The following is a 72,089-nucleotide window of genomic DNA, read 5'->3' as shown; positions in this document are numbered from 1 at the left end:
TATTGTCATTGTTATCATCAAGTCTAGAAAGAAATAGGGACATGTTGCATTCTCTCTTTTTAGGGAAGTGATGTGAGGTCACAAAGACTAATTTTGAATGTTTAGGCAGTTTTTTTTCTTAGTTCTTTCAAGCTCATTGAAATAGCATGCGTGTTCTTTGTTCTACAAAATGAAGTGTTGCTGCTGGAATGAACAAATGATGTTGGAAAGTTATAATTAAAATTTGCATATTTGACATCATAGCCCATAAGTCCATATATCAAACATAACATTTTCATCTAATGCTTCTGGAACGAAATTAATGAACTATCTTTATTTGTGTTTTTTAACACATTAAATTTTTAGTCTGACTTTATGTTTAGTTGGATGTATTTAGTTGTTTAAAATTTGAATGTGTGGTTATTATAGTTGGTTGTATTCTTATATATGTATTAATTGATATTGTTTTATGTTGTAAGATATATTGAAAAACGGTGTACGTTGTATTAATACCTATCATTTTAATAAAATTAGCTTAAGCTCTTATTGTATGCCTTGTGTTTTTTACACGTTGCTTATTTTTATATATTTCAAATGATATTAGAATGTTTATTTTTATCATCTGGAAATTCTAAAGAAATGTTTCAACTAACATCATGAAATTCTAAAAAAAATATTTGGTTAAAATGAAGTTGTTTAAACTAAAATAAAATAAAACTAAACACCAATAAAATATATAAAAAAATTAAGTTTTGATTATAGATAAGGGCCTCATTTTTTCTATATTGCCCTAGGCCTCAGCTTGGGACGGCCCTGAAACCAACCAGAGGTGTATAAACCGGTTCATTGGACCCTTTTTGTTTCTTTACTTCGTTTTGGTGATTTAATTTAAAATGAACAGCAAAAAGGGAAGTATACTGTTGTTTTCCTTGCAGAAAAGAGTGTTTGACTGTATGAAAAGAAAAAAGTGGAGGTTGGTTTCTGTATGCATAAAAGTACACGCATGTGTCCATCATGCATTTGTTTTTTCGTAGTCATGCCTCTACCCATCATGCAATATATATATATATATATATATATATATATATATATATATATATATATATATATATATATATATATATACCAAAATTTCAAAAACTTGTAAATTTCTTAATGATTATGATTAATGTTTAAAAGACATAAATGATAATTTAAAATACAAATAGTTTTGCTTTTAACGAATTTTAATACTAACTCTTATGAATTGTCTAACATCATGAATATGATTATTGTTTAAAATCGTACCTAGATTATTAGGTTTGTAAGAATCTTTGAGATTTTGCTCAGAATTATTTATAGATTCTTGGATTTGTTGTATTTTTAAAAGAATATCTCTATTAGGAATACAATTCATCAAGATTTTGTTAGACATAATTAAATAATTCTAGCATGAATTTGATTAATTTGATTATTAAAAACGAGTACTATTTTAACAAAAATTTCAAATCTTGTGGAATTAATAGTTAGAACAACTCGAAATGAAACTATCATCGTCAATAAAAGCAATACAACAATTGAATAAATATTTTAGATAATACCTTCTTGAACTAAGCTTGAATTACAATCAGTACATACTTCTGGAGAAAGAATTATCTGAAAATCTAGAGACTTTGAACATCTACTAGTAGAAAGAGAGACTCTTGGAGATTTTTTAGACATAGGATGAACATATTTTAGAGAATGAATATTTTTGCTTGCTTTCTTCTACTAACACATGATGTCTATTTATATTCCTCTTGAAGTCTTCAAAACCTTGAAATCTTGTAGTGAAATCTTTCCGTATGATTCAATGGCCAATCAATTATTTGTAAGTGGTTGTCACTATCATCTTTTGAAGAAATTGTCTTTTGTAATCAGTAAATATCAACTTTTGATAAAGCATATCATCATAGAGCATCTTCTAAAGTTTTTTGTCTTCATATTATCCATTATGGAGCATCTTGTAAAGTTTTTTGTCTTCATATTATTATTGCTGATAAGACTAAATAATTTTGATAATAAATTTGATAATATTTGTTTTATACACTATAAATACATATAGTGTATAATTACACAGTATATACACACTCGTATTTGAAAATAATGGATTTGATAAATAGAAGAAACGAAATACCCTACATTGAAGGTATTACACCAAATTTAAGAATTTCTTATTCTTCATAAGGATCATCAAAAGGGTCTTGAGCGTCTTGAAATAAACCATTCTTTATAGATTTTGGAGAATCGTCAGAAACTGATGGAGTTTGGCGAATTTCTTGAAGTAAGTTTTGAAGTTCTTCAGGAGAAGAGGTAGCAGCATCTTTAATTCTTGAAATTAAATCCACATCACTTTGAGGAAGACTTTTGATAAAAGTGGCTTCAACCTCCGGTTTTTGAATATATATTTCTTGATAATATTTAATTACTGCTTGTTCACTGGCTTGAGAAATCTTCATTTTATCCCACCATTTTGAGCGAAATTGTCGATTAAGCCAGGGAGGAGAGGTATCCTTTGCTTCTTGATAATGAAAAGTCCAAGACATTATCCATGGAACTCTGAATATCATAGTGAATTGTAGCATATATTCAAATTCTGGAATTTGTTGAATAAACAATTCCTTAAATTTGAGATATCCATCGTAAATTTCTTTTGGTAAACAATTTGCAAGAATTCCCATATATTTATACCAATTGATAAACCATCTTGGGTATTCACAATTGAAGTTTAAATCAAAGAAGATAAACCATGAGTGTGAATAATTTCGAGTAAAGAACGCCTTAGTCCAGGCATCTTGATAATCATAGTAAGAAAATCTGGGATAAGCAGGATAACTTATAAGAGGTTTTTCAGAATGAAGGTTTGGAACCCAACTTTCTGGAGAAATGATTTTGATGATGTGAGCTTTGCTAAAATCAATGTTTCCTTCTTTTGAATTAGAACGATGAACAAAATTGACCGAACCAGATTCTTGCAAAATAGCTTGATAATATTCTCGAGTTTTATATGAATCAACATAAAAGGTTTTCCCTTGACCAAAAAGATGATTTGTGAGAATATGAAAACCTTGATGTAACTTATGGATTTGAAAATCTTCAAGAATTTGAACTCTTAAGAAATTTGGATTAAGAACATAAGGAGTTTTTGTAGGAGGGCTAGGAGTCACAGAATTTTGAGTTTGAGGAGTAAAAGGTCTTACAAAAGGGCTTATCGTGTTTGTTGAAGTAACTTTTGGAGTAACAAGTTTTGATTGAAGGATATTAGAATAAAGTTGTGAATTCTTAGAAGTAGGGGTTAAAGGAGAAAAATGATTTTGATTTTGAAATGGAACAAGCTTTTGATAGACGGGTTTCTTGTCATCATGTTTGGAAGAGGACGATGAACTCATTCTCCCTGCAAAAATTCTCGAGAAAGAAAGTCAGGAAGCGAATTATTTTCGCATTTTATGAATTCTATTTCGAAATCAAAGTTACCTAAAAGGGCTTGCCATCGAGCAAAAATTTGTTTGGAAATAATATTTTTCACATCCTTTTCTAAAATAGTTTTTGCAGATTGACAATCTATTCTTAATAAAAAACTTTTCATAAATAAATCATCTTCAAATTTTTTAATACATAAAACAATGCTTAAAATTTCTTTTTTGACAGTTGAATAATTTTTTTGTGTATCATTCCATGCACCAGAGTAATATCGAACCAATTGTTCTTCTTTTGAATTAACAAATTTTTGTTTTATAATTCCTCCGAATCCAATATCACTAGCATCGGTTTCAACTATGATATTGACATTGGGATGAGGTAAATTTAAACATGGCAAAGTAGGAACCTTTTGTTTTATATATTTAATTATATCTGTATGTTTTTGAGTCCATGGTTCAGGATTATCTTTTAATCTGTTATAAAGTGGTTTACATATAATCCCTAAATCTTTGAAAAAATCATGGATATAATTTAAGCATTCTAAAAATCTTTGAAGTTGCTTTTTATCCTTAATTTCATCAGGAAGTTTAGTAGAAAACTGCAAACTTCTTGTAATAGGTCTAATAGTGTTTTTGACAATATCATGCCCTAAAAAACGAATTTCATCTTTAAATAAATGCATTTTTGCTGCAGAGACAGCTAAACCATTTTGATAAATTAAATCATAAAATTGATTTAAATGTTTGAAATGTTGATCAATTGATTATGAAAAAATTAGGACATCGTCAATATAAGCAATAGCAAAACTACTTATAGGAATTATGATATCATTCATAATATTTTGGAATTCAGAAGGGGCATTTTTTAATCCAAAAGGCATTACATTCCATTCAAAATGCCCGAAGGGAACATTAAAACCAGTTTTGTATTTATCTTCCTCATGAAGTTGTATTTGCCAAAATCTTGATTTCATATCAAACTTTGAAAATATATTTGAATCATAAAGTTTTTTTAGCAAGTCTCGTTTATTAGGAATAGGATAACGAATCCATTCTAAAACTTTGTTTAAAGGTTTATAATTGATAACTAGTCTTGGTGATCCTCTTTCTAATTCTGCGGCATTCATAACATAAAATGCTGAACAAGACCATGGTGATTTAGAAGGTCTTATAAGTTTTTTATTTATTAAATCTTGAATTTCATTTTTACAATGACTTTCTAGTTCACTATTCATGTGAATGGCTCTAGATTTTGAAGGAATATCATTTTCATCAAAAAAATTTATATATGGTAATTTTACAATATGTTGTTTTCTATTCCAAAAGGCATTAGGAATATTAGAACAGACATTTTTTTCAAATTTTAATTTTAAACCTATTATTTTATTTTGAATATTATTCTCATTTAATTGATTAGTTATTCGAACATTATTTATTTCGTTAATAAGATATTTAGCTTGTTGTGTTTTATAATTAAGGACATTAATTGTTGAATATAGAGGAGGTTCACAAAATTTAAATATAATTTCTTTTCCAAAAACATCGGTTCTTATACCATCATCATGAACCATAAAAGGATATAGTTTTGTAATAAAAGGTGTTCCTAGAATTAAAGGAGAAGATAGATCTTTTACTAAAATTAGGTGAGTTTTATAACAGTAATCTTGGTTATTACAAATATGAACATCGGAAACTTTATAATTTATAATTAATTTTGTACCTCCGGCACCAGTAAGTCTAGATGCAGTTTTTTCATAGAATTGTGTAGGAAAAATTCCTTCTTGAATACAATTCATATCAGCACCACTATCAATTAAAGCAGTTAGGTTGATTTTAAAATTATCCTTGACTAAAGTAATTTGAGTGTTCCATTTTTGGGAAACTTGATTATTTATAATTTTTCCAATAGTTACATTTTCACTTTTATTTTCTTCTTCTTTATTAATTTCTATATTTTTGTTTTTAAAAATAGAAGGTTTTTCTTTTTCTAAAATTAAAATTTTATTTTTTATTTCTTTTATCTCTTGTTTTACTATTTTTAATTCTTCTTGAAGTTCTTGCATAGAGATTGGCTTTGCTTCAGTAAATCTTTCATATATATTTTTTAAATTAAAATTTTCATTATTATCAGGAGTTATGTTATTAGTTTTATTAAGCATCTGTTTTATTAATAATTCTTGGATATTTTTATCTTTTATAGAATCAAAAGAGTTTAAAAGATCTTTATCATCTTGTGAAAGAACGTTAATAGAACTACTAGTAATTACATTGATTAAATTTTTACAATGACATTTACCAATACATTCGCAAACATCAGAATCTTCTGAACTTGAAGTAGTATTTTCGAGAATATTTAAATCATTTGTTTGAAAATCAGAAATACTTTGATCGGAATCTGAATTAGTATTTAAAATAATTTTTCTTATTTGTTCTTTTAAATCATCAGAAACATTTAACTCATTTATTTTTGTCTTAGCATAACAATTATTAGCTGTATGACCATTACGCCCACATTTATGACAAATAATAATGTCTTTTGATTTTCTCTTAGATTTTTTATAATTTGGTTTATAAGGTTTTTTGGATTTTGACGCATAATCTTGGCATTTTTTATAATTTTCTGGAAGATTATAATTCTTTTTTCTGAAATATTTTGAAGGTCTTTTCTTATATACTTTAGATTTTGAAGTAGACGGACCATTCAAGGGCTGATAACCATATTGTTGGCAAAAATTTCCCAATTCATTTTTACTGTTAATTCTATCTTTTTTGAGCTTTTCTTTAAACCTAAGATCAGCACAAACTGCTAATCCCTCTTTATTAATGTAGTTTATTAGATCTCCATGAGTTAAATTTTGATAAGGGATGGTATTATTAAAACTTTCTCTTAATTTTTGTCTAACTCTTTCAGCAAAGAGTTTAGGAAGGCCAGCAATAAAACGTTCTTTCCAATAAGACTCTTTACAATCAGGTCTTGAAAAAACTTTAACAAGATAATTATCTTTATACCGTCTAAAATCAGTAAGTTTTCTGCAATGTAAATTCATTAAAATTTCTGAAGTTTTTTCTTGAAAAGTAGTAGGATCTCCTACAAAGTTTTTAATAATAGCAAAAATTAAAGTGTTAACCATATCATCTTCAAACGTTTGTATTTGTTGATTATTTTCTTGTTTTATAATAGTTTTCTTAGCAGATAAAATATAATCATTTTCTTCTTGTGAAATATAGAAATCCCACCATCCTTTGAGACTACCAGTAAAACCGGAAGTAATAATATTAACAATTTGAAGTTGAGTATTATTATGAGCTTTATAAGCATTAGCAGCCATAGTCATTTCTTGTACAATATTCATAATTTGATGTTCAGAATGGCCATCAACATTCCATTCATAAACAGAATTACCATCATATTGAGAACGATCAAATTGAAAAGTTCTTTCTTCTAGTTGAACATCTGGAAGAGAGGGCCTATTCCAATAATTTCTTATGGTTGGCGGATTCTTTCCGAAAGCGCTTCGCTTTGATTGATGAATTTTATTAAGATTTGAAAAATCATTAGTGAGTTGACTAATATCATCATTTGAAATATCAAATTATCGAGCAAGGGTTTCAAAATTTGTTTCACTATTAATATCACTATTTTCAGCTTCATCATTTGTAAGGATATTAATACTGTTAGTGTTTGAGATATGGAGTTTTGAAAGTCTTTTTTCTAATTTGTTAATTAAATCCGTATTTCCTAGATTAAAGTTACCATCGATTTGACAAGGAACAAAACTTATATTGCTAGTGCTTGCCATATCTTGCTTATTATCATTCTTGTCTTTGAAAATTTTTTCTTCAATTTTAACTAAATGCTCGATAATACTAGATAAGGTTTCGTTTGCATAATTATTTTGGTAAATGATTTTTTGAAGACCCTTTTCTGTAGTTAATTGATTTGGGCTTGAACTAAAGGAGTCGCAATAAACATATCGTTAATAATAATTTCTCCTTTTGGTGGAAAATTAGCAATAATTTCTTTATTAGAAATAATATATTTATATTTTTTCTCTAAAATGGGAGTGATAAAATTATTTTTAAATGGGTAATTTATTTTATGTTTAGGGGCATAAATTAACTCAAACCATTGAAAAAAAGGAGAATGAATTTTATTTGATAAAACATAATCTTCCCAAAGGCCTAAATGGAGAAATCTTAAGTAGTATGAAAAATTTTCTTCGTGCCAAACTCTTTTTTTTATTATTGTAATCTTTGAAATACTCAATATTTTTTAAGTAATCAAAGTCAACTTGATATTCTATATTTGAGAAATTCATTTTAACACGTTGTTTTTGTTAGGATTGAAGAAATATGTTTTATTGATTCTAAATTATGACTTCGTGACTTTTCATATTTTTTTATTCCTATTGTTAGCCTAGAAATTTTTTCTATTTGTTTATTATATTCATTAGTATATGGAAGTATTTTGTATAAATTATAATCTTCATGAATTCTAGTTTCTTCTAAATGTTGAATGGTTTTGCATATATTAGAATTTATCTTCCAATGTCTTTTTAACATATTAGCCCAAAGCTTATTATTTTTTGAACAATTAATTTGTACTTTAGAACTCATATTTGTTGTTTAAAATTTTGTAGTTCATCAATAAAATCTGATTTAGTAGGACTAGGAAAACTATTTTCACTATTTTGGTCATCTTGATATAATGGTTTGGGAATAGAATTAGTATAGCCAACAGTTTTTAGTTTTAAAGATCTTGACTTTGATAACGGAGATTTTGAAGAACTTGTTTCTGGGATAAAAGAAGTCGATAATCTGGATGATGAAATTTTTAAGGAAGAAAAATTTATATCAACTGAACCATCATTATATTCTATAATATTTGAGATTTGTTTTGAAGAGTCTAGTGGTTTTGGATCGATAACATTTTGTAAATTCCAGTTACATGATTGAGTTATATCAGACCATTTTAACCTTTTTGGTGTGTGAACTTTGGTATGGTTAGTATTTGCTTCAAAAATAATTGTTTCATTTTTAGGACTCGATAAACGTGTTTTAGGTTCAAGTGTAGTTGTCATGGTTTTGTAACAAACACGATAAATTATTGCTAAAGGCTTTGTATCATCTTTAAATTCTAAATTTTTTGTTTCTTTAAGAATACTTACTTGTTTTAATAACGATGAACAGAGGCAAATTGTCCCGACGATGATTGTGGTCCGGCACCGCGACTTACGTCCTTATCTGCGTGTTTTACGCTAATCCAACCAATCACTGGTCTTGTCTCTGAGTCATACTTATTAAAACTTGTAAATTTATTAGAGAATATTAAACCCAAATTAAATAAATATGAAATAAATATATCATACATAACCACCCCAAAAACTTTTCTTGGCTCTGATACCATAATTTCAATAAGTAGTTTTGCTATTGCTTATATTGACGATGTCCTAATTTTTTCAAAATCAATTGATCAACATTTCAAACATTTAAATCAATTTTATGATTTAATTTATCAAAATGGTTTAGCTGTCTCTGCAGCAAAAATGCATTTATTTAAAGATGAAATTCGTTTTTTAGGGCATGATATTGTCAAAAACACTATTAGTCATATTACAAGAAGTTTGCAGTTTTCTACTAAATTTCCTGATGAAATTAAGGATAAAAAGCAACTTCAAAGATTTTTAGGATGCTTAAATTATATCCATGATTTTTTCAAAGATTTAGGGATTATATGTAAACCACTTTATAACAGATTAAAAGATAATCATGAACCATGGACTCAAAAACATACATATATAATTAAATATATAAAACAAAAGGTTCCTACTTTGCCATGTTTAAATTTACCTCATCCCAATGCCAATATCATAGTTGAAACCGATGCTAGTGATATTGGATTCGGAGGAATTATAAAACAAAAATTTGTTAATTCAAAAGAAGAACAATTGGTTCGATATTACTCTGGTGCATGGAATGATACACAAAAAAAATTATTCAACTGTCAAAAAAGACATTTTAAGCATTGTTTTATGTATTAAAAAATTTGAAGATGATTTATTTATGAAAAGTTTTTTATTAAGAATAGATTGTCAATCTGCAAAAACTATTTTAGAAAAGGATGTGAAAAATATTATTTCCAAACAAATTTTTGCTCGATGGCAAGCCCTTTTAGGTAACTTTGATTTCGAAATAGAATTCATAAAAGGCGAAAATAATTCGCTTCCTGACTTTCTTTCTCGAGAATTTTTGCAGGGAAAATGAGTTCATCGTCCTCTTCCAAACATGATGACAAGAAACCCGTCTATCAAAAGCTTGTTCCATTTCAAAATCAAAATCGTTTTTCTCATTTAACCCCTACTTCTAAGAATTCACAACTTTATTCTAATATCCTTCAATCAAAACTTGTTACTCCAAAATTTACTTCAACAAACACGATAAACCCTTTTGTAAGACCTTTTACTCCTCAAACTCAAAATTCTGTGACTCCTAGCCCTCCTACAAAAACTCCTTATGTTCTTAATCCAAATTTCTTAAGAGTTCAAATTCTTGAAGATTTTCAAATCCATAAGTTACATCAAGGTTTTCATATTCTCACAAATCATCTTTTTGGTCAAGGGAAAACCTTTTATGTTGATTCATATAAAACTCGAGAATATTATCAAGCTATTTTGCAAGAATCTGGTTCGGTCAATTTTGTTCATCGTTCTAATTCAAAAGAAGGAACCATTGATTTTAGCAAAGCTCACATCATCAAAATCATTTCTCCAGAAAGTTGGGTTCCAAACCTTCATTCTGAAAAACCTCTTATAAGTTATCCTGCTTATCCCAGATTTTCTTACTATGATTATCAAGATGCCTGGACTAAGGCGTTCTTTATTCGAAATTATTCACACTCATGGTTTATCTTCTTTGATTTAAACTTCAATTGTGAATACCCAAGATGGTTTATCAATTGGTATAAATATATGAGAATTCTTCCAAATTGTTTACCAAAAGAAATTTACGATGGATATCTCAAATTTAAGGAATTGTTTATTCAACAAATTCCAGAATTTGAATATATGCTACAATTCACTATGATATTCAGAGTTCCATGGATAATGTCTTGGACTTTTCATTATCAAGAAGCAAAAATATTCATTCTCTAAAATATGTTCATCCTATGTCTAAAAAATCTCCAAGAGTCTCTCTTTCTACTAGCAGATGTTCAAAGTCTCTAGATTTTCAGATAATTCTTTCTCCAGAAGTATGTACTGATTTTAATTCAAGCTTAGTTCAAGAAGGTATTATCTAAAATATTTATTCAATTGTTGTATTGCTTTTATTGACGATGATAGTTTCATTTCGAGTTGTTCTAACTATTAATTCCACAAGATTTGAAATTTTTGCTAAAATAGTACTCGTTTTTAATAATCAAATTAATCAAATTCATGCTTGAATTATTTAATTATGTCTAACAAAATCTTGATGAATTGTATTCCTAATAGAGATATTCTTTTAAAAATACAACAAATCCAAGAATCTATAAATAATTCTGAGCAAAATCTCAAAGATTCTTACAAACCTAATAATCTAGGTACGATTTTAAACAATAATCATATTCATGATGTTAGACAATTCATAAGAGTTAGTATTAAAATTCGTTACAAGCAAATACGTTATCTAAAAGCAAAACTATTTGTATTTTAAATTATCATTTATATCTTTTAAACATTAATCATAATCATTAAGAAATTTACAAGTTTTGGTTTCGTTTGCATAATTATTTTGGTAAATGATTTTTTGAAGACCCTTTTCTGTAGTTAATTGATTTGGGGCTTGAACTAAAGGAGTCGCAATAAACATATCGTTAATAATAATTTCTCCTTTTGGTGGAAAATTAGCAATAATTTCTTTATTAGAAATAATATCTTTATATTTTTTCTCTAAAATGGGAGTGATAGAATTATTTTTAAATGGGTAATTTATTTTATGTTTAGGGGAATAAATTAACTCAAACCATTGAAAAAAAGGAGAATGAATTTTATTTGATAAAACATAATCTTTCCAAAGGCCTAAATGGAGAAATCTTAAGTAGTATGAAAAATTTTCTTCGTGCCAAGCTCTTTTTTTATTATTGTAATCTTTGAAATACTCAATATTTTTTAAGTAATCAAAGTCAACTTGATATTCTATATTTGAGAAATTCATTTTAACAGGTTGTTTTTGTTAGGATTGAAGAAATATGTTTTATTGATTCTAAATTATGACTTCGTGATTTTTCGTATTTTTTTATTCCTATTGTTAGCCTAGAAATTTTTTCTATTTGTTTATTATATTCATTAGTATATGGAAGTATTTTGTATAAATTATAATCTTCATGAATTCTAGTTTCTTCTAAATGTTGAATGGTTTTGCATATATTAGAATTTATCATCCAATGTCTTTTTAACATATTAGCCCAAAGCTTATTATTTTTTGAACAATTAATTTGTACTTTAGAACTCATATTTGTTGTTTAAAATTTTGGAGTTCATCAATAAAATCTGATTTAGTAGGACTAGGAAAACTATTTTCACTATTTTGGTCATCTTGATATAATGGTTTGGGAATAGAATTAGTAAAGCCATCAGTTTTTAGTTTTAAAGATCTTGACTTTGATAACGAAGATTTTGAAGAACTTGTTTCTGGGATAAAAGAAGTCGATAATCTGGATGATGAAATTTTTAAGGAAGAAAAATTTATATCAACTGAACCATCATTATATTCTATAATATTTGAGATTTGTTTTGAAGAGTCTAGTGGTTTTGGATCGATAACATTTTGTAAATTCCAGTTACATGATTGAGTTATATCAGACCATTTTAACCTTTTTGGTGTGTGAACTTTGGTATGGTTAGTATTTGCTTCAAAAATAATTGTTTCATTTTTAGGACTCGATAAACGTGTTTTAGGTTCAAGTGTAGTTGTCATGGTTTTGTAACAAACACGATAAATTATTGCTAAAGGCTTTGTATCATCTTTAAATTCTAAATTTTTTGTTTCTACAGTTAACACTAAAGTATCTAAAATATTTTTATCAAATAACCCTACAGAAAAATTTGGATAACAATCGAAATAAATAGGTCCGTTAGCAATATTTGTTTCAGCCATAGCTAAAATAGAATTTTAAAAATCTTTATGTCTCTTGTCTCTTAAAATAAGGAGAACAGGGGCATCTATTCCAAGTCTGAATAAAGGCTTGATAGCAATTTGGACTAAACCAACATGTAAAAATTTATATTTCATTCTATGTTCTAGAATAGATCGTGATGATAATAAATGTAAATTTTGTTGGTTTTTGACCAATAGACAAAGTTTGTTCTGTCATTTTAATAGAATAACCTTGAAAATAGTCAAAAGTTCCTATTCTATATATTGTATTAACATTAGTTTTAGGTATTGTCCAATCATTCAAACTTTGTTTTATGCCATTAACGGTTTCTTCAATAGAATTTATTTGATTATCATAATCTTGTTCATTATCGACATTTTTACCAGGAATATATTTTTTAGATAGTATGCGTGAAAATTTACTCATATTTAAATAATTTTGCTTTAAAATTCTTTAAGAATACTTACTTGTTTTAATAACGATGAACAGAGGCAAATTGTCCCGACGATGATTGTGGTCCGGCACCGCGACTTACGTCCTTATCTGCGTGTTTTACGCTAATCCAACCAATCACTGGTCTTGTCTCTGAGTCATACTTATTAAAACTTGTAAATTTATTAGAGAATATTAAACCCAAATTAAATAAATATGAAATAAATATATCATACATAACCACCCCAAAAACTTTTCTTGGCTCTGATACCATAATTTCAATAAGTAGTTTTGCTATTGCTTATATTGACGATGTCCTAATTTTTTCAAAATCAATTGATCAACATTTCAAACATTTAAATCAATTTTATGATTTAATTTATCAAAATGGTTTAGCTGTCTCTGCAGCAAAAATGCATTTATTTAAAGATGAAATTCGTTTTTTAGGGCATGATATTGTCAAAAACACTATTAGTCATATTACAAGAAGTTTGCAGTTTTCTACTAAATTTCCTGATGAAATTAAGGATAAAAAGCAACTTCAAAGATTTTTAGGATGCTTAAATTATATCCATGATTTTTTCAAAGATTTAGGGATTATATGTAAACCACTTTATAACAGATTAAAAGATAATCATGAACCATGGACTCAAAAACATACATATATAATTAAATATATAAAACAAAAGGTTCCTACTTTGCCATGTTTAAATTTACCTCATCCCAATGCCAATATCATAGTTGAAACCGATGCTAGTGATATTGGATTCGGAGGAATTATAAAACAAAAATTTGTTAATTCAAAAGAAGAACAATTGGTTCGATATTACTCTGGTGCATGGAATGATACACAAAAAAAATTATTCAACTGTCAAAAAAGACATTTTAAGCATTGTTTTATGTATTAAAAAATTTGAAGATGATTTATTTATGAAAAGTTTTTTATTAAGAATAGATTGTCAATCTGCAAAAACTATTTTAGAAAAGGATGTGAAAAATATTATTTCCAAACAAATTTTTGCTCGATGGCAAGCCCTTTTAGGTAACTTTGATTTCGAAATAGAATTCATAAAAGGCGAAAATAATTCGCTTCCTGACTTTCTTTCTCGAGAATTTTTGCAGGGAAAATGAGTTCATCGTCCTCTTCCAAACATGATGACAAGAAACCCGTCTATCAAAAGCTTGTTCCATTTCAAAATCAAAATCGTTTTTCTCATTTAACCCCTACTTCTAAGAATTCACAACTTTATTCTAATATCCTTCAATCAAAACTTGTTACTCCAAAATTTACTTCAACAAACACGATAAACCCTTTTGTAAGACCTTTTACTCCTCAAACTCAAAATTCTGTGACTCCTAGCCCTCCTACAAAAACTCCTTATGTTCTTAATCCAAATTTCTTAAGAGTTCAAATTCTTGAAGATTTTCAAATCCATAAGTTACATCAAGGTTTTCATATTCTCACAAATCATCTTTTTGGTCAAGGGAAAACCTTTTATGTTGATTCATATAAAACTCGAGAATATTATCAAGCTATTTTGCAAGAATCTGGTTCGGTCAATTTTGTTCATCGTTCTAATTCAAAAGAAGGAACCATTGATTTTAGCAAAGCTCACATCATCAAAATCATTTCTCCAGAAAGTTGGGTTCCAAACCTTCATTCTGAAAAACCTCTTATAAGTTATCCTGCTTATCCCAGATTTTCTTACTATGATTATCAAGATGCCTGGACTAAGGCGTTCTTTATTCGAAATTATTCACACTCATGGTTTATCTTCTTTGATTTAAACTTCAATTGTGAATACCCAAGATGGTTTATCAATTGGTATAAATATATGGGAATTCTTCCAAATTGTTTACCAAAAGAAATTTACGATGGATATCTCAAATTTAAGGAATTGTTTATTCAACAAATTCCAGAATTTGAATATATGCTACAATTCACTATGATATTCAGAGTTCCATGGATAATGTCTTGGACTTTTCATTATCAAGAAGCAAAAATATTCATTCTCTAAAATATGTTCATCCTATGTCTAAAAAATCTCCAAGAGTCTCTCTTTCTACTAGCAGATGTTCAAAGTCTCTAGATTTTCAGATAATTCTTTCTCCAGAAGTATGTACTGATTTTAATTCAAGCTTAGTTCAAGAAGGTATTATCTAAAATATTTATTCAATTGTTGTATTGCTTTTATTGACGATGATAGTTTCATTTCGAGTTGTTCTAACTATTAATTCCACAAGATTTGAAATTTTTGCTAAAATAGTACTCGTTTTTAATAATCAAATTAATCAAATTCATGCTTGAATTATTTAATTATGTCTAACAAAATCTTGATGAATTGTATTCCTAATAGAGATATTCTTTTAAAAATACAACAAATCCAAGAATCTATAAATAATTCTGAGCAAAATCTCAAAGATTCTTACAAACCTAATAATCTAGGTACGATTTTAAACAATAATCATATTCATGATGTTAGACAATTCATAAGAGTTAGTATTAAAATTCGTTACAAGCAAATACGTTATCTAAAAGCAAAACTATTTGTATTTTAAATTATCATTTATATCTTTTAAACATTAATCATAATCATTAAGAAATTTACAAGTTTTGGTTTCGTTTGCATAATTATTTTGGTAAATGATTTTTTGAAGACCCTTTTCTGTAGTTAATTGATTTGGGGCTTGAACTAAAGGAGTCGCAATAAACATATCGTTAATAATAATTTCTCCTTTTGGTGGAAAATTAGCAATAATTTCTTTATTAGAAATAATATCTTTATATTTTTTCTCTAAAATGGGAGTGATAGAATTATTTTTAAATGGGTAATTTATTTTATGTTTAGGGGAATAAATTAACTCAAACCATTGAAAAAAAGGAGAATGAATTTTATTTGATAAAACATAATCTTTCCAAAGGCCTAAATGGAGAAATCTTAAGTAGTATGAAAAATTTTCTTCGTGCCAAGCTCTTTTTTTATTATTGTAATCTTTGAAATACTCAATATTTTTTAAGTAATCAAAGTCAACTTGATATTCTATATTTGAGAAATTCATTTTAACAGGTTGTTTTTGTTAGGATTGAAGAAATATGTTTTATTGATTCTAAATTATGACTTCGTGATTTTTCGTATTTTTTTATTCCTATTGTTAGCCTAGAAATTTTTTCTATTTGTTTATTATATTCATTAGTATATGGAAGTATTTTGTATAAATTATAATCTTCATGAATTCTAGTTTCTTCTAAATGTTGAATGGTTTTGCATATATTAGAATTTATCATCCAATGTCTTTTTAACATATTAGCCCAAAGCTTATTATTTTTTGAACAATTAATTTGTACTTTAGAACTCATATTTGTTGTTTAAAATTTTGGAGTTCATCAATAAAATCTGATTTAGTAGGACTAGGAAAACTATTTTCACTATTTTGGTCATCTTGATATAATGGTTTGGGAATAGAATTAGTAAAGCCATCAGTTTTTAGTTTTAAAGATCTTGACTTTGATAACGAAGATTTTGAAGAACTTGTTTCTGGGATAAAAGAAGTCGATAATCTGGATGATGAAATTTTTAAGGAAGAAAAATTTATATCAACTGAACCATCATTATATTCTATAATATTTGAGATTTGTTTTGAAGAGTCTAGTGGTTTTGGATCGATAACATTTTGTAAATTCCAGTTACATGATTGAGTTATATCAGACCATTTTAACCTTTTTGGTGTGTGAACTTTGGTATGGTTAGTATTTGCTTCAAAAATAATTGTTTCATTTTTAGGACTCGATAAACGTGTTTTAGGTTCAAGTGTAGTTGTCATGGTTTTGTAACAAACACGATAAATTATTGCTAAAGGCTTTGTATCATCTTTAAATTCTAAATTTTTTGTTTCTACAGTTAACACTAAAGTATCTAAAATATTTTTATCAAATAACCCTACAGAAAAATTTGGATAACAATCGAAATAAATAGGTCCGTTAGCAATATTTGTTTCAGCCATAGCTAAAATAGAATTTTAAAAATCTTTATGTCTCTTGTCTCTTAAAATAAGGAGAACAGGGGCATCTATTCCAAGTCTGAATAAAGGCTTGATAGCAATTTGGACTAAACCAACATGTAAAAATTTATATTTCATTCTATGTTCTAGAATAGATCGTGATGATAATAAATGTAAATTTTGTTGGTTTTTGACCAATAGACAAAGTTTGTTCTGTCATTTTAATAGAATAACCTTGAAAATAGTCAAAAGTTCCTATTCTATATATTGTATTAACATTAGTTTTAGGTATTGTCCAATCATTCAAACTTTGTTTTATGCCATTAACGGTTTCTTCAATAGAATTTATTTGATTATCATAATCTTGTTCATTATCGACATTTTTACCAGGAATATATTTTTTAGATAGTATGCGTGAAAATTTACTCATATTTAAATAATTTTGCTTTAAAATTCTTTAAGAATACTTACTTGTTTTAATAACGATGAACAGAGGCAAATTGTCCCGACGATGATTGTGGTCCGGCACCGCGACTTACGTCCTTATCTGCGTGTTTTACGCTAATCCAACCAATCACTGGTCTTGTCTCTGAGTCATACTTATTAAAACTTGTAAATTTATTAGAGAATATTAAACCCAAATTAAATAAATATGAAATAAATATATCATACATAACCACCCCAAAAACTTTTCTTGGCTCTGATACCATAATTTCAATAAGTAGTTTTGCTATTGCTTATATTGACGATGTCCTAATTTTTTCAAAATCAATTGATCAACATTTCAAACATTTAAATCAATTTTATGATTTAATTTATCAAAATGGTTTAGCTGTCTCTGCAGCAAAAATGCATTTATTTAAAGATGAAATTCGTTTTTTAGGGCATGATATTGTCAAAAACACTATTAGTCATATTACAAGAAGTTTGCAGTTTTCTACTAAATTTCCTGATGAAATTAAGGATAAAAAGCAACTTCAAAGATTTTTAGGATGCTTAAATTATATCCATGATTTTTTCAAAGATTTAGGGATTATATGTAAACCACTTTATAACAGATTAAAAGATAATCATGAACCATGGACTCAAAAACATACATATATAATTAAATATATAAAACAAAAGGTTCCTACTTTGCCATGTTTAAATTTACCTCATCCCAATGCCAATATCATAGTTGAAACCGATGCTAGTGATATTGGATTCGGAGGAATTATAAAACAAAAATTTGTTAATTCAAAAGAAGAACAATTGGTTCGATATTACTCTGGTGCATGGAATGATACACAAAAAAAATTATTCAACTGTCAAAAAAGACATTTTAAGCATTGTTTTATGTATTAAAAAATTTGAAGATGATTTATTTATGAAAAGTTTTTTATTAAGAATAGATTGTCAATCTGCAAAAACTATTTTAGAAAAGGATGTGAAAAATATTATTTCCAAACAAATTTTTGCTCGATGGCAAGCCCTTTTAGGTAACTTTGATTTCGAAATAGAATTCATAAAAGGCGAAAATAATTCGCTTCCTGACTTTCTTTCTCGAGAATTTTTGCAGGGAAAATGAGTTCATCGTCCTCTTCCAAACATGATGACAAGAAACCCGTCTATCAAAAGCTTGTTCCATTTCAAAATCAAAATCGTTTTTCTCATTTAACCCCTACTTCTAAGAATTCACAACTTTATTCTAATATCCTTCAATCAAAACTTGTTACTCCAAAATTTACTTCAACAAACACGATAAACCCTTTTGTAAGACCTTTTACTCCTCAAACTCAAAATTCTGTGACTCCTAGCCCTCCTACAAAAACTCCTTATGTTCTTAATCCAAATTTCTTAAGAGTTCAAATTCTTGAAGATTTTCAAATCCATAAGTTACATCAAGGTTTTCATATTCTCACAAATCATCTTTTTGGTCAAGGGAAAACCTTTTATGTTGATTCATATAAAACTCGAGAATATTATCAAGCTATTTTGCAAGAATCTGGTTCGGTCAATTTTGTTCATCGTTCTAATTCAAAAGAAGGAACCATTGATTTTAGCAAAGCTCACATCATCAAAATCATTTCTCCAGAAAGTTGGGTTCCAAACCTTCATTCTGAAAAACCTCTTATAAGTTATCCTGCTTATCCCAGATTTTCTTACTATGATTATCAAGATGCCTGGACTAAGGCGTTCTTTATTCGAAATTATTCACACTCATGGTTTATCTTCTTTGATTTAAACTTCAATTGTGAATACCCAAGATGGTTTATCAATTGGTATAAATATATGAGAATTCTTCCAAATTGTTTACCAAAAGAAATTTACGATGGATATCTCAAATTTAAGGAATTGTTTATTCAACAAATTCCAGAATTTGAATATATGCTACAATTCACTATGATATTCAGAGTTCCATGGATAATGTCTTGGACTTTTCATTATCAAGAAGCAAAAATATTCATTCTCTAAAATATGTTCATCCTATGTCTAAAAAATCTCCAAGAGTCTCTCTTTCTACTAGCAGATGTTCAAAGTCTCTAGATTTTCAGATAATTCTTTCTCCAGAAGTATGTACTGATTTTAATTCAAGCTTAGTTCAAGAAGGTATTATCTAAAATATTTATTCAATTGTTGTATTGCTTTTATTGACGATGATAGTTTCATTTCGAGTTGTTCTAACTATTAATTCCACAAGATTTGAAATTTTTGCTAAAATAGTACTCGTTTTTAATAATCAAATTAATCAAATTCATGCTTGAATTATTTAATTATGTCTAACAAAATCTTGATGAATTGTATTCCTAATAGAGATATTCTTTTAAAAATACAACAAATCCAAGAATCTATAAATAATTCTGAGCAAAATCTCAAAGATTCTTACAAACCTAATAATCTAGGTACGATTTTAAACAATAATCATATTCATGATGTTAGACAATTCATAAGAGTTAGTATTAAAATTCGTTACAAGCAAATACGTTATCTAAAAGCAAAACTATTTGTATTTTAAATTATCATTTATATCTTTTAAACATTAATCATAATCATTAAGAAATTTACAAGTTTTGGTTTCGTTTGCATAATTATTTTGGTAAATGATTTTTTGAAGACCCTTTTCTGTAGTTAATTGATTTGGGGCTTGAACTAAAGGAGTCGCAATAAACATATCGTTAATAATAATTTCTCCTTTTGGTGGAAAATTAGCAATAATTTCTTTATTAGAAATAATATCTTTATATTTTTTCTCTAAAATGGGAGTGATAGAATTATTTTTAAATGGGTAATTTATTTTATGTTTAGGGGAATAAATTAACTCAAACCATTGAAAAAAAGGAGAATGAATTTTATTTGATAAAACATAATCTTTCCAAAGGCCTAAATGGAGAAATCTTAAGTAGTATGAAAAATTTTCTTCGTGCCAAGCTCTTTTTTTATTATTGTAATCTTTGAAATACTCAATATTTTTTAAGTAATCAAAGTCAACTTGATATTCTATATTTGAGAAATTCATTTTAACAGGTTGTTTTTGTTAGGATTGAAGAAATATGTTTTATTGATTCTAAATTATGACTTCGTGATTTTTCGTATTTTTTTATTCCTATTGTTAGCCTAGAAATTTTTTCTATTTGTTTATTATATTCATTAGTATATGGAAGTATTTTGTATAAATTATAATCTTCATGAATTCTAGTTTCTTCTAAATGTTGAATGGTTTTGCATATATTAGAATTTATCATCCAATGTCTTTTTAACATATTAGCCCAAAGCTTATTATTTTTTGAACAATTAATTTGTACTTTAGAACTCATATTTGTTGTTTAAAATTTTGGAGTTCATCAATAAAATCTGATTTAGTAGGACTAGGAAAACTATTTTCACTATTTTGGTCATCTTGATATAATGGTTTGGGAATAGAATTAGTAAAGCCATCAGTTTTTAGTTTTAAAGATCTTGACTTTGATAACGAAGATTTTGAAGAACTTGTTTCTGGGATAAAAGAAGTCGATAATCTGGATGATGAAATTTTTAAGGAAGAAAAATTTATATCAACTGAACCATCATTATATTCTATAATATTTGAGATTTGTTTTGAAGAGTCTAGTGGTTTTGGATCGATAACATTTTGTAAATTCCAGTTACATGATTGAGTTATATCAGACCATTTTAACCTTTTTGGTGTGTGAACTTTGGTATGGTTAGTATTTGCTTCAAAAATAATTGTTTCATTTTTAGGACTCGATAAACGTGTTTTAGGTTCAAGTGTAGTTGTCATGGTTTTGTAACAAACACGATAAATTATTGCTAAAGGCTTTGTATCATCTTTAAATTCTAAATTTTTTGTTTCTACAGTTAACACTAAAGTATCTAAAATATTTTTATCAAATAACCCTACAGAAAAATTTGGATAACAATCGAAATAAATAGGTCCGTTAGCAATATTTGTTTCAGCCATAGCTAAAATAGAATTTTAAAAATCTTTATGTCTCTTGTCTCTTAAAATAAGGAGAACAGGGGCATCTATTCCAAGTCTGAATAAAGGCTTGATAGCAATTTGGACTAAACCAACATGTAAAAATTTATATTTCATTCTATGTTCTAGAATAGATCGTGATGATAATAAATGTAAATTTTGTTGGTTTTTGACCAATAGACAAAGTTTGTTCTGTCATTTTAATAGAATAACCTTGAAAATAGTCAAAAGTTCCTATTCTATATATTGTATTAACATTAGTTTTAGGTATTGTCCAATCATTCAAACTTTGTTTTATGCCATTAACGGTTTCTTCAATAGAATTTATTTGATTATCATAATCTTGTTCATTATCGACATTTTTACCAGGAATATATTTTTTAGATAGTATGCGTGAAAATTTACTCATATTTAAATAATTTTGCTTTAAAATTCTTTAAGAATACTTACTTGTTTTAATAACGATGAACAGAGGCAAATTGTCCCGACGATGATTGTGGTCCGGCACCGCGACTTACGTCCTTATCTGCGTGTTTTACGCTAATCCAACCAATCACTGGTCTTGTCTCTGAGTCATACTTATTAAAACTTGTAAATTTATTAGAGAATATTAAACCCAAATTAAATAAATATGAAATAAATATATCATACATAACCACCCCAAAAACTTTTCTTGGCTCTGATACCATAATTTCAATAAGTAGTTTTGCTATTGCTTATATTGACGATGTCCTAATTTTTTCAAAATCAATTGATCAACATTTCAAACATTTAAATCAATTTTATGATTTAATTTATCAAAATGGTTTAGCTGTCTCTGCAGCAAAAATGCATTTATTTAAAGATGAAATTCGTTTTTTAGGGCATGATATTGTCAAAAACACTATTAGTCATATTACAAGAAGTTTGCAGTTTTCTACTAAATTTCCTGATGAAATTAAGGATAAAAAGCAACTTCAAAGATTTTTAGGATGCTTAAATTATATCCATGATTTTTTCAAAGATTTAGGGATTATATGTAAACCACTTTATAACAGATTAAAAGATAATCATGAACCATGGACTCAAAAACATACATATATAATTAAATATATAAAACAAAAGGTTCCTACTTTGCCATGTTTAAATTTACCTCATCCCAATGCCAATATCATAGTTGAAACCGATGCTAGTGATATTGGATTCGGAGGAATTATAAAACAAAAATTTGTTAATTCAAAAGAAGAACAATTGGTTCGATATTACTCTGGTGCATGGAATGATACACAAAAAAAATTATTCAACTGTCAAAAAAGACATTTTAAGCATTGTTTTATGTATTAAAAAATTTGAAGATGATTTATTTATGAAAAGTTTTTTATTAAGAATAGATTGTCAATCTGCAAAAACTATTTTAGAAAAGGATGTGAAAAATATTATTTCCAAACAAATTTTTGCTCGATGGCAAGCCCTTTTAGGTAACTTTGATTTCGAAATAGAATTCATAAAAGGCGAAAATAATTCGCTTCCTGACTTTCTTTCTCGAGAATTTTTGCAGGGAAAATGAGTTCATCGTCCTCTTCCAAACATGATGACAAGAAACCCGTCTATCAAAAGCTTGTTCCATTTCAAAATCAAAATCGTTTTTCTCATTTAACCCCTACTTCTAAGAATTCACAACTTTATTCTAATATCCTTCAATCAAAACTTGTTACTCCAAAATTTACTTCAACAAACACGATAAACCCTTTTGTAAGACCTTTTACTCCTCAAACTCAAAATTCTGTGACTCCTAGCCCTCCTACAAAAACTCCTTATGTTCTTAATCCAAATTTCTTAAGAGTTCAAATTCTTGAAGATTTTCAAATCCATAAGTTACATCAAGGTTTTCATATTCTCACAAATCATCTTTTTGGTCAAGGGAAAACCTTTTATGTTGATTCATATAAAACTCGAGAATATTATCAAGCTATTTTGCAAGAATCTGGTTCGGTCAATTTTGTTCATCGTTCTAATTCAAAAGAAGGAACCATTGATTTTAGCAAAGCTCACATCATCAAAATCATTTCTCCAGAAAGTTGGGTTCCAAACCTTCATTCTGAAAAACCTCTTATAAGTTATCCTGCTTATCCCAGATTTTCTTACTATGATTATCAAGATGCCTGGACTAAGGCGTTCTTTATTCGAAATTATTCACACTCATGGTTTATCTTCTTTGATTTAAACTTCAATTGTGAATACCCAAGATGGTTTATCAATTGGTATAAATATATGAGAATTCTTCCAAATTGTTTACCAAAAGAAATTTACGATGGATATCTCAAATTTAAGGAATTGTTTATTCAACAAATTCCAGAATTTGAATATATGCTACAATTCACTATGATATTCAGAGTTCCATGGATAATGTCTTGGACTTTTCATTATCAAGAAGCAAAAATATTCATTCTCTAAAATATGTTCATCCTATGTCTAAAAAATCTCCAAGAGTCTCTCTTTCTACTAGCAGATGTTCAAAGTCTCTAGATTTTCAGATAATTCTTTCTCCAGAAGTATGTACTGATTTTAATTCAAGCTTAGTTCAAGAAGGTATTATCTAAAATATTTATTCAATTGTTGTATTGCTTTTATTGACGATGATAGTTTCATTTCGAGTTGTTCTAACTATTAATTCCACAAGATTTGAAATTTTTGCTAAAATAGTACTCGTTTTTAATAATCAAATTAATCAAATTCATGCTTGAATTATTTAATTATGTCTAACAAAATCTTGATGAATTGTATTCCTAATAGAGATATTCTTTTAAAAATACAACAAATCCAAGAATCTATAAATAATTCTGAGCAAAATCTCAAAGATTCTTACAAACCTAATAATCTAGGTACGATTTTAAACAATAATCATATTCATGATGTTAGACAATTCATAAGAGTTAGTATTAAAATTCGTTACAAGCAAATACGTTATCTAAAAGCAAAACTATTTGTATTTTAAATTATCATTTATATCTTTTAAACATTAATCATAATCATTAAGAAATTTACAAGTTTTGGTTTCGTTTGCATAATTATTTTGGTAAATGATTTTTTGAAGACCCTTTTCTGTAGTTAATTGATTTGGGGCTTGAACTAAAGGAGTCGCAATAAACATATCGTTAATAATAATTTCTCCTTTTGGTGGAAAATTAGCAATAATTTCTTTATTAGAAATAATATCTTTATATTTTTTCTCTAAAATGGGAGTGATAGAATTATTTTTAAATGGGTAATTTATTTTATGTTTAGGGGAATAAATTAACTCAAACCATTGAAAAAAAGGAGAATGAATTTTATTTGATAAAACATAATCTTTCCAAAGGCCTAAATGGAGAAATCTTAAGTAGTATGAAAAATTTTCTTCGTGCCAAGCTCTTTTTTTATTATTGTAATCTTTGAAATACTCAATATTTTTTAAGTAATCAAAGTCAACTTGATATTCTATATTTGAGAAATTCATTTTAACAGGTTGTTTTTGTTAGGATTGAAGAAATATGTTTTATTGATTCTAAATTATGACTTCGTGATTTTTCGTATTTTTTTATTCCTATTGTTAGCCTAGAAATTTTTTCTATTTGTTTATTATATTCATTAGTATATGGAAGTATTTTGTATAAATTATAATCTTCATGAATTCTAGTTTCTTCTAAATGTTGAATGGTTTTGCATATATTAGAATTTATCATCCAATGTCTTTTTAACATATTAGCCCAAAGCTTATTATTTTTTGAACAATTAATTTGTACTTTAGAACTCATATTTGTTGTTTAAAATTTTGGAGTTCATCAATAAAATCTGATTTAGTAGGACTAGGAAAACTATTTTCACTATTTTGGTCATCTTGATATAATGGTTTGGGAATAGAATTAGTAAAGCCATCAGTTTTTAGTTTTAAAGATCTTGACTTTGATAACGAAGATTTTGAAGAACTTGTTTCTGGGATAAAAGAAGTCGATAATCTGGATGATGAAATTTTTAAGGAAGAAAAATTTATATCAACTGAACCATCATTATATTCTATAATATTTGAGATTTGTTTTGAAGAGTCTAGTGGTTTTGGATCGATAACATTTTGTAAATTCCAGTTACATGATTGAGTTATATCAGACCATTTTAACCTTTTTGGTGTGTGAACTTTGGTATGGTTAGTATTTGCTTCAAAAATAATTGTTTCATTTTTAGGACTCGATAAACGTGTTTTAGGTTCAAGTGTAGTTGTCATGGTTTTGTAACAAACACGATAAATTATTGCTAAAGGCTTTGTATCATCTTTAAATTCTAAATTTTTTGTTTCTACAGTTAACACTAAAGTATCTAAAATATTTTTATCAAATAACCCTACAGAAAAATTTGGATAACAATCGAAATAAATAGGTCCGTTAGCAATATTTGTTTCAGCCATAGCTAAAATAGAATTTTAAAAATCTTTATGTCTCTTGTCTCTTAAAATAAGGAGAACAGGGGCATCTATTCCAAGTCTGAATAAAGGCTTGATAGCAATTTGGACTAAACCAACATGTAAAAATTTATATTTCATTCTATGTTCTAGAATAGATCGTGATGATAATAAATGTAAATTTTGTTGGTTTTTGACCAATAGACAAACTTTGTTCTGTCATTTTAATAGAATAACCTTGAAAATAGTCAAAAGTTCCTATTCTATATATTGTATTAACATTAGTTTTAGGTATTGTCCAATCATTCAAACTTTGTTTTATGCCATTAACGGTTTCTTCAATAGAATTTATTTGATTATCATAATCTTGTTCATTATCGACATTTTTACCAGGAATATATTTTTTAGATAGTATGCGTGAAAATTTACTCATATTTAAATAATTTTGCTTTAAAATTCTTTAAGAATACTTACTTGTTTTAATAACGATGAACAGAGGCAAATTGTCCCGACGATGATTGTGGTCCGGCACCGCGACTTACGTCCTTATCTGCGTGTTTTACGCTAATCCAACCAATCACTGGTCTTGTCTCTGAGTCATACTTATTAAAACTTGTAAATTTATTAGAGAATATTAAACCCAAATTAAATAAATATGAAATAAATATATCATACATAACCACCCCAAAAACTTTTCTTGGCTCTGATACCATAATTTCAATAAGTAGTTTTGCTATTGCTTATATTGACGATGTCCTAATTTTTTCAAAATCAATTGATCAACATTTCAAACATTTAAATCAATTTTATGATTTAATTTATCAAAATGGTTTAGCTGTCTCTGCAGCAAAAATGCATTTATTTAAAGATGAAATTCGTTTTTTAGGGCATGATATTGTCAAAAACACTATTAGTCATATTACAAGAAGTTTGCAGTTTTCTACTAAATTTCCTGATGAAATTAAGGATAAAAAGCAACTTCAAAGATTTTTAGGATGCTTAAATTATATCCATGATTTTTTCAAAGATTTAGGGATTATATGTAAACCACTTTATAACAGATTAAAAGATAATCATGAACCATGGACTCAAAAACATACATATATAATTAAATATATAAAACAAAAGGTTCCTACTTTGCCATGTTTAAATTTACCTCATCCCAATGCCAATATCATAGTTGAAACCGATGCTAGTGATATTGGATTCGGAGGAATTATAAAACAAAAATTTGTTAATTCAAAAGAAGAACAATTGGTTCGATATTACTCTGGTGCATGGAACGATACACAAAAAAAATTATTCAACTGTCAAAAAAGAAATTTTAAGCATTGTTTTATGTATTAAAAAATTTGAAGATGATTTATTTATGAAAAGTTTTTTATTAAGAATAGATTGTCAATCTGCAAAAACTATTTTAGAAAAGGATGTGAAAAATATTATTTCCAAACAAATTTTTGCTCGATGGCAAGCCCTTTTAGGTAACTTTGATTTCGAAATAGAATTCATAAAAGGCGAAAATAATTCGCTTCCTGACTTTCTTTCTCGAGAATTTTTGCAGGGAAAATGAGTTCATCGTCCTCTTCCAAACATGATGACAAGAAACCCGTCTATCAAAAGTTTGTTCCATTTCAAAATCAAAATAGTTTTTCTCCTTTAACCCCTACTTCTAAGAATTCACAACTTTATTCTAATATCCTTCAATCAAAACTTGTTACTCCAAAAGTTACTTCAACAAACACGATAAGCCCTTTTGTAAGACCTTTTACTCCTCAAACTCAAAATTTTGTGACTCCTAGCCCTCCTACAAAAACTCCTTATGTTCTTAATCCAAATTTCTTAAGAGTTCAAATTCTTGAAGATTTTCAAATCCATAAGTTACATCAAGGTTTTCATATTCTCACAAATAATCTTTTTGGTCAAGGGAAAACCTTTTATGTTGATTCATATAAAACTCGAGAATATTATCAAGCTATTTTGCAAGAATCTGGTTCGGTCAATTTTGTTCATCGCTCTAATTCAAAAGAAGGAAACATTGATTTTAGCAAAGCTCACATCATCAAAATCATTTCTCCAGAAAGTTGGGTTCCAAACCTTCATTCTGAAAAACCTCTTATAAGTTATCCTGCTTATCCCAGATTTTCTTACTATGATTATCAAGATGCCTGGACTAAGGCGTTCTTTATTCGAAATTATTCACACTCATGGTTTATCTTCTTTGATTTAAACTTCAATTGTGAATACCCAAGATGGTTTATCAATTGGTATAAATATATGGGAATTCTTCCAAATTGTTTACCAAAAGAAATTTACGATGGATATCTCAAATTTAAGGAATTGTTTATTCAACAAATTCCAGAATTTGAATATATGCTACAATTCACTATGATATTCAGAGTTCCATGGATAATGTCTTGGACTTTTCATTATCAAGAAGCAAAGGATACCTCTCCTTCCTGGCTTAATCGACAATTTCGCTCAAAATGGTGGGATAAAATGAAGATTTCTCAAGCCAGTGAACAAGCAGTAATTAAATATTATCAAGAAATATATATTCAAAAACCGGAGGTTGAAGCCACTTTTATCAAAAGTCTTCCTCAAAGTGATGTGGATTTAATTTCAAGAATTAAAGATGCTGCTACCTCTTCTCCTGAAGAACTTCAAAACTTACTTCAAGAAATTCGCCAAACTCCATCAGTTTCTGACGATTCTCCAAAATCTATAAAGAATGGTTTATTTCAAGACGCTCAAGACCCTTTTGATGATCCTTATGAAGAATAAGAAATTCTTAAATTTGGTGTAATACCTTCAATGTAGGGTATTTCGTTTCTTCTATTTATCAAATCCATTATTTTCAAATACGAGTGTGTATATACTGTGTAATTATACACTATATGTATTTATAGTGTATAAAACAAATATTATCAAATTTATTATCAAAATTATTTAGTCTTATCAGCAATAATAATATGAAGACAAAAAACTTTACAAGATGCTCCATAATGGATAATATGAAGACAAAAAACTTTAGAAGATGCTCTATGATGATATGTTTTATCAAAAGTTGATATTTACTGATTACAAAAGACAATTTCTTCAAAAGATGATAGTGACAACCACTTACAAATAATTGATTGGCCATTGAATCATACGGAAAGATTTCACTACAAGATTTCAAGGTTTTGAAGACTTCAAGAGGAATATAAATAGACATCATGTGTTAGTAGAAGAAAGCAAGCAAAAATATTCATTCTCTAAAATATGTTCATCCTATGTCTAAAAAATCTCCAAGAGTCTCTCTTTCTACTAGCAGATGTTCAAAGTCTCTAGATTTTCAGATAATTCTTTCTCCAGAAGTATGTACTGATTGTAATTCAAGCTTAGTTCAAGAAGGTATTATCTAAAATATTTATTCAATTGTTGTATTGCTTTTATTGACGATGATAGTTTCATTTCGAGTTGTTCTAACTATTAATTCCACAAGATTTGAAATTTTTGTTAAAATATTACTCGTTTTTAATAATCAAATTAATCAAATTCATGCTTGAATTATTTAATTATGTCTAACAAAATCTGGATGAATTGTATTCCTAATAGAGATATTCTTTTAAAAATACAACAAATCCAAGAATCTATAAATAATTCTGAGCAAAATCTCAAAGATTCTTACAAACCTAATAATCTAGGTACGATTTTAAACAATAATCATATTCATGATGTTAGACAATTCATAAGAGTTAGTATTAAAATTCGTTACAAGCAAATACGTTATCTAAAAGCAAAACTATTTGTATTTTAAATTATCATTTATGTCTTTTAAACATTAATCATAATCATTAAGAAATTTACTACTTATTGAAATTATGGTATCAGAGCCAAGAAAAGTTTTTGGGGTGGTTATGTATGATATATATATATATATATATATATATATATATTAGGGTATATATATTAGTATATATTTGAAGTAACTTTCCAACAGAAAAAATATTAATATATATATGGAGTTCCTTTGTCTAGTATTTTGCTTTTGGAGTTTGCCCGATGAAAGCAAACAAGGGAGGTGGTGGCTTGGAGAAGCTGCAATAGCAGTGGTGGTTTATGGCGTTGATTCCGGTGGAGATGGTGAAGGTAGGTGATGATGGTGGTGTTCGACGGCGATAAGGAGCTGTGATGATGACTAAACCGGTTCCCACTGAAACGGTTCTAAATCGGTTCCCTTTAAACCGGTTCCAACATCTGTAATCTCGAACCTATCCAAACCGGAGGTTCGGTTGATCGGTTTTTCTTGAATCGGTTCACGACAAACCGGTTAACCGGTTTATGAGGCGGTTCGGTTCCGAACCGGTTTTTTTTGTGCACGACTAATACCAACTAGGGAAAGGCGAGCATGAATTTTCATTGTCGATCCGGAAAAACACAAGAGTCTTTAACTGAGATAGAAAGGATTGAAGAATGTTTGAATCCTTCAAGGTCGGACACTACTCGGTTGTCAAATGGAGTATATGGCGAGTCAACTCATTGAGGGTGAAGACATTGCGAGCTTGGTGTCTAAATCAGCACGAGGACACTGTGAGACAGAATGAAGCGGATGAATCTGGTCAAGTGGACATCCTAAAACCAGACAAATTCTTAGCGATGACAATCCAAATGATCTTTCAGTATTGATGCTCTATGTTCTTAGCGATGTTATTTATCGTTAACCTAGTTTCATGGGAGACTGAACCGATTACAGACCAATCAATCACAAATTCGACTACGATTTGAGAAATCAATCATAATAATTACAGAATTCAGTAATCATGGAGAGAACGGAATAAACTAGTAAATTTGAAGAAGAGATATGTAAAATTCGACCGGTATGTAAACGCGAAATAATCAACTAAACCGAATCAATCCGTTGTGTGACTATTTGAGAAATCAAATTCAATACGAGGATAGAAGAACCAGAGAATAATGTAGAATTCAATAAGAATTTACCTTAATTTGCAGAATTCGATGAACAATCAAGGCGTGCCACGAACTAATTCGCAACCTCAACTTCTGCAGCTCTTTGATTTTTTGATAACCAACGGAGAGAATGGAAGATTTTTCTGGTCAAATAAGTGATTTGATTGCTGATATCATCTGATTGGCTATATTGACAATGGTGTTGCTATTCGCACCCGTTTTATATAGTCAAAACCATTTTTATAAAGTCAATACCACCTATACATATTTTTATTTTTTTTGTTTGTGAAAGTTGTTTTAGATAAGAGTTATTTGTTGATTGCGAAACAAAAAACCTACGTTTTATCCATTAAAAAGAGGAGAAATATCATCTATAACCCAATCATAAAATATAAATTATTATATTAGAAAATGGATTCCATTTGAGCCCTAAATAGAAAGGTCGTATCGCCATTTCTGTTCCCATCAAAAACCGATCAGTGTTCTCTCTCTATCCCGTTTACAAGTTTTTGTCCCACTTAGACTTTAGGTCAAAATGCTAACTTTCTCCATTTGAGTTCTTCAGATCGTTACTCGTAATTGCTTTGCCAAAACTGTTCTCCAATCCCAAATCGCAAAACATTGGCTTATATTTTTTTACGCCAACGATTTTGCTTCTAATTTGTTACCAAAACCAAAACCCCTCAATTCTCTCCTATTTGCTTGTGATCCATCCTGAAATTTCAAGCTATTGTTGTGTATATTTTTTGTTTATTTTCCTATCGATTGAGAATTTTAGGCTTTTAGATCGGCGGCTAGTTGATTGATTAGTTTTTAGTTAGGGTTGTGGAGATTTTTCGGTAGAGTTCGAAATGAATAACAACTACGCACGAGGAGGTGGGGGAAGGTATCCGCCGGGAATTGGGCGTGGTGGTGGTGGTGGGAATTATCATGGAAACCCTAATCCTAATTTCCAACAACAGTATGCTCAAAGGAATCCAGCGCACCACCAGCAGTTTCTACAGCAGCAACAACAACAACAACAACAACAACAACAATGGCTGAGAAGAAACCCTGTGGGAAATGATTCGAGTGTGGTTGACGAAGTGGAAAAGACTATACAGTCCGAAGCTGCTGACCCTAGGTACAATTATGGTTTCATTCTCAAAAACTATGTTTAGATTTCTATAAGTATGCCTTGCTTAGTTGTTCCATTATGCTTTTCTAAGTCTAATCGTGTTTCTTCTTGCAGTGGTCAAGATTGGAAGGCACAATTGAGGCTTCCACCAGCTGACACTCGATACAGAACAGAAGTATGCTTGTGATGTTATCTATGTGCTTCTGAGTTTAATTTTGGATGCGTTACATGTGACTGTTTGACTTGAACTTTGTTTCTAATTTTGTACCATTTCAGGATGTGACAGCGACCAAAGGAAATGAATTTGAAGATTACTTTCTCAAGCGTGAGTTGCTTATGGGGATATATGAGAAGGGTTTTGAAAGGCCATCTCCAATTCAAGAAGAAAGCATCCCAATTGCCCTCACAGGAAGTGATATTCTTGCAAGAGCTAAAAATGGAACAGGGAAAACTGCTGCCTTCTGCATTCCTGCTTTAGAAAAAATTGATCAAGATAGCAATGTTATTCAAGGTTCTAAATTTAAACTTTTTATTTTTTATGGTTTTTAATATCAAAATCTTTTTAGTGTTTTCTCTGAAGTTTCCCATATGTGCAGTGGTTATACTTGTTCCAACTAGAGAATTGGCTCTTCAGACATCTCAAGTCTGCAAAGAACTTGGAAAACACCTAAACATTCAGGTCATGGTTACTACTGGTGGAACCAGCTTAAAAGATGACATCATGCGATTGTATCAGCCTGTTCATTTACTTGTTGGTACTCCTGGAAGAATATTAGATCTTTCAAAGAAGGGAATCTGCGTGTTGAAAGATTGTGCAATGCTTGTCATGGATGAGGTACAACTATATATTCTGTATCTAATGCTCTCTAATTACATGATTTCATATAGTGTACATGTTATTTCAGGTTTTCATGTATGATAACAAAACAAAGATAGTTCTGTTTAGGCATGATCTTGATTTTTGGTTTTGTGCAACTTATTACTCACTTTTTTGGTTAACCCAACATGCGATATTAATCAGTGGTTTACTTTTTGTTCCCAGGCTGATAAGCTTTTGTCACCCGAGTTCCAGCCTTCAGTAGAGCAACTAATCCACTTTATGCCTACAAACCGTCAAATTTTAATGTTTTCAGCAACTTTTCCTGTGACAGTGAAGGATTTCAAAGATAGATACCTTCCAAAATCTTATGTAATTAACCTCATGGACGAACTTACCCTCAAGGGAATAACACAGTTCTATGCTTTTGTTGAAGAAAGGCAGAAAGTTCATTGCCTCAATACTCTTTTCTCAAAGGTTTCATCTGAATTTGTTTTATTTATTTATTTATTTATTAGTGTGGTGTGAGTTGGAATTTTTGACTTTATTTAATTACAGCTTCAAATCAACCAATCAATAATTTTCTGCAACTCGGTAAATCGGGTTGAACTACTGGCGAAGAAAATTACTGAGCTTGGTTACTCTTGTTTCTACATTCATGCAAAGATGCTTCAAGATCATCGTAATCGAGTTTTTCATGATTTTCGTAATGGTGCTTGCAGGAATCTTGTCTGTACTGGTATATTGCTTGCTTCCTTTTTTCTACTTTACATAATATAATACCAACCTACTTTCATACATATCTTATTAAGGCATTTAACTTTTATAAATCTGTGTAATGATAGCATTAAATTTCTTATTAGAACATTGTACTCTGAAAAATCTGCTTAGTTTATAGTTGTAAAAAATGCTTTGTATTTTGATGACATTGCTATAATAGGGTAGAACTTTTTTTTCAAAGTAGAATGTTGTAATACTAAAATGCTATAATAGACAAGTCAATGAAAGTTTGTAGTTATATCTTGCATTTAATCTTTTCTTTGAAGTAGTATTATTTCATCAACTCTATTCCATAAAATATCACATACAATGATTTTGGTTGTTTCTACTTCACAAAATAGCCAGGAGAGATAAATGCAATGTGCTTTTATAGTTTCAATGACAATGCTGTTATAAATTGGGTAGATTTTTCAAAGTAGATTGCTGTAATAGGAAAAAAAATGAGAGTTGGAAGTAGATTGTTATTTTTCGCATCAAAACAATACAACACAGTTTTTTTTTTGTTCCTATATTATTGCAGATTTATTCACGAGGGGTATTGATATTCAAGCAGTAAACGTTGTTATCAATTTTGACTTCCCGAAAAACTCAGAAACATATCTCCACAGGGTGGGTATAAATTATAATTGAAAAAGTTGCTTCTTCATTATTAAAAAACTATAAATGAATGATTCTCAAATAAATTATAATTGATTGATAGGTTGGTCGATCAGGAAGGTTTGGACACCTTGGGTTAGCTGTAAACCTAATCACATATGAAGATCGCTTTAATCTGTATGCATCCCATTACTTACTTTTTTTCCACTTTCATTTTTTTTTTTTTGACATATATCCTTCCTACATTTCATGAATCAATGTAAATTTGACAATCTTTATTATTCATCTTTGTTGTTGTTTTCAGGTATAGGATTGAACAAGAACTTGGAACTGAGATAAAACAGATCCCTCCATTCATTGATCAAGCTATTTATTGTCGCTGAAAAATTAATGAAAGGTTGTTGGGTTGGGTTGAGTGAGTTTAATAATAACCAAATCTTATATTTTAAAATGATTGGTTTTTGGTATTAATATTTTGATTTACTGAATTGAAGGTGTGAGCTGTGTCTCTGTCTGTTTAAGGAAAGGACCCTAAGGTACACATTTCATTTGGTCTCGACTTTGAAGACAACATGAATTATTTTGTGATTCAGAAAAAAACTAAGGACTTGTTTCTTTAAGAAAGACATTAGAGTTTACCTCTTTTTTATATTTTGTGACATGATATGTTTCGTGCTGTGCTGTGTTGTGTTGTGTTGTGTTGTGAGGAAGGAGTTTGGTATGTTGTTAGTCAAGTCAACCCAAGAGAAGACTAGTAGTTTCTTTAAAGACTTACTGACTTTGTGTATACATTTGGATTTGGTTGGTTGGTTGTTTTCTGGTCTTAAGATATCTAATTATCCTAATTCCTACCTTTGGGCGCTTTTTTTTTTAATTTGTATTTTTTTTATGCTTGACGGTCAGTTTACTGATGATGACCTTGTACTTGTACTGTGTTTGGCGTGTCTTGCCTTTGACTCACCCACTTATATCAATTTGACAAAAATTGCTAACTTTTATTGAGCTCTTAAAAAGTAAAATACTTGGGGAGTTAAGAGACGAAATTGCTTGTAAAAAGAAGAGCTATTAAAACATAACTGGTTCGGTTCTACTATGAATGAGCGAAACAAGAATAAAGTACTATTAATATGTTTCTGCCCTTACAAATCATGAAGAAGTCATGATTTCAAACCTTCATACAAACCAAATTCAAGGAAACGTGAGTAATAAATATAGTTGTAAATTTAGTTCTTTTTTTTTCTTTTGATACATTACATGATAATGCATTGATTTTATTAAATGGTAGTTGTAATTTTATTCTAGTTTTTCTGATTTGTTCTATATTTTATGATTTTCTACATGATCCGAATCTATAAAATTAATAGCAAACATAATCATGTTAAAATTGTATTGCATAAGAATCCATTATTTTCAACTTATAGGCATATATATAAACCCTTACAACGTATATGAATGTCTTTTAGACTTTGACTAGTTCTTTGGCTGATGTGGTGCAGATGCTCCTAGATTTATCAAAAATAATGGAAATTTGTCTATATGTGTAATCTCATACTACCTCTACCCAAAAGGTATCCTTGTCACCAAAAAATTGCATTAAATAAAATTTAAATACACTGTAAAATCATAATTTTAATGAACATTACTTGATACTTGATTGCTGAATTGTTCCAAATATGATCCCAGTTTAGAGTATTTATGCACTAGCTGCCTAGGGTATCTACCACAAAACCAATGTTCTAACATATACAATAGAGACATTCAAACTGCGTCTTCATCGGATAACTCATTAAATATGTTATTGAAGACATGCTGCAAGTCATCAACTTTCACTTAATGGAAATGCATGATTTTTCTTAACTGTATGGACGATAAATGAGCCACAAAATACTCCCCAAAGCGCAAACATGTTACAAGGCAAAAAGTTCTCTTATCAAAAGAGTGATGATAGTCGTCTATCGGAAATAGCAACTCCTCAACATCAGACAATGTATGTGTTACTACCTCCTTACAGAACAAGTAATGACATAATAATGGGTAACCTTCTACACCCACCGGTACATTGACCACCGACCAAAACAAGACGTCCTGAAAAATGTCGCATGTGTCGGGGTAGGCAACAACCTAGCCATAGATTTAAAACCCAATTTAGGTTACATGTTGTAGTGAGAAATGCATCGTAGATATCGTTCCAAACAAGAATTTTATGTGTTCTAGACTTGTTCTTCGTGTTCCACATAAGTTCTTCGAATTTCGGACTAGTCTTCGCATTCTGGACACATACCACGTGTTATGGATACGGTTTTCTAGGTTTGTATGTGTCTTAATTGTTCATAATACTAATACTTCTCACACATAATGCCTAAATGGCAACAATAAATACTTCAAACAAAATATTTTATCTAACTACGCACTAATAACACTTCATTCTAGATATTAACCTGATCAAATAATCATGCAAAAATGAAATATGCTTAAAATAATGTAACATCGAACTCTTCATCGTCAGAAGACATTTTATTCGAATAAATTTAACTCCGAAACGTCCGAAATGAAATTCTTTAAGTCTGAAATACAATTATGATCCATTTCTCTGAAATGTTATATGTAGGGGGACCACAATAAGAGATAGGGTTCACCATGTGGGTAACACAGTCATATCAGATATGAGATATGGTGTTCCAAACTTGACGGTTAGTTGCCGAAAATAAAAATGTTAGTTATTTTCTTTAAGATGTCGTAAATATATGTGGTCAGTTTAGTTAATTTCTATAAAAACATGGTTGAGGTATATTTGGCTAACACACACCCTAAATTGGGTTAATGGGTTTCAAAAAAAAAAAAAAAAAAAAAACATTTAAAAGAGTTTCTCCCCGAAATCTATCCATCTTTGGATACATGAATCGCTATATTTTCGTGTAAGCAATTAATGCAAGTTGACTACAGTCCAGTCCAGCTTGCAATTCGCCGATCGCCGGTACACCATTTTCTGTGACATGTTTTTTTACACACACTCTCTCATCTGAATAGCAATTTCTCTCTCCATGATTATTGCTCAAAGCCTGTTATTGTTCTTTATTCTTCGATTATACTGTTGTTCTTTTTCTAGGTTTTCCGATTCAGATTTACAGAGAGAAAATGGTGAGAGCGCCATGCTGCGAGAAGACAGGATTGAAGCGAGGACCATGGGCACAGGAAGAAGACGACCTTCTGATCGATTACATCAACAAAAACGGCCATGGAAGCTGGCGATCTCTCCCCAAACTCGCTGGTACGTATCTCGATCTTCGTTTTTTCTATCTTTTCGATCGGAGTTCATACCATTTCTTTCTGTTGTTGATTTGTTGCGGATTTGATGTCCACCATGGAATCAACGCCATAAAGTTTAGGAAAATCTAGTACGATTTTGATTCATAGTTAATGTGAAGTACTTGATATTCAGATTCCTCAAAATGCAAAAGAAAAATCAAAGAGCAAAACAGTTTTATTGAACATTCATGATGAGCATCTTAGGGTTTCACAGTAACATACTCCCCCCTGTTCAAGAGCAGTTGGCGCTTTATCATTTGCGCGGGGATTAAACTGGTCTGAGAAATATATAAAAATACACATTTTTTTTTAAAGATTGCTTAAACATTGGGTTGCAAGAAAGCTAACAATCGAGCTCGATTTGAGAGCCCAAAATCTGAAAATATCCATCAAAACTTGGTTATTAAATAATACACCAACTCCCCCCAAACAATTAAGAAGTGTTAATCCTCTATGGGTTTTAGCAACCTTAAATTTCAAAGTGTATTTCTAATCCCATAAAATAGACAAATATGAAAAATGCATCTCAACATCAATTGTTTACAATATCTCTTCTTACATAAAGAAAGTACATATTATAAAAAAAGCCTCAAGCTATGGATCACATCTTCTTATAATGACGTACATATTATTTAAAAAATTATTAAGTTTGGAATTAAGTTAAGTGTGATATTCTTTTAACTCAATAAATTATCAAGAAATTAAATCGAACCAACATAAATAATGAGAAAAACACATGTTACATGGACCATAAAACAACACGTGATTTAGATGCAATAAATACATTTTAAATAATCACGCAAATACTCCATTTGTATCCAATACCGTCATGTGAATACATCATACATGTATATAACAAAACAATGAAGGAAAAAAAGTATGATCACTTAAAAAAATACTCATTTTGATATGTACCAAGTTTTGGAAATCGGTGTCAACTCACTTTGTTTGTGGATGATGATCCAAAACTCAATGTCGATAATGTGGTTTTTTCCACAAGTTTTTAAATACGCATTTATATGTTTATTTCATATTAATATCTTTTTGTATCATTTTATATTTATCCTTTACATTGTTATTGTTATAGTTAGTTTTTACCAAACAATATTACTTTATGTGTTAGATTATCAGCTACTAGGACCGGTTGTGTTTGACGGGTATAAGCTTAATTTCTATTCTTTGGGTTTTTATTTTCTTCTATAAATATTACTAATTTATATAAACTTTTGAGTGTTATATGACCAGATCTCTCATATTTTTTTATAGAATTTTATCATTCATTTTATTTTTGTGAATTTGATATTTTTTTAGATGCTCAATATTCCGTTGGTTTTTAATTATAGCTCTAAATGTTTTTTTATGTCATTTTACATTTTTTATCTAACTTATTAGCTAATTTTTTTTACCAAACGATATTACTTTTATTATCTGCCAGCTACTTTATTAAGCAAAACCTAATTTTTCACCTAAAAGCTAGATTTTTAGCTGATATGTCGAATAAACTTAAAAATGACAATTGATTCATTTCAATAGAAGATATCATTTGACAACCAATTTTATTGTATTTCCATATCAATAATAAACATTGAAATATTACCTAAAGGGCAAAACGTTTTTATTATGATAACCAAAATGTGAAAATTGCTATATTCAATTACAGAAGAAGGTGTTTTGTTTTCCACATGAAAATTTATGTGTCTTATCAACTTTAATTAATGATTGATAATGATTAAAAAGATAAAGTTGGTTTATCTTGTGCTTTATATATAACCAAATAAAAAAATATTACAATTATTTAAAATAATAAATGCATGTAGCTGTATTGGATGTTGCCAAATTTGATCCTATTATAGGAATAGCTTTTACCATTAATTAAAGCAAATTTTGTAAAAGGTGTTTAAACAATATCTTAATACTAGATATAGTTGCGTTATTATTTAAGATAACTAAGTTGGGATGGTGACAGGTCTTCTTCGTTGCGGGAAGAGTTGTCGTCTCCGGTGGACAAATTACCTCCGGCCAGACATCAAACGCGGTCCCTTCACCCTCGAAGAAGAAAAACTTGTCATCCAGTTACACGCCATACTTGGCAACAGGTGGATTTTATATTTTCTTGGTTTCTAGCAATGTTACAAGTTTAAAAGCACAAAGTACACCAAACCTTAGAATTCTCCTCTCTTTTCAGGTGGGCTGCAATTGCTGCCCAGCTACCCGGAAGAACAGATAACGAGATCAAGAACTTATGGAACACTCACTTTAGAAAGCGTCTCATGTCCATAGGCATTGACCCACAAACACACGAACTGTATAGTTTATATGGCTCGTCGAAACGACTCCCAGCCTCGCCTTCCACCCGCCACATGGCGCAATGGGAGAGCGCCAGGCTGGAAGCCGAGGCAAGACTCTCAATGGAGTCTTCTTCAATACTCGCGTCACCTAAAATAACCAACACCGACCATTTCCTACGTGTTTGGCAATCAGAAGCCGGTGAATGTTTCAGAAACATTAAGAGGAAGCCGGACTGCTTTAGTCCGGCTTCCCAAGCCTCGGTCTTGATTTCTGGCACTACTGAACCGGATTCAAGATTCGAAGAGGCCATAACTTTCTATCATGGGTCGAGCCCAAGTGAAGTGGAGGATTCATCTTATACCGCACTTGAGTCCTTCTTTGATTTCCATGACCACAATGATATGAGCTTCTTAGAAGCTCACTCCAATTAAAATTCCCTTTGTATGCTTGTCTTTGAGGTCTCACATTTATTCCTATAAATCACAATTTTTTTTTTTTTGGCCATGTTGGTTGTGAGACCGATTGGTAGGGCGTAACTTTAGTATATGAAAGCTCAAGTTCTTTTTTCCCAAGTCTTCATTGTATTTTAATGAGTGGTGACATGTTGTAGAGAAAACTTCATATATATATATATATATATATATATATATATATATAAATGATTTATGCAATTCGTTCACAAATTACAGAGCTATGTTCTTCCTATACAACACAACAAACAAACAATGATAAATAAAACATCAACTTACAAAGTTGTAGGTTTTAGGGAAATAGTTTTTTAGCCTCCAAAACAACCAAGGGCCTTTTTTGGAACTGTGCCAGTAGCACGATATTTGGCAGCCAACTCCTCTGTTTTCAAGTGATCTTCACTTTTCTTTGCTTCAACCATTGCTCTTTTTTCTTCGGCTTGTTTGTGAATTAAACCCACTTTGTTTTTCATCTTTTCTGCATATTCTGCTTTCTTCTTGTCAAATTTCTCCTGCTCATTCATATAAAACATATGACATCTGGTAAATAACAAGCATTATGGCGGACAGAAGTAGCATTAATTAATTGTTAAGGAGTACCTCGATTTGTTTCAACTTAGCTTCTACATCTGCTTTCTTTGTGTTTTCCCATGAAGTTATAGCGGATAGCTCCTTCTGTGATCTGTTGATTCATTCATTTACAAAGGACCAACACAATTAGCTACACAAACTTAGAAAATGATGCCAAATTTGTAAAAAGTTAGGATTTGGAAAGCTTCATTTTCGTGACTTTTAAGTCATTCTTTATGCATTGAGTAAAAAACACTCATGTATAGCTTATTGGATTAAGTCCTACACTTACTTGTTTTCCACCTTTGACTTTTCACTTTCCTCCCATGCTTTGATGAAAGACAATTTCTTCTCCTTATCAACCCCAGCCAATGCCATATCTAAATCACAACAAAAAAAGATTAATACAATCTCATCTAAAAAAAACAAAAAAAATTAACAGATCTGTATAAAAACTTTTTTTTTTTTTTTTTTTTTTTTTTTTTTTTGAAATCCTTGGAGTTTTGAATGGTATTTGATATGGAACATGCTTACCTCTATCAAGGGAGTTCTTTGAACTTTTCTTCACCTCAGGAACTGGAGTCTCTGTTGAATTTAGATTCAAGAAAACAATTACAAACTTAAATATTAATAAAAACTCAGAGCCAGAAACAACAAATCACATAATCATGTTTTGTATTGCCTACCTTTCTTCATTAGAGACATAGCAGATTGAAATGGTGAAACTATAAGTTTCTAGTTCTTTCTCAATATGCTAATACTAAAATGCACAAAGAATATAGGTTCTTAATATGATGGGAGATTATGCTCCAACCTGTAAAGGCAACGTATTCTTTCCATACAGATTTTTTTTACTATTTTATGCAATAAGGACTAATTTGTGGGGTAACAACCACCACCTTTTTAGGTGTCGCATTATTGAAGCAAAATTTAAGTAAAAAAACTTTAGAAACAGAGAATTTATCCTTCTTTTCCAAAAGTTAGGGCATCAAACATATCTGTTTCGAACCCTTAGAAGCACCTTGTGGTTGCCATCGACATATGACAAAGCTACGGGTTATAACTATTGAATATTAGGTTCAATCAATTTGACAGAATGATTATCAAATTGTAGTTCTCTCTCAACCTGATTAAACATCAACTTAATTCAGTTATAGATGTTGAACCTGATTCTAAAAAATCGAGAATTCAGATTCAAAATTTTGACGGAATAATTATTGAATTAGAGATCTCGAGTAGTGTAAACTTGACACTAATTCAGCTGTAAAGCTGATTTTAAAATCGTAAACGATCAAACAAAAAAGCGCGACTCTAGATTCAACAATTTGACGGGATAGTTATAGAATTTATAATTCTTCGAACCTAATTCAACAATAACTGGTTAACCTAATTGAAGAATCGTAATTAATCAACAAAAAAGAAAAAGCGAGAACAAGAGTATACTTTCAGCAACGGCGACTGCCTTGGAATCATCGGCCTTTGTTTCAGGTACAGTTGGAGGATCCACAGGCTTCTCCGGTGCGACGTCAACAGGAGCCTCGACCTTCGCCGGTGCCAATTCCGGTTCGACCTTTGCAGGTAGCTCAGTTGCCATAAATAATAATTGAGCAAAATATCTGGCTCTAACTGTTAGTGGTGAGTGTGTATTTATCGGCGGTGATTAATGAATTGGGTGTATAGGCGGAGTATTATATGGGATGCGGAGGCCGTGTGTGAGCCGTTGAAATGGATAATGATGATCGGAGTATGGAGTAATAGTATCTGTCGCTTTGTATGCACTCTCACTCTGTGTTGTTGCCGACAGGTTAAACGGGTAAATCACGCGGATTAACTCGCCCTACCCACTGTTCCGTTCTACTTTAACTCGTTTTCCCTGTTTTTTCATTTTTATATCCGGCTTTACCGACATGAAACATTTTTTTTTTTTTTTTTAAATTACTAAGCTTATATTTTAAGTTTTTTAAGTGTTTATATTTGACGATCTAAAATATGTTTTTATAAAATATATTTTTCAAACTATTTTGAATATTGTTGCAAAAGTTTATGATTTTTTTTTTATTTCTCTCAAAAATGCATTTCATTAATTATAAAAAGCTCATTCCACCATATTCATTCAGCCAAGGTGTAAAATGTGTACCATATTATCTAACCCGGGAAATTTATTCTTTTGGATGTTTAAAACACCACATTACATGATTAATAAAACGATGTATATATTTTAACCTTTTTGCAATAAGCTTTTTTAAATACAAATAGATAATTATTAGAGATATCAGATATGAATAATCTCTCTTTTTTTGGTACCAAGTTACCAACTACCATATAGGACTGGGTGATGTTCACGTCGGCACTGTCTAAGCCACAACCCTCTTCCCATCTTTACTTCATGCATACATACCGTCTATGACGATATAGGATCGTTTCTGCGTGGGTGGGTGGGTGTGTTGTAGGAAGGATGCGAAAGTGATAGTTTTGTTGTCTTAATTAATGTAACTTTATTAAAATATATGATAGTCGTAGTTGTAGAATAAGTTATTGCAATTGTGCCAAATTATTATTAATTTGTGTTGGTTGATATGAACAAATAATTAGAGAAAATATTAATTTTAATCAGAAATAAAACAATTAGGAATCTAAGATCAAGTTGTCAATTTAGTCGTGGTCATAGACTCCAACATGTCATCTCATCTTCACAAGAATAATGACCAAACACACCCATGTCTTCATCATGTATTCTCTTTTTTATTTTATTTAATCATATTTGTCCAAAATGATATATATATATATATATATATATATATATATATATATATATATATATATATATATATATATATATATAACCAAGCATACAATAATAATTGTTTCTTTTGATATGTGTGATATGTATCATTTATTTCCTCATGTCAAATAAGTTTTTTTTAGAACCGATATGTACTTATTATAATCTGCTTCTTAAATCTACTTATGTCTCCTACGAGATTTGAACCCTCAACTTTATAGAAGGAGAGCAACTCACCATAATGCTAGACCAAAAACATGTTGGTTCATGTCAAATAAGTGATAACTACATTTCCATTCCTTGTGTAACACATTTTTCTATATAAATTTGAAACACTACATATTTTCTAACGCGTATGGGTCTGCACCAATCGAGACCAAATTACCTTGGCCAGTTAGGCCTGAGCACACACTAGATTCGTCCTCATCCAGAGCAACAATCACCGAAAGACCGACAGTGACGGAGACAACAACAATCAATGCTAGTGTTATATCACACCATCTACTCTCCACCAGCTCCTTAAAAACCTTTTTGACTCTTCTTGATCCCCGTACAAACATGTGCTTTCAGTAGTACGAGCTCATACTACATTCTACACTTATCCGTACGTGTCCCAAGAATCGTCTCAAAGTTCCTAAGTCACTACAAACGACCACTGCAAACCGTTCTAATCACATATACCCACACCCAAACGAGTACATACTACTAATTTTCCTAGATTCTCCTTTTAGAATCTCTCCTACGTAAGTGCCCACACTAGCACATTCTAACATTCTTCCTAGGTCATTAGGAATTCCCACCCCACCCTGCTATCAGTTGCAGAAGAAACTTCTATCAGTGCCAACTAAATATCTTATGAATACAATTAAATGAAACAAGGATTAAACAGTCCTTCGACTGAAAGATCCTGCAATACAACGGTTGGACTCAGACAAGATCTACGCAATAGGGTCAAATCAAATATACTAAAACTATTTAATCTATGTGGCAAGAAACTTAACGTATTCACTTAATAGTTAACTAACATCAATATATGTTTCACATAGCACAAAACAAGCAGCAAAACCAACAGGCAATAAGGCATCATAAAGATCAGGCAATCCTAATACGCAATTTCTGAAGATGCTTAGCCTACACACTATCATGCATTTCTAACAACTCGCATATCACACACAAAAGACATATCTCCTAAGTAGGCACTCTAGCATGCAACCCTGAATAGATCCTTAGCCTAACTTATAACATGCACATCATACTATAACACATATAACAACAACTCAAATACAACATATAAAATGTAACACCCGCAGATCCGGGCTAATCAATTTAGAGACGATGAGCATCAAAAATGAGTTTTTGATGGAAGATTATTTAGTAGGATTAATATTAACCAAGTTGTAGTATATGTTACAAGGGTTCCATACATATAAAGAACATCGAAATCCGAGTTATAACGAAGAAGTTATGGCCCGTCGAAGTTTTACGGCAAAACCGGCACGACACCGGGAGACGTAAATAGTGAATTTACGGTAGAAGAGTTTTTAGCCTTAGTGATCTAAACAAAATTTGTAGTATACGTTAAACCGAGAACATACAAAAAAAGAACGCCCAAATCTGACTTCGTATGAGAGAGTTATGAATTTTCTAAGATTTGGCATAGTAGTGCACGACCCGAAACTCGAATTTTAGTTTGAGCGGTTTTTGGCCTACGCGGCCTAAATGAGAGTTGAATATCTCATTAATAGGAACTCAACGGTAAAAAGACAGACGAAAACGGAGTCCGTATGTAGAAGTTATGAATTTTACGCGGACATTTAACAATATAATCTCCTCCTACTGTTAAATTTAAGATCAGTCGAGAATTAGCTGACGGAGTCTAAATGAAAGTTTTAGATATTGTTTTTACCTACGCGTGGATATAAAGAATGTCGAGAGTAGAGCTCGTATGTTAAAGATATGGATGAAACTTGGTCCCTACTCTTCGAGCGCGATAAATTCGATACAGTTTTGTAAATCTGAGATAGAATAAGAATTAGCTGAGGGCGTCTAAATGAAAGTTGTAGTACTCATAAATACCAATGCGTGGATATAAATAACGTCAAAAATGGAGTTCGTATGAACGGGTTACAAATTATAATAACATATTTACGTATTAAAATAAAGTATAAATCATATATACGTACACATATATATATACAAATGTATATATCATTAGGAAGGTATCGACGATGCGGTTATTATAAGACTAGTGTTGAGTACTTTCGATATTAGTTTACTACAAATATCGTTAAATCTATTTAAAATAGTATTATGAAGAGTGTTTAGTCGTTTATATAACTATAAGGTCATTTAGTAATTATGAAGGGTAGTTTTTGTAAATTCAATTACTTTAAATAAGAGGTTTGAGTTCTCATATTTCTTGCATCATTCTCTTGATTCAAGAGTCTTTCTCTTCTTATCCCCCGAACATTTCGGTCCCTCGTGATTCGACTTCTCTTTCTGTAGTTTTAGTATAGTAAGGTGAGCGCTGAAGCGCTGCACGAATCTTTCTTAGAAAGATTCAGCGACGAAGTTCTGCCCCTGCAGAGCCCGACTTCTAGCTAAAACCCCCCTTGTAAGTAAGTTATGCTTACCTATTTTAATATAGCTTATATTTAAAATTAGTATTGTTATTATGAACTTATAATAAATATTTGAGATATTATTATGACTTATATAAGTGTCGTTATAATATTTTTTTAACTACTCGCGGTATGTGGAATCTGGTTTAAAGGGCCGCATAGGGTTGTTGGATTTCAGAAGTGCTATATGTCAAAATGGTCATGCCCTCCGGTGTTTTATGTCTGGCCCCTGTCTGTACATAGTGGTTGGAAAGTATTGTTTAAACATTTATATAATAATAATAATGATAAGACTAATAATTAGTCACGGTAAATATTAGACTAAAATCTAGTGGTAATAATACTAGGTTTCGTCGAAGAAAATTATTTTAAAGTAAACGAAGCGCTGTCCGAGTACCGAGTCACCACCTTATCAAGTGAGTGCATAGTCCCTTTCATGAACATGATTTTAATACAAGTATTGATTGAAGTATTAATTATATGTTTATGTGTGAGTTAATTGATGTTGCCTGAAATACGTGTTAAAGAACATACCTGATTATATATGATGATTTAGGATAAAGAGTAAACCTAAATTAATTATGAGGAATATTTGGTAGTATTTTCTTACGAGTACGAGGGAGTTATACTCAGAGAATAGAACTTTAGTATATGTCATTGATCCGAGAGCATGGATTTGACATAGTCATTGTCCTTAGTCCGAGAGTATGGATTGGACATAGTCAACTATCATTAATCCGGGAGTATGGATTAAGACATAGTCAATTGTCCTTATTCCGGGAGTATGGATTAAGGCATAGTCAGTTGTCCTTAGTCCGGGAGTATGGATTAAGACATAGTCAGTCATCCTCAGTCCGGGAGTATGGATAGGACATAGTTATTCGTCGTTAATCCGGGAGAATGGATTTACACATAGACACTTGTCCCTAATCCGAGAGTATGGAATGAGCACAATTATTGATCCGAGAGAATGAATTAGATCCGAAAGTATGGGTTAAGTGACAGGTAAAATTTAAGGTCCGAGAGTATGGATAGTCTCGTTGTTAGGATTAACGGGGTGGGGTAAGAGTTGCTTATATATATATATATATATATATATATATATATATATATATATATATGGTGAAATTGTATATTTTGTGAGTTCTAAATTATATATATGATATAACATTGTGGGATTGAAATCCCTGTGTACTCACCAGGTTTCCCAACCTGACCCACTTAAGCTTATTTGTATCACAGGTGTCGATACGAAGTTACATTACAATGAGAGATTAAAGAAATGTAGATCACTAGTGTAAATGAATGTAAGTTCTGTTTATGCTTATGTTTCTGTATTGACGATGACATCCCAATGTTTTGAAAAAGAATAAAAAAATACATTTCTTCGGAAATGTTTTGATAAAATTTTTATCATGTTTTTCTGGGAACAAATTCCACAGCATTTTTATTAAAAGGGTACTCTGATTTTTATAAAGCATAAACAAAATCGGTCTTTTCTGGCCGTAAAAATGGGGATGTCACATAAAACAAGTATGGATATTTTAGGAGATCACTTTCCTGAGCTCCGGCTGACTGTACACATTGCATCTTCTCTTTTATTCTCTTGAAATGAATCTTTTCCAAAAAGGCTTATAAAAGCTGTAACATCCCGATTCCCAGGTATAATATTTAATTAATTATATGCATTTTGTCAGGGCAACTCGACGATTTGGAGGCCCCAACTCGCAGAGTAGAGTTGGAGATAGCCGTGTGATTTTTAGAGTCTACTCGACGAGCAGGAACTGAGTGCGAAAACCCTAATTTTCAGGGTTTGTGTCCTATTTAAAGGACCTTAAGCCTTTTATTTCGCATCCCTTATCACCTTAACACCCTGAGAGAAACCCTAATCGAGCTGGTATCATATGTGTGTGTGTGAGAGAGAGAGAGAGAGAGGCTAAAAGTGTGTGATTTGGTACATTCTTTGAAGGAGTTGGAGGAGCAAAAGGCTTGGAAAGAGAAGGGGCCCTTGGATCCAATATTCTTTCAGTGTTAGCTGCCATTTGGAGGTAAAAAGCTGTCACCTTGACCATTTGTTTGTTGGATCTCTTCTCTAGGGCGTTTAGAGCCATTCCCGTCTTCTCTTTGAGTCTTTAAGTTGTTTGAGCATGACATGAAGTTGAGACTTCAGATCTAGACAGTATGAGGTCCATTAGGCCTAAAGATTCAAGCTTTATCAAGCTATTGGCCAACTTTCATACATTAAACCCTCTATAGAGCTTTGTTTTGGCATTTTGAGCCCTAGGTGCCATGCATGGACGTAAAGCTTGCAGCTTTACGTGATACTTCAGCCTTAGAAGGCTAGATCTAGAGTATGGGGCCTTAGTCCTGCTTAAAAACGTCTGAATGAGAAAATGGACTGAAGAGACTCGACGAGTTGATGAGCCAAATCGACGAGTCGGTTAGGGTTTTCCCCAATAGTCTGGACACGTGCAAACTCGACGAGTTGATGAGACAACTCGGCGAGTTGAGTTGGAGTTTTCCCAATTACTGAGAACAGGAGGAACTCGACGAGTCACATAGATGCACTCGACGAGTTGGGTCAACATGGACTGTTGACTCGAGTGTTGACTTCCGTTGACTTTTAGGGTTTGGTTAATTTATGGATTATGGAGACCATGGAGGGGTAAAATGGTCTTTCACCCTTTCTGAGAGTTAGAAAATGGATTAGCTTAACATCTTTAGTGTGGTTGTTATAAAGTGTTTATCAACAGTCTTATGGGCTCAAAGCAGCCTTATGGGTTATCAGCAACCCTGGGGACTATCAACAGTCATGCGAACTATCAGCAGTCATGGAGTTATCAACAACTCAAATACACATATAACAACAATCAGAAAATAAGACCCAGCTGGTCTGGCATGCACACGCTATGATATAGGTAATACAGCGAGAAGACTCACCTGAACGAAGAGCTGAAATCCACCACTTAAAGTCCCATAGAATCAGCTACAAGAATCTCCTAAACCAAGCACAAGCTAAGCCTCAAACTATATCTCTCCAAGTTTGACCAAAAGTCAAACTAGTCAAAAAAAAGTTAACGATCAACATTCAAAATCAACAATTAAAAAGTCAACTCAACTAGCCACCACGTCGTGGCCATGCATATGCAGGCCCGGTGATAAGGGTGGGCAACATGGGCATGGGAACAGGGCCCAATTTTTTCAGGGGCCCATTTTTATATACCATATACACATATACAATTATGAGAAAAAGTTGAATCAGACCAACATGCTAACGAGAAGATCCGGCCACAATCAAAACCCTTGTAATCTTCGTTCATTTCAAATAGAATCCAAGCTTCTGAGATCTCAATTTGACGATTTGTAGGTTTCTTTCACTCCGACAACAACGCTCCAAACCCTAAGCAAGATGACCTTCCTCCTTCAAATCTCCCTTCCAGTGATAATTTTACATATGTCGCCATCTTTCCTAAAAAACGACCAGAGGTGCCCCTGCTTCCAGACAACCGTTGCAGACCGCCGTTCAACGACATCGTAAGGTCCAATCACTATTTCCTGAGATAGCTTCATTACTAAGTCTGAAGCGTCCAATCCTTACATGACTGCTGCTCCCGTGTGACTGTGTGAGATTCTTCCACAAAGAGTGGGTTTGCATCTGAATGTGATTCATATTTGTTATTATTTTACTTGTTGCGTTTCCCCATTGTGCATTCTAGCCAAATATTTGTTGATTATCTTTTCTTCTTTTTAGCTATTTAGAGGTGAATTGGATTTCAATAGGTTATCTACCTGTCCTAGCCTCCTAGTGTATAATTATTGCCCTAAATTTGTTTTTATTGCCAAAACCATTTTTCGAACTAATGATATCTATTTATCAAGATACAGAAAAACATTTTTGTGTTGCAATTACCTTTGTTGAAATTTTTATGTGTATTATTACTGAAGTATGACAACCATAAGTAATTTTGAAGTAAATTTATCAATATTTGAATTAATCATAAATGAAGTATGCATTTTTATATAATTTCATTCGTTACATCTTAGGGCTAAGGGCCTTTTTTTATTTCTCGTCCTGGGCACTTGAATCTTCAGGGCCGGCCCTGTGCATATGCCACGTCGTGGCCATGCATATGCCACGTCGTGGTAGCCTTACGACAAAACAGTCGCAAGACTGCCTACCGCCACGTCGTGGTGACCAAGCCACCACATCGTGACACCTGTTCTGGCCAACTTAATGGATTAGACTCTTACTCCCTAAAGCCACTCATGCAAACTTTCCAAAAGGCTTTCTTACACCCACATGCAACATAAAAATCCTTGCTTTATGGACATGCATGTCCAATACATGTCCTTCCCAAAACTAGGTAAAAAGGGTAAAAAAATGGGTCGAAATCCCATGCATGACATCACAACTACTTGCGAGTCCAGATCTAAAACATACAATTTTCTTGGGACATTAGAGAGTAATAAAGTTGCAAACTTTATTCCCAACTCTCACCCAAAACTCATCAATATGAACTAAAACTCATAATACTTGAAGATCCAAAGATAAGATACCAAAAAGCAAGGAGCTTTGTGACTTACAAAGGTCCAAAATATAGATGAAAGTTGAGATTTTCAATTGCCAGACTTCAAGGATCAATCTTGCAAGCAAATCCCTTCTAAAAATCACAAAAAGTCTCACAAAATAGATTTGAGAGGAGATGGGAGGCTCAAAGTGGTGAAAAGGAGGGTATGGTTTCTCTCTAGAGGCTCTAGATATTATGGAGGCTAATAAAATGCCCTAAAAACATGGACTCATCCCTTAAATATGTTGAAAACCCTAAAATTCATGGGCTTGGGCTGCACACCAGCCGCTTCGTGGCAACTTGCTTACCACCTCGTGGTGACGGGTTTTCACCCAATTTTATTCTAGCTTCAAACAATCACAACTTCTTCGTTTCAATTCCATTTTCAGTGATCTTTATATGCACACAAAGGTATTGACAAACCTCACACTTCTATATACTTACATTTGACTTAATGAATACCCAACTTAACCGAAAAGTCCAAATATCGTTTTCTCATTCTACCCTTTAGCTCTAAAACACAATTTAAGAGCTTAAATCACTTGACCCATAATATTTAATGTTCAGTAAATTCTAAACTTTATTCCCTTGAAATTTAAGACCTCTACTTGATCAAATTACGTCCCACTATCCCGAAATTAGAAGCATTATGAAACTAGGTGTTGCAAATTACCCTTATAATTTACAAAAAAAGGTCCATGCATAGTTTTTGTTTTTTTTAGAGAAGTGGTCCATGTGATTAAAAAAATTACAAAAATTGTCCATGCATAATAGAAAATTTATAGATTATAGAGATAGTCATATGTTTTAAAAAATTACAAAATTACAAAAATTGTCCATGCAATATAGAAAATTTATAGATTATGGAAATGGTCCATATGTTTTAAAAAATTACAAAATTATCCCTCCCTAATAGAAAACATATAGATTACAAATCACCCCTCTCCCCTCTCCCCACCCGCACAAAGCGGAGTAATTTAATATATATTAAAAGGCAATGTCGGTGGATGTTTCCACAGACAATTTGCACCACCTGTTTTATAAAATGTCATTTTCACCCATTCGACTTTAAACTTTGTAAAATATCACTTTCACCACCTTTATTTTCTAAATTTTCGTATTTATCCCACAAAGTATATATGAATTCGAGTTGGTCTATGTTTTGACACAATTTTTTTTACGTTTTCGTGCTTATTTGTATGTATGCTTCCTACGAATGAGTCGGGTCACATATAATGCGTTTTTGATTAATTGAACTTCCGTTCGTTAACCTAAAAAAAACTTATTTATTTATTTTTACGTTTTGACGTAAATTTGTTGTACCTTTTCGTGCTTATTTTTATGTATGTTTCCTACATATAATTTGGTCACATATAATATGTTTTCATACGACTGTATAAATTGATGTTAGTGATGTAAATCCAAAACAAAACAGGTTAACCAAAAAGTCCCCAAGACCAGCCCTCTATCGACAATTGACGGACACACTTGCGTCCCTGCAAAGTGGGGATAAGTCAATTTCTAGTTCATAAAATTGAATAGCTTATAAGTCATCCTACTAAATTTTTTAATAAATTTAGCTGAAGATGTCGTCGTCGGTCTAGATAGGGGCCATGCCCATTCCACGTCTAATAAACTCCAATAATTTTTGGGCATCAACATAGTTTACCAATCTATGGTATTTAAGTTCGTTAAAAGAAGAATGGAAAATGGAACCAACAAAAACAGGTATTAAAATAATATATATATATATATATATATATATATATATATATATATATATATATATATATAGCTAGGTTATTTTGTTTCTTACATCTATTGTGTGTCAGAATGCATAGATCTGGATAATCGGATGAAATATAATCAATGGTCATGATCTGAGAGTATATGATATTACAATGGGATAGCATGTACCATATAATCACACAAATTTCAGCATAAGAGTATTTTGGACAATTAACTATATTTAAAAAAGAAAATTTTCGGATTTTTAGGGATAATTAATTCTCCTAATTTTAAAAATCTGGATTTTTTATATTAGTTCAATTTTAATTCTAATGTAATTTGTAAACATAACCGATTTTATTCCGTCAGAATGTTTTCGTTAGAATGATGTTCTTTCAAAATTTTATTCTATTAGAATATTATTAAAGAATAACATAATTCTTGAATCCCCGGTTGAAGAATAACAACATTCTAATATATTCTTATACATTCAAACTTAAATTCAAATTATTACATATTCTAACATACTAATAGTCTTATACATTTTAATATAATTATACATATTCTAAAAGAATATTAACAAAAATGAATATAATTCTTAAAAAATAACAACATTCTTAAATTGTGAGTGTGATCAATCTTTTATTCATTCTTCAAGTTATTCCTATCATGTCTTCAACCCGTTATTCCATCCATTCCTATCACAAATACAAAAAAAAAAAAAAAAAACGAAGAATGGTTAAAAGCATGTTACTTGCAATTCCTCTCACTTTATATATTATGGCAGAATACGTATAATATGATAGAATCCATATAATACATTCTGACAGAATACATAAAATACATTCTAACAGAATACATAGAATACATACTGCTAGTTATAGCTTTAATCGCCACAATACTTGTTTTTTTTTTTAACTTCATTCCAAGTCTTTATCTGGTATGATCAATATTTGATTCGTTCTTGAAGGCATTCTAAAATAATAACATGCATTACTCATTATTACCAGTTAAGCAAATATACTTGTCAACAAACATTCTTAAAGACATTCTGACAGAATGCATTTATACAAATAAATTCTGATAGAATACATCACAAAATACAATTAAATCATATTATTTTCTTCTATATGACAAAAAATACATCACAAAATGTTTTTACTTTTCCTATCTTGACAAATAAGGAGATTGAAATCTAATTTTGTCAGAATAATAGGCATCAAATTGATGAGTGTTACTAACATCATTCTAAAAGAATATTGTGTTTTCTCATTCTATTGTTTATGTTTTGTTCTTTGGTTATGTCCATCAAAGACCTATTGAACACATACAAGCATGTATATACACATCAGATCTTGTCAAGTGAAATACAAGTAGCAATCATGAGATAATGCACATCCAAACCCACCGATCAATCACAAATTGTATATATTATATCAAGTTCTCTTTTAGACATTTTCACAAACACCTTACATGCAATAAGATAAAGTACAGCCAAACACACTAACATACTAATCAAATTAATCTAAATTAATCACATACAAAAACAATCATGAAATAAACAATTAGATTTACAGGAAGGGGAAAAGGGCAAAAAGGGAAAAGTGCTAATGCTTACAGAAGCATCAATATTGTACTCCTAAATTGTCTTGCACCTGAATAAGCCACCAATTCCTGTCAAACGAAACCAAATCTTGTTTACAACCCAAAAATCTAAAAAACCAAGTCAATTAAATAAAAAACAACCATTACAAACTTAGGGATATTTATTCAAATGGATTATAAATCAAATTCATCCACCAATACACAAGAACAGCTAGTCGAACCAATTAAAAATCAATTAAATATTCAAGAATCATAAATCACACACCATACTCACCTGGTAATTGGTTCGAATAAGTGGGAAAGGTTGTTGATTTTTTTCTTGCGGCTATCAAACACAAATGCAGGTGTCTTTCATATTCAGAACAACAACCATTAAAAGGGGTAGGGGTTCCTTGATTGACGATGACAAACTGGTGAAGGGGTTGGTCTTACTAATAGGGTTTTAAAATTGATTTCCCGACGGTGGAGAAGGAGAAGGAGAAGCGGTAACACAGGATGATGATGATGATGACGGATGAAAAGGGTCGATGAAGAAAATTGAACAATTAGTCTAGTTGTTCCATATTCAATCTTTGCATTCCTTCTCTCTCTTTTCTTTCTACAATTGTAACAACCATACACATATCATTCGTTTCGTCAATCGACTTAGGGCTTGAATATGGAACAAATAGATAAGACAGAGAGAAATGGTTTAATCGATCTACAGGGGTGGCGGGAAGCGGTGAAATCGATTTAGGGCTAATGTTCTATATTTATCTTTGCTTCTTGCGTGATATAAGGAATTGTTGTTGATCTACCACAATTAACTATGCAATGATTACTATAATACACTTAAATGATTTATTTAATGATTTATTTTTTCCTAAATTCCTATTGGTGCATGAAACGCAATCCTAGTCACTCATTTGGTAGATAAAAAAAACATTTTTAAAATGCAAAATATTTGAAAATTTTCGAATTTTTTTTTCAAATATTATTTTCGGAATTTATATTTTCCAAAAAAAAATAAAAAAAATACCAAAAAAATAAAAAATAAATAAATAAACACATTTTTTTACATATTCTAGTAGAATATTAGAATATTCTACGTATCTGACAAATCTAGTAAAATATTCTAACATTCTAAAAATCACATTAGAATATTTACAGTGTAATATTCTATTAGAATATTTCACGTATTTTTCAAAAAAAGCGGTAAAATTTTTTATTTTTTATATATTTTTTAGGTAATTAAAGTGACGAAAATAATAATTAAAAAAAGAATTTTCGGTTTTTTCCTTTTATTTTGCATTTTAAAATTATTTTTAGATTTTGGTCGTCTCACAAAATTAGCATGGTCTCAAATGAACCTGAATATATATATATATATATATATATATATATATATATATATATATATATATATATATATATATATATATATATATAGGTTTAGGTTCTATGGAAAACAAAAAACCTTAAAAAAAACCCTAAAAATCATAAAAAAAAATGAATAAAAAAATACTTACAGATCACAAAACTTTTTTTTGAATTTTTTTTATAAAAAATCGCAGATTTTTCTTAAAATTCGCTGAAAAAAATATAAAAAATCAATTTTTTTTTATAAAATAAAGTTTTTTTTTCAAAATTTTTTTCAGCGAATTTGTATAGAAAGCTACGATTTTTTCAAAAATAATTCAAAAAAAAGTTTTGTGATCTTTAAGTATTTTTTTATGCATTTTTATGATTTTTAGGGTTTTTTTTAGGGTTTTTTTGTTTTCCAAATAACTCATCCCTATATATATATATATATATATATATATATATATATATATATATATATATATATATATAGTGAGAGAGAGAGAGAGAGAGGTAAGTTCAATTGAGAAAAAATAAAAGGTTGAGAATAGGGGAATCATTCTCAGCCAATCATTTTTATATATGTAAAACACATTTAGATTAAGTCATTAAAGACACATTGTTTTTCTGAATCGTTCATTCGTTCTTCATCAACAACATATGTTATGCATTCATCTGGATCGTTCCTCTCTGTTCTTCATCAACATCATATCTTCTCCATCAACATCATCTGTTCTTCATCAACGTCATTTGTTCTTCATCAAAAAAACATCAACATATCACCTGTTCATCATCAAAAAACATCCATAAAACATCAATTCTTCATCAAATATCTTCGTTATTTCATCAAAATGTTGTGATTCATCATCAAAAACATTTATTCGTACTATTAAGTGTAAGTCGTGATTTAATCTTGTCCGGTTTCATTGATGTCAAGCAAAATCGATAAACATAATCCATATTTATCGATGTCACATCATTTTGCGATCACCAGTCATCGAAACTTCATCAATCAAACCTTCACCAATATCAAAAAACAGATAGCAATCGAAAGTGCATCAACATAACCATATATTTGAAGATTTTTTTTAAAATCGCTTTTCAGGCTAGAAAAACTTCGTTTTTCATAAAAATTTTCACAATATTTGATCTAAACCTACTGATTATTGATCAATTTTATAGATTTTGATTTGTGTTGTAATTATTGGCTTCAATTGTTAATTTTTCACCATAATTATATAAGTTAATTTATTTGCACGCCAAATGTTCGATGAAATGCATAAACTAAATATATCACGTAATATTCACAAGTGAATATGCCTTTACACAAGAATCAATGTATCTCTTTTAAAAATACAGAGTAACTATGTAATTCATATGTGAATAACATATAAAAATTATTTTCACATGCGAATACATGTAATATTCACAAATGAATACATGTAATATTCATAAATGATAATGTATTTTTTTTCGAAAAAAAAAACATTGTTTTGAGGTCCTAAGCAAGTTTGTAATTCATATGTGAATAACATATAAGAATTATATCAGCATGTGAACATATGTAATATTCACAAATGAATATATATGTAATAATCAAATGTGAATATATATGTATTATTCACAAATGAATAAAACTGTCAATAAAACCGATGACTACAAAATATATAAAATTAAAGATAAAAAAGTATTTGATAAGAATATATATTTATTCACATACAACTAATCTTTTTAGGTTAATAAAATAATTATATAAGGATATATATTTTTATTAATGTTGTATTCATTTGTAAATAAATGATAACTTTTTTTTCGGAAAATTATAAAAATAGAAAAACGTCATTTTGAGGCCCTAAACAGTCCCGAATGGCCGAAAAACACCGTACGTCACGGCGAAGCGGTGAGTTTTGTACATCGCACCATTTTACATCAAATATGCGAATTTCGTCCAATTCCGAGACTAAACTTCATTGCGGCAAATTGTTTTGATGATGTCACTAAATTTTCATTTCTACTAGTAATGACATCATCATGACATACTATTTATTCATATATGAATAAAGTTTAGAAATCATTACGACATATTTACTGATGATGTTACTAACTTCCATCCCACTAGTAAAAACATCATTGTAATATGTTATTTGTATTTATGTGAATAAACTGTACATGTATATTTATTTATTTTGTGAATACAACCTTTATATATAAAAATAAATAATACACTATAAGAATTGGTTTGTGAATAGTTTTTTTTTTGTATATTGTAACAATATTATTTTACATGTAAAATCAACATTATACTAAGACAAACAACATTGTATTGGTTAATGAATATCATTTGCATTTGAATTTAACACGATCAAAATGAAGAATATATTAAATTGTATAACATTTACATGTGAATATAAAAACATATTATCTTCGTCAATGATATCTTCTCAATTACGTCAACCAATCGTCAACCACCAGGATATGAACAAACCATTGATTGAAATGTTATTCTTTTATTGAGTTATAACGATACCTGAAAAACATGTGAATACACATAAAAAATATTAAAAATATACTTTTAGTTCATAATAATAGCGATTTATCACATTCTAATTATCACATGGTATATTCACACATGAATGTATAATCATATGTGAATATTATATGATATATGTTGTTTGTATTGTATATTTACATGTGATATTACATGGTATATTCACAAATGAATATTACATAGTATATTCACATATGAATATTATATGGTAGATTCACATGTGAATATTATATGGTATATTTACTTGTGAATATTACATATTCTAGTCACATCTAAATATTGCATGGTATATTCATTCATGAATATTACACGGTATATTCACATATGAATAATATATAGTATATACACTTGTGAATATGATACAATATATTCATAATTAAATATTAAACGATGCATTCACTTGTGAATATTACATAGTATTTTCACTGTAAGTATTAGATGATATATTCACTTATGAATATTAGATGGTATATTCATATGTGAATATTACATAGTTTATTCACATATGAATATTACACATGATATTAACATATGAATATTACAAGGTATATTCACAAATATATATAATTTTTATATGTTATTCACATATGAATAACATATAGAATTGTATATTTGTTTTGTGTTTTAATAATCATATACTGATTAAGGTGCGAAAACATATTCATATGTGAATATAACGTATTAATTTAGTTTATGCATTTCATCAAACAGTTGGAGTGCATACAAGTAAGCTTTTTTAAAAATGCTAAAAACATGATACTTTGACTATTTAAAACTTACAAAATAGTAGATTGATAGAGAATTATATGGAATTTTTCAAAAAAAAATGATTTGATGTTTTTCTAACCTTAATTTCGAAGTTTTGTTTGATGATCGATGTTGAATGAATGATATGAAGTGAAACTGTTGTTGATTATCGATGATGTTGATCTAATGACACTGGGAGTATAATTAATCGTAGATGTTGAAGATATGCTCGTATTCAAGCAAAATTGAAGGTTGGATTGAAAGAACCAAAAACGAATTTTTTTTGTCTACTGTTGAATGACGTTGATGAACGTGTTTTTGACGAAGATGGATGATTGATTAACATTGGATGATGTTGATCGAGGATTTAATTGAAGAAATTTGGATGATCGTTGAAGGTTGGAGAAGAAATTTGGATGATGAACAATCGAGTAGTAATGAATTTGAATTGTTATCAAATTATCCACAGTTACGTATCTGTGATTGAAGGATATCATACCATATATACAAGTTTGCCACCATGTATTTTATGTTAAGGTGCTAATTAAATGATTGGCTGAGAATGATTCCCCCATTCTCAACTTTTTTTTTCTCAATTGAACCCTCCTCTCTCTCTCTCTCTATATATATATATATATATATATATATATATATATATAGGCTTAGGTTATTCTATTCAAAGTAATTATTGTGTTATTGTATGCATAAATGTGGGTCATTCAAATTTACTTATTTTAAGAAAGTGATTAATATATATTATTGAATTAAATATAATTGAAAAATATCATCTTAATTAATTACAAGGTTAATTTAGTCAATTAATATAGATTTAATAAAAGAAAATTGCATTTTTAAGGGATCATAAATTCTATTAATTTTAAAAATCCGATTTTACGAATTATAATTCTTTTAATTTGGTCATGCTGACAGAATATGTTTATGAGTATATTCAAAAATAAAAATATTCTTGAACCATAAATAATAAAAATATTCTTGAACCTATTTCTTGATCATGACTTTAAAAACTTCTTGTAGAATAACAAATTCTTGAACAATCAATTGAAGAATAAAAACAAAAAATACATTATTTCTTATAGAATACGGGTAACAATTGTTAAGAATTACATTTATTGTTAAAGAATAAAACTAAAAAAACTTTCAAAACGGGAAAGAAACATCAAAATCTAACAACGACACTAATACATTCTAAAAGAATAATGTTGCTTAGAATCACTTTCAATTTTGTGGTCCGTTCTTCAAGCATCAACTTCTGTGATTCCAATAGAATTGGAATTCGTGATTCCATTCCAATAGAATTTTGATGGGCTATACGACTTGAGTTAGTTGTTCGACTTGGTCCACATCATATATTTAGGAGATTATCGGCATGAAAGCTCCATGAAAACCATAAGGCACTCAATATAGCAAGGTAATCATTGCAACTGGCTCACTGGTAAACTTCTATGCATCTACTAGGATAACCTGTGAAATTATGCCAATTTGTGTCCCATTGATGTAGCACCTGGTTCTTGGTACGTATTCTTTTATTTAAATCTTTGAGTATTTTGCATTCTGGCCTTGGACTCGGCGAGTCAAAGGCTCGACTCGCCGAGTAGAAGCGGGAAGGGGCACGGGGTTTAAGTTGTGGACTCGCCGAGTCGGGTCCCGGACTCGGCGAGTAGCCGCTGTCTGGACAAAAACCCTAATCCAGGGGCTTGCACCCTATTTAAACACTCTAACTCGGCCTCCCTTGTCCCTAACACTTCCAGAAGAGATGTAGAGCGAAACCCTAGCCCCCATATTGTTCTTGTGAGTGATTTTGGCATTGTGAAGGAAGTTTGGAGCTTAAAAGAAGAAGGAGAAGGTTGAAGAGTGCAAGGAGGGGAAGTAGATCCGAAATCTACACTGTGGGAAGCTTCCATTCAGGTAGAAAAGTTCCTACCTTGATCACTAGTTCATTAGATTCCCTTTTTGTCCCAAATTTGTGGTTTTCAAGCCCTAAAACCTCAAACTCCATGTGTTTATGCTCCATGTTCTGAAAGGACTTCAGATCTGGACCTTAGGGACATCTTAGAAGTGTAAAGTCTCTGTGGTTGAAGTGATTGAGGTCCCTATTGAGTGTTTGACCTCATAAAGATCTTGGATTTGCCTTTTGGAGCTCATAGGGCCATGCATGCACGTAAAGTTTACAACTTTACGTGATAAGCATGCCCTAGGAGCTTAGATCTATGGTTTGGAACCGTTGCATGCCTAAGAATTGGTCTGTTTGGAAGGAGGGTTGAAGGGACTCGGCGAGTGCCAAAGTGCACTCGGCGAGTTCTATGAAGATGGTCTTAGACTCGACGAGTTGGATGAACCACTCGACGAGTCCTATGAAGATTGCCTGGGACTCGACGAGTTGTTCTTCCAACTCGGCGAGTCATATGAACAGTTACTGAGTTAAGAGGGGTTTAAGTGTAGAAGGTCCAACCCTTCGTAACTGCTCACGGAATTAGCAATTTATCGAGTAGCAAAAGTTCCAGAACTCGTAGGGAGATCTGCTCGTAGGGACTCGGCGAGTCGGATCGCGAGCCGGTCTAATCGTCCCAAGTAGTGAGTTAGGGTGACTCAGTGAGTAGGAAAAAGGGACTTGATGAGTTAGGACGGGAATAGTGGGAGAGGGACTCGGCGAGTCTGTGCCAGGACTCGGCGAGTCCAGTCAACTGGAAGTTGACTTTGACCAAGGAGTTGACCTTGGACCAGGGGCAGGTCAGTCATTTGACCTAAGGGTATTTATGAGTGACTAATCAATGTTTATGGATTTATAGCCGGAGGATTACCGGTGCAGCAGTCAGACGTCTAGCGAGCAGACTTCCAACAGCTACTTTTCGAGGTGAGTTACCTTCCAGTAGCGGTGGGTCTACGGCCACAATGCCGGCCCACCAGTAGGAGTTGTATGTTGGATGATTGTCTATGTGATATCATCTAGGTTTGCTACTACCTGATATGTTATGTGCTAGTATGATATGATGTTATATGCTAGTAGCAGTAGGGGAGATAGTCCCCAGGATTTCCGGTCGATAGGGCCGAAAGGGGTAGTCATACCCAGTCATGTTAGACAGATTATGGTTATGTGATATATGTTATGTGGTAGTAGTAGAGGGGTGAAATAGTCCCCAGTATCCGATCGAAAGGACCGAAGGGGAGGCCAGCACCCAGATATGCTAGGCAGTATCCGGTCGAAAGGACCGAAGGGGAGGCCAGCACCCAGATATGCTGGGTAGTATCCGGTCGAAAGGACCGAAGGGGTAGGTCGGGCACCCAGATATGCCTGACAGTATCTGTATGTTATGTGATTGTATGGTATGTGGTACGATGGGGGAACTCACTAAGCTTCGTGCTTACAGTTTACAGTTTTGTTTCAGGTACCTCTTCAGCGAAGGGGAAGGAGCTGGCGCGGTAGCGGCACATCATACACACAGACATTGGTTTTCCGCACTATGAGATGTTCTGGGATTGTACTCTGACATTATTATTATTATTTTATGATTTGGTTTCAGACATAAGATATATTTTATGAGATGATATGATCGGATGATGTTTTACTACAAATGTTTTGCAAACCATTTATTTTAAACGAAATTTTGGGCGTAAAAATTGGGTCGTTACAATTGATATCCAAGAACCATTAGTCCAATCTGCTTCACAAGAATATCTATACATGTAATAAGAGATTGATATAAACTTACCCAAGATATATTCAAATGTTCATCATGTACAAACGAGATCACCCGGCCATCATCTTATTCAAGACCATCTGGCTTCGGCACAAACACAACACTTGAACAAAATGTGTTTTCTTGGAACCTATTGAACATAAGCTACTGAATCAAACAATTCTACATGAAAGGTTTTGTTAATACCAAATTTATCGAAGGTCAATTTCAGGCAGATTTAGGTTTAGGGACGATCATGAGGAAAATTTGATCGACACCATGAAGATGATAAAGATATGAAACAATCTCAGGAAAACCTTAGCTTGAACAAATAAGAAGGAAAGCATGATTCAGAAAGCGTGTATGAATACCTTTGAGCAACGAGAGAGAGTGCGCGATCGGAGTATGGGTGAACCAAAACCTTTGTATCGACTTCAAACTTTGCATTCTTCATTTTCCTGAAACTTTCCAAGCCTAACTTTGTATTACACTGGCCATCATCAAGAATGGGGATAAGAGGGACCTGCGATTGAATCAAATTAGGAATTCTTTTAAACCTCAATCTCCTCTAGAGTATTGAATTCACAGTCGGTAGTGTGATAATCGGAGCGAATGAAATCGGGTTTGGAATTTAACTGGATTGATCTAAGGATATTCGCCATTGAATGGTCAAACAGAAAAGTCAAAATTGAGATATTACAAACTTCTTACCTGCGAACGATCTAAGATTCGGAGTTGAAAATCTGGGCTTGCACTCATATCCTCAATGAACGTCAAATGCGAACCTATGCTCAGAACCGATTGTTCGCTGTTGATATGTTCGGAGATTGAAATTGTTTGATTCGGAGTAAACCGACTCACAATCGAAACTGCGAATGGATTTAAAATCAGAGTCCCTGTCGGCTTGGAGGGTGAGAGTTACAACCGATTGTTCGCTGTTGGTATGTTAGGAGATTGAAATTATGATAGAGTTTTCGCAGACAGAGGGGGCGTCATAGGTGGGCGACATTGGTGGATGAAGGCGACGAGTGGTGGAAGACCGTCGGTGATGACGGTAATTATGGTTGTGTTGTGCCTTTCAACATCGGCAGTAATGGTGCTGGGATCGAATAGGAAATGGTTTTAAAAAGCCGATGGAAAAATAGGTAGCTGAAGTCAATGGTTACCATAATTATAGGATATTATTTGTGGAAACTAATTATCAAATTACCTATTTACCCTTATTTATTTATTTAATTAATTATTTTTATTTTAAATTTTGATTGGCCCATATTTATGCATTCAATAACACAATAATTACTTTAAACACCTGAACCTAGCTCTCTCTCTCTCTCTCTCTCTCTCTATATATATATATATATATATATATATATATATATATATATATATATATATATATATATATATAGTCGACCCGCGCAATGCGTCGGCAGCGATTAGTTTCATTCCAAAAAATAGTTTCTAGGCGGCGATTGTCTTCTTTTTTGCATACATCAAAACATTTCATTTATGTGCTCAATGTTGTTTTGGTTTGAAGGTAAAAGTACGTTGTTTATTTGGGTTTAAATGAAAAGTATTTTGTTGGTTGTGATTATTTTCATTTATGTGAATAGTTTCGAGACAATATTTAGATTTTGTTGGACATGTTCAAATAATTTCCTTTCTATCAACAACTGGAAATTGCGATTTTTTGTTAAAAATATATGTATGTTGTTATTTCGGGTAAAAAATAAACATGTGTTGCTCTTTTTGTCAAAAAAAAAACATCTTTTACTGTAGGATAACATTAAAGTAAGTTGGTTTTTGTTAAAATTAAATATACATTTTCAAATTCTATCAATTTAGATGTATGTCAAGTTTGTTTGTACATATATTATTTGTTTTATTAGTTGTAATATTTTTTTAACATATATTATTATTACTTTTACCGATTTTCAACAATATATATTTTTATTATTATCATCTATATTGGTTTTTGTTATTAATTTTGTCATTTGTTTTAATTTTTTTATCCATCATTAATTTGATAATTCTAATTATTACATCCAATGTAAGAATATATATAAACATATATATCAAGATTGTTGTAAATATTTAATTTGCATAAAACTTATTGAAATCTTTAAAATGTTAAAAACCCATTGTGAAGTTTGAGGATATAGGTCTTAACTGATTTTTTCAAACTTATTTTTCAATAGTTTTTTCTTTCTAAAATGTATTAGAGATCCGGAAAAAAATCACAATTTAAAAGATTTTACATAAAATTTGTAAGATATTAACCAAATCTTTGACAAATTTTGATTCAAACTCAACCAATCCTTATTTCTCAGGCTTGTGAACTAATCAATATACTACTTTTGTATATTTTTTTTACTAATTATTCAATAAACCACTTTTTTAAATATATAATCACCACTTCTTAAGTTTATTTTTAATTTAAAAACGGTTAAATTGCTCAGTGGAACCTCTCCTCACTCTCATGTTGTCCTCCCGAAGTGGATGCGATCATTTTTTCGTCTCCAATTCAACCAACCACCCCTTCTTTTGCCAAGCTATTGCCACATCTAATATAACTAACCGGCTATATCTTAATCATACAACCCACTTTTTGATTTTTCATGTTTCATTTTATCCGTTTTTGTGTTTTTCATTTAATATTTTTCATTTTTATATCTTAAATAAACATAGATATAGAACGGGATGTCATGCAAAATCCGACTTTAATTTTACTGGTTTGTTAAAATCATTTGGTTTCAAAATAAAATTCCAATATCTGTTTGAATTTACTATAAAAAAAATTCAAAACGTAATGCATATATATCTAATTTTATTTTGTTGGCATAAGTATGAAGCAGGCTTATTCGGCTTTCAGCAAATGATGGCATTACCCACTCAAAAAGTTAATTATACAACCGCCCACAACTTCCATACATTGGAGACCCTTATGGCCTTATCTCATGCAAAAACACATATCATAATCATAAATTATTTAAAATCATGTATTTTTATAAAATCCAACTTAATGTACAACCAGACATGTATAATATGCAAGTCAAAGATTGCAGAAATATGATCCTTTTTAAGTCCAATCCCAACTACAGATTTTGCCACAATAGTTGCTATCTCGGTTGGGTGGAATTACATGAAGTCAATCCTTGGCATTTTGAAATTACTAAGTCACCAATATTCTCATGATCATGTCAATCTTGGAATATGGCTAATGGTTTTTTACACAATTTTAAGAAGTTTTAACATTGGTCAAACTTATTATTGGTTAAGTTAACTTCAATATATCTTCACTTGGCTTGACTTTGATCAACATCAGTTAGCATCTTCACTTGGTTTGACTTTCATCCACATCATTAAGCATCACTTCTTGCAACCTTCATTTCATTATGCTAAAAGAAATCCACTATACACAGTTTTTGCTTCGAAAACATATCTTTAGGCACCTACCTAGAAAACTTTAATCAAATACATGTTAGCAGCCAAAATCACATGATTAGTTACAGCCGTCAGAAACAAATACATGAAAGGTTTGCAGCCTTTTATTACATATTATCAAAAAAATACTATAATGCCCTTTTCTTATACCCACAACCTATCTCTTGTTAACAGATTGCAACCCAATGGTAAAACCCCAACAACAAACCAAAATGGTAAGACCTTGTAGTAATTGTACCTAAGCATACTAAGACGAAAATACCCTTTCCCTTTTATTGAACATTTGACAGCAGTCTAGCACATCATGATTCAATGGTAAATGCCCAGCAACACTTTACAACTATTTTACTTCCTATAAACAAAATTGAAAGTAGGGTAAAATAATAGACAAAAGAGTTAAAAAAAAAGTTATAATTTAAAGAAATGACCGAGGTTTGATGTTGTGATAGAGAAAACTGGAAAAAAAGTCATTTCAGTCACATACACACAGTTACAGATAATATTTGCAAGAAATAGTTTTTTAAAAAATTTAAACCACTAACTATGACTTACTACCTTTCCATGATCAACATGCCCCAAGATGGTGAGAACAAGAGGGCTACATTTTTTGGAGGGCTTTGTCACATGTGTTAGGGGTGCGACTTAGGGTTTTGGACTGAGAGATAGAGAGAGAGGACTTGTTTAAGTATTCATAAGGTGCCTTGGGAAAACCTTTAGCCTTGAAAAGCATTTAAAAATATTAAGAATATATGTCAACAAAATAAAAGGCAAGAACTTATAGTTATGTCATACGTTAAAATCCAACTTACCTCTATCAAGAAGTTTTATAAGAAACCCTCAATGTTTTTTCAAAGAAACCAAGACCATATACAGGAGAGAAAGCTTCTATGAAGAGTTGATTTTTCAGATGTTCCTGCAACAAAAAACAAACACTAACACTATCAAAATTTGAGTATTGATAGTTCTAGCAGCAAAAACAGGGAAAAAGCTTCAAAAACATAGTAATCCAACAAAAGATCGAATCTATTGTGTTTTTATAAGAAAAGCTAACGGCTTTTCAGTGAGAAATTAAATTAGTGTTGGCTCCTCCACCTTAAAAACATAAATACATGGATGGGCATAAATAATACTGTAAAAACCCGTTATTTCGAATCAATGTAATAGTATAGATCAAATTGTAGTTTTTTTTTAAAATAATAAAGAGAAATTTTTGTATACTATGTGCATTTACATAATCGACCCTCAAAAATGAAATGTTAAATAAACTTGTTTGGGATAAATATAGTGGTAGAGATCGTGTCAAGGATTTCAAAAATATAAAGAACGCTCAAATCCGAGTTATAACGAAGAAGTTATGACCTATCGAAAACTCGCGACAAAACCGACAAAACACTGTTTAACGTAAAAAGTGAGTTTTCAGTAAAATGATTTTTAGCATTAACTATCTAAATGAAAGTTCTAGTATACGTTAAACCGAGAGTGTCCATAAAAAGAACGTCTAAATCTGACTTCGTATGAAGAGTTATGATTTTTCTAAGTTTCGACACAGCAGTACGCAGCCCGAAACTCGAAATTTAGATCGAGCAACTTTTGGCCAAAACAACCTAAACGAGAATCGGATATATTATCAAAATAAATCCAACGGTAAAAAGACAGACAAAAACGGACGTCGGATGAAGAAGTTATGAATTTTTAACGGACTTTTCCTGTCACGGCCTGTTAAAAATATAACTTTAAAAATAAAATCAAAATTAGCCGACGGAGTCCAAACAAAAGTTGTAGATCATGGTCTCACCTATGCGTGGATATAAAGAACGTCAAAAACAGAGTTCGTATGCAAAAGATATTAATTTTTGAAGTTTGGAAAAAGGAAGTACGCCCAACGAACTCGGAAGCTAGGCCTCGGATTGACCACGTCGCCTCTTTCCTCGTATGCGACACGTATCTCACTCAATCAACACGTCCGAAGCCAGGTAGCCATTACGCCCCGCGTACGAAAAGATTACGCCCAACGTAATGGGACTAGCCTCGACGCGTGCCTCGTAGCCTCACCACGTCCGAAGATCGGATAAGAATCAAACTAGTACGCTCCGCGTACAAGAAGTACGCCCAACGTACTGAGGTTTTCAGTGGTACGCCCAACGTACATGAATATTACGCCCAGCGTACCGAGGGCCAGACCCCTCCTATATATAGGACGCGAGACCTTCGGGTTTTGTTTAGAATTTTCCAATCCTCTCTTCACTTAAACACTCCTTTAAGCCTTTCTAAACCCTCCGAAGTCCCGGAAACCTCTTTACCACCTGAAGGAAGCCCCGAAGCCCCGAAGTCCTCAATTTTAAGCTGAAACTCTGCCCGCGTGAAGCCGACTTTTCATCAAAAACTCTCAGTTTCATCAAGAAAACTCTTTTCTAACAAACGAAATGTTGCCCGAATCACCACCTATCAAGTGAGTTTATACCCCTATATTTTCACTATTTTTATAATGTTTTAGGGGGGAAATACAAGTAAAATACAAAGAAATCTTGTATAAATAACAAAATTTATTCAAATAGTTTACGATTGTTATTATTACTAAAATAAACATACTATTTTACCGGTTCAAGATTTCATATAAAAACAAACATATAAACTATAATAGGTATAGTTTATGAATCATGCATACTTATCAATACAGTTGATGAAACTTACATATTTCTTTTCATATTCAGAATAACTTACGAAAACAACTATATAAATTATATTAAATATAATTTATGAGATATTTACAAATATTTATTACAAAGATATTTTTATTATTCTACACGTAACTATCAATATAGCATTTGTGAGACACGCTTCAAGTACTTATTTAAGTATAAAATAAAAGTCCTGAAAATTATAACCAGAGTCTCCTTGAGGGAGAGCGTGACACTTGTGTAAATATCTATACGGGACTGACAATCTCGCACCAGAGCTGCTTGCAACAGCTAGGTCGGCAGACCTGTGGTGACAATTGTCGTGCCATATTTTGACGCCTGAAGAACGTCATGTTTCAGGCGAGGCTTAGGTCATCAAGCATGGTTATGATAACTCACAATTTGGTATTAAATAATGTGTTTAGTGTAAGAATAAGTAAACAACTTCACATAGTTTTATATAAATAAAACTATAAATAGTGAATCTAGATATTTACAACTTCATAAGTTTTCTTACAGAATACTATTCTAATACAGAGAAAACTTACTTTTCATAGTTTTATGGGAATTTAAAACTATATCATACTATTTCAGAACACAAATACATATACAACAGAAAATATAGGATTTTCTAGGGAAAACATGTTTACATTTTTCAAAGGAACAAATTACAGATTTCAATTACAAACATGCTTATGAACTCACCAACTTAATTGTTGACACTCTTTTCAAAACTACTTGTATTTTCAGGAAATCGATAAACAGGTACCCACAAGTTCTGAGGAAGACAGAGTCTCATATAATTATGTCTTTTAACTATACTTTTTGGTGTCAAATATACAATGATTTGAAAACGAATGTAATGTTATATTTTATCAATGTAATGAATGTTGTACTTTGATTACTATTGTGCATTGTTGTGATACTACACATGAAGTCATCCACCCCCGGATGTTTCCGCCGTTCTGGTTTGGGGGTGTGACAAACACTAACAAAACCAGCAAAGTAGCCAACACCACACACAATCCATACTTTGTTTCAAAGACCCAGTCACATGAAACTGTGTTTCAAGCCCAATTTATTTTGACCAAGCTTACTCAAAACAATCTATGACCATTTCCCAAGCTTCAAATCATGAAGATCATATCTCATTTCATGTCTATATGAGTAATGACCCAAAAGATTTCATTTGTTTTTTAGGATCATAGTAACATTTGCAACATACAGAAATCTAGATTAAAAATGTTACCTAAGGTTAAATCTCAATATCAAGATCATTTAGAGAAGTTCTCAAGCATGCTGCCTCCTGTGAAATCAAAAAATTGATGATTATAAATAGTTTGCTGAAATCGAAAAACATATTATTATAACACATTAGAAAAACTGATGGAACGGCCAACATGAGGGTTAGAGAAAAAATAGGGCAAATAGTTAAAACTTTGGATTTGTTGATTGGAGATCAAAAAAATTAACTTACCTGTTTCCTTAGGGTTCAAAATCTCCCAATTGTAACAATGCTTCGTCGGGATAGCAGAGATACAGACAATATGCATGGTGTCAATCTTCAAGAGAAGAAGAGCCATATAGTCTTTCTGGTGGGCTAATGGTCAATTTTTGGTGAGTAAAAGATGGGGGTGAGGAAGTGAGAAAATAGAAAGGAAGCTATTATGAGATAGAGGAAAAAGATTAGGGTTTGTTGATGGAGAGTGAGGTTTTCTACCATTCCAAGAACCACCACAACCACAAGAAGATCCAAAAAAAATCAATTTTGTTTGAAATCAAAGAGTGTCTAGGTCAAAAATGTTACCAGGAAGTGGAGCAATGAAAACAATTTTTTGAAATATTTGCAGCAACGAAAATCAAAGCTTGCTTTTGTTATAAAATAAACCAAAAAATCAAAAACAATTTGAGCATATGTTCAAATAGGGGAGAGATAAACAAAATCTTGAAACTCTACCATTTGATGTGTAGCATCTAACAACTCCAATACAGTTTTGTGAGGTGAATTGTCTGGTGGTGGTGAGTGGTTCAGTGGGTGGCGGTGACGGTGAAAGTAACAACGACACTAAGCAGGGTGGGGCTAGGGTTTTCAGTAGGAATTCTAGATAGTTAAACAAAGGCCGATGATGGAGAAGTGAGAAATGGTAGTGGGGATTTTGAGAACATAGTGCTTCTGTGGTGGCGGTGAAGGAGAAGATGGTCATTGAAGGCGTCATGGTGAAAGCTGCAGATGGTGGTGGCAGTCGAAGCAACAACAACGACGAACAAAGCAGAAGGTGGTCGGTGGGCTTATAGGGCTTCGATCTGACCTTGAATCGAAGCAATCTGCAGGTTGAAGGAATTTAAGGAGATGGGGCCAAGATAATTGGGATTCAAGTTTGAATCTAACTAAAACTCCTTAAATTATGGTATGAATAGGTCAAGTATGATTGAATACTCTTAATTCTTATCTTTGACGTTTTCACACGCAAGTGTATATATGGGACTTAGTTAGTAAATCATCGGGATTATTATTTTGACTTTTTCAAATATTGACCAAACTAATATCCATGATGTGGAAATGCATAAAATGATTGTAAACAATGCAATAAGGTTTGTACGACTTAAAATTCAGCATTTGACTAAAAATGCTTTATAAGGTATATATATATATATATATATATATATATATATATATATAGACACACACACACACTTGATTTGAGTTTTGTGAATCAGACAAAATTCGTTACCTGCTCACCATTTGGAATGGGGACTTTAGACTGAAATGACCACTTGGACGGCCAACTAAAATAACGGCTAAGTCGTCATTTCTAATGATGTCTTTCTTTAAAAAAAATCGAAATTTAGACATTTTTAATAGGGTGAGTGTGTGTGGTCCATGAAATGGACTGGACCGAACCGAAATTGGGATATTATGCAAACCGAAAATTGAACCAAATGTATATTTATGGTTCCGATTCTAGTTTTCGGTGCCAAAACCAAACCAGGACCGAATGATAAATACGCCTTCCGTCCCAAATTAATTGTCCACATTTGACTTTTGAAGTCTTTTTTCTTCAACTTTAACCTTAAATATTTTTTATTTGTGTTATATATTACTTGATAAAACTTATAACAATGAAAAGAAATTTAAAATACAATCCATTCATATATTTTGCATCAATTATTATATATCGAAAACAAAAATATTTAAGGTCAAAGTTGATGAATAAAGACTACAAAAATCAAATGTGGACAATTAATTTGGGATGGATGTAGTATATGTATATAGATTAAATCTATATACAACTGGGGGTTAGCATGTGGACCCAAAACCGACCATAATCAAACCAAGAGGACCAATATCTGTTTGGACAAAAACCAAAATCTACGAAATTATAAACTAAATACCGAACTGGAAAGTCTATTTGTTGTTGGATCATTTTCGATTCCATTTGGTTTTCGGTTTAGTTCATTTCAGTTTGTTGGTTTCCATATATGATGAGGTTTCTGCACTTCTTGGTACTTTGAAATCTTATGTTTCATGTACCATTTCAACATTCAGGGTCTTGTGTTTGGAATGGGACAAAGTTTGGTTGATCGGTGG

At 30.9% G+C, this 72,089-nt stretch overlaps 3 protein-coding genes and 1 long non-coding RNA gene across 5 annotated transcripts; 2 read left to right on the top strand and 2 right to left on the bottom strand.

Annotated features, from left to right (window-relative positions):
- Positions 1–31,239: 31,239 nt before the first annotated feature.
- LOC145124351 (DEAD-box ATP-dependent RNA helicase 8-like) lies at positions 31,240–34,964 on the top strand. Its single transcript, XM_079059661.1, has 10 exons — positions 31,240–31,923; positions 32,032–32,092; positions 32,194–32,428; positions 32,514–32,752; positions 32,960–33,211; positions 33,293–33,473; positions 34,035–34,123; positions 34,215–34,288; positions 34,416–34,508; positions 34,606–34,964. Exons 1-9 carry the CDS (start codon positions 31,652–31,654, stop codon positions 34,492–34,494), a joined length of 1,482 nt encoding a protein of 493 aa, XP_078915787.1. The 5' UTR covers positions 31,240–31,651; the 3' UTR covers positions 34,495–34,508; positions 34,606–34,964.
- A 2,023-nt stretch (positions 34,965–36,987) lies between these two features.
- LOC145124024 (transcription factor MYB17-like) lies at positions 36,988–40,278 on the top strand. The gene is made up of 4 exons (XM_079059234.1): positions 36,988–37,085; positions 37,218–37,379; positions 39,384–39,513; positions 39,603–40,278. Exons 2-4 carry the CDS (start codon positions 37,247–37,249, stop codon positions 40,135–40,137), a joined length of 798 nt encoding a protein of 265 aa, XP_078915360.1. The 5' UTR covers positions 36,988–37,085; positions 37,218–37,246; the 3' UTR covers positions 40,138–40,278.
- Positions 40,279–40,381: 103 nt separating this feature from the next.
- LOC145124025 (remorin-like) lies at positions 40,382–42,540 on the bottom strand. Of its 2 annotated transcripts, none has more exons than XM_079059235.1 (5): positions 42,187–42,540; positions 41,278–41,328; positions 41,036–41,123; positions 40,774–40,855; positions 40,382–40,685 (listed from the first exon to the last, which is right to left on the bottom strand). In XM_079059235.1, the coding sequence occupies exons 1-5, from the start codon at positions 42,335–42,337 to the stop codon at positions 40,485–40,487; spliced, it is 573 nt and encodes a 190-aa protein (XP_078915361.1). In that variant the 5' UTR covers positions 42,338–42,540; the 3' UTR covers positions 40,382–40,484. The 2 variants fall into 2 exon arrangements, with proteins under 2 accessions (XP_078915361.1, XP_078915362.1); XM_079059236.1 differs by lacking the exon at positions 42,187–42,540 and adding an exon at positions 41,430–41,897.
- A 22,858-nt stretch (positions 42,541–65,398) lies between these two features.
- LOC145126139 (uncharacterized) lies at positions 65,399–66,863 on the bottom strand. The gene is made up of 3 exons (XR_013716351.1): positions 66,632–66,863; positions 66,378–66,540; positions 65,399–65,842 (listed from the first exon to the last, which is right to left on the bottom strand). It is a non-coding gene; the product is annotated as an uncharacterized LOC145126139 (long non-coding RNA).
- Positions 66,864–72,089: the final 5,226 nt, after the last annotated feature.

Source organism: Lactuca virosa, chromosome 7 (assembly GCF_052849685.1).
Source record: "Lactuca virosa cultivar CGN04683 chromosome 7, Lactuca_virosa_CGN04683_v6, whole genome shotgun sequence".
In the NCBI taxonomy this organism is placed as follows: Eukaryota; Viridiplantae; Streptophyta; class Magnoliopsida; order Asterales; family Asteraceae; genus Lactuca; species Lactuca virosa.
The sequence above is the reverse complement of the archived record's forward strand: the minus strand, read 5'-3'. Positions and strand labels throughout refer to the sequence as shown.

Bases quoted from the DNA above. Each gene is read 5' to 3' on its own strand.
- LOC145124351 (XM_079059661.1), top strand. From the start codon at position 31,652: ATGAATAACAACTACGCACGAGGAGGTGGGGGAAGGTATCCGCCGGGA. The intron at 32,093-32,193 runs GTATGCTTGTGA...GTACCATTTCAG, and splicing joins ACACTCGATACAGAACAGAA to GATGTGACAGCGACCAAAGG. The intron at 32,753-32,959 runs GTACAACTATAT...TTTTGTTCCCAG, and splicing joins CAATGCTTGTCATGGATGAG to GCTGATAAGCTTTTGTCACC.
- LOC145124024 (XM_079059234.1), top strand. From the start codon at position 37,247: ATGGTGAGAGCGCCATGCTGCGAGAAGACAGGATTGAAGCGAGGACCA. The intron at 37,380-39,383 runs GTACGTATCTCG...GGATGGTGACAG, and splicing joins ATCTCTCCCCAAACTCGCTG to GTCTTCTTCGTTGCGGGAAG. The intron at 39,514-39,602 runs GTGGATTTTATA...CTCTCTTTTCAG, and splicing joins CACGCCATACTTGGCAACAG to GTGGGCTGCAATTGCTGCCC.
- LOC145124025 (XM_079059235.1), bottom strand. From the start codon at position 42,337: ATGGCAACTGAGCTACCTGCAAAGGTCGAACCGGAATTGGCACCGGCG. The intron at 41,124-41,277 runs GTAAGCATGTTC...GTTGTGATTTAG, and splicing joins AAAGAACTCCCTTGATAGAG to ATATGGCATTGGCTGGGGTT. The intron at 40,686-40,773 runs GTACTCCTTAAC...ATGAATGAGCAG, and splicing joins CTAAGTTGAAACAAATCGAG to GAGAAATTTGACAAGAAGAA.